General features: G+C 32.4%; 1 protein-coding gene and 1 long non-coding RNA gene across 7 annotated transcripts; one reads left to right on the top strand and one right to left on the bottom strand.

The window, feature by feature from the left end:
* The first annotated feature begins 8,525 nt into the window (after positions 1-8,525).
* LOC143058813 (uncharacterized) lies at positions 8,526-28,127 on the top strand. Its single transcript, XR_012973241.1, has 6 exons — positions 8,526-8,623; positions 9,629-10,032; positions 18,002-18,231; positions 18,535-18,724; positions 20,703-20,777; positions 21,128-28,127. It is a non-coding gene; the product is annotated as an uncharacterized LOC143058813 (long non-coding RNA).
* Positions 28,128-39,557: 11,430 nt separating this feature from the next.
* LOC143058893 (heterogeneous nuclear ribonucleoprotein L-like) lies at positions 39,558-63,504 on the bottom strand. 6 transcript variants are annotated; one of them, XM_076232371.1, is made up of 18 exons: positions 63,372-63,504; positions 62,004-62,113; positions 61,509-61,557; positions 60,893-60,931; positions 59,885-59,985; positions 56,993-57,071; positions 55,971-56,153; positions 55,562-55,625; positions 54,581-54,619; positions 51,239-51,292; positions 50,238-50,617; positions 49,096-49,251; positions 48,127-48,248; positions 47,224-47,354; positions 45,056-45,129; positions 43,943-44,000; positions 42,067-42,162; positions 39,558-40,798 (listed from the first exon to the last, which is right to left on the bottom strand). In XM_076232371.1, the coding sequence occupies exons 1-18, from the start codon at positions 63,432-63,434 to the stop codon at positions 40,668-40,670; spliced, it is 1,929 nt and encodes a 642-aa protein (XP_076088486.1). In that variant the 5' UTR covers positions 63,435-63,504; the 3' UTR covers positions 39,558-40,667. The 6 variants fall into 6 exon arrangements, with proteins under 6 accessions (XP_076088486.1, XP_076088481.1, XP_076088482.1 ...); XM_076232366.1 differs by lacking the exon at positions 45,056-45,129 and adding an exon at positions 45,976-46,049 and having other exon boundaries at positions 63,372-63,495; XM_076232367.1 differs by having other exon boundaries at positions 50,238-50,614; positions 63,372-63,495.
* Positions 63,505-72,089: the final 8,585 nt, after the last annotated feature.

Raw genomic sequence — 72,089 nt, 5'->3', positions numbered from 1 at the left:
TTGCAAGTAAATGATCACCTAAATAACCCTTATTCAAATCAATAATTTAACTTTTAATAAAATTTATTAATATCTTTTTCTATCAAGTTCGTATCAAATTAATCTTAATCATAGGAATTATTACTTGCATTTATATAAATGTATTTTAAAACTTTGACTATATACCATAATAATACCATTATATGAAAAAAGCAAAGGATAGGTGACAAGACTCCAACAAAGGCGTTGCCTCATTTATTGTACAATGAAATTTGAAAATTCATGTTTAATATACTAGAAATTTAAAAGGACGAAGTCTACAACTCGTCTAAATGGATACATCTGTTGTAGAGTTGTCACTGACTCAGACGTACTTTTTTATACAGTAGAAATTACAGATGGGACACAAAACTATTGACTTTTGCCAAGATATCTAGTGATTGATGTTAAAAAATATTATATAAAATGTTGTTTGTTTATTTGTGTCGTTAGTCCGGCCGATCGGTGAAAAAATTGCTCAAATAATGAGGAAAGCACCAATTTTTGCATGATGGTACATTTTTGTGTACTGAGCAATATTAGCTATGGACCCATCCTCAAAATTCAATATGGCGGCCTATTTCAAGATGGCTGCCGTACGTTCTAAAATATTTCCAGTATTGCACAAACCACAGTGGATTTGGTGCTGGGTGCACAAAAATCAACATATTTGAATGACTTGGTGTACTTAGCAAGATTTTGTTTTGTTCTATTTTTGAAATACAAAATGGCGGCTATTTTCAAAATGGCCGCCTTGAAAAATAAGCAAATATTCATTATTGAGAATTGACCTGAATATAAGCATTTTATTGATGTATAGTGTCATTTGGTATCTGTCCTTTCTGATTTTGCCTTGCTTGTCATTTCATACACAAAGTAGTAGCTTTCATAAAAAGCTGCAGTAGTAGCTTTCATTAAAAGCTGCACTATTTGTTGTCTTGGGTCACACATAAAAGCTGTAATTTGGGATTTATCTGCCTTAAGATATTATTCAGTGCCTATCTTATCTCTTGGTCGCAATATTTTGCAATTTGAGACATTAAACTGAATTGAGAATCAGTTAAACACATATCAGTGAAATGGCAGGAATTGAGGACAACAAGGACAAGAACATTAAAATAGCAGAAACTAAATCACTTGGTGATATTGAGAAACCCACAGCTGAAGACGCTTTAACAGAGGACAGCACAGAAATGACTATTAAATAATTGTACCAAGAATATTTAACAGATAGAAAATCAAATGCTAAAAGAACAGTTGATATTTACCGCAATATAAAACAGAGCGAAGCGCGAATATATAAAATATGTGTTGGTCTCATTACGTTTCAAGCTGAACAGAAAGTGGCAATGAATATCAATAACAAACAGGTGAAAGCAATATCTCAGCAACTTCAGCAGTCTGAAGACAGGATAGACCACAAGGCTAGTAATAATTGCTTGGCGGAATTGATGGTCAGACCAATAAGATATTCAATGTTGTGGTGAGACGAATGGACAAGCTGACAACAACTGAGGAAGGAGACACAGTTCTATTTCAAAGTGCATTTGAACCGCAGGGTACCTTCCAACAACTGGCATCTGTTGTGAATGAATCAGTGGACAATCGAAATAAAGAAGTTAATATTTACTGCAATGGACACATCATCTAAGCCAAAATTTGACCTTAGCCAGTACAACGCAAGTTTACTAAAAGTACACATCAAAATCCATGCCGTGGGTCTTTCCACAATTGTAGTTCGCATGAACCATAAACCGTGCCAACTCTGTTGAAGGTGTCTTCGTCTTAAGTCAAAAGTCCTATGTCAGGGCCCTTGGCCCTGCATGAGACAGTTCAAATTATTCAACAACAATCTCCATTTAAGAACATACTATAAACCTCTAGTACTAATCAAGGATACCAGCAAAAGGCTTATGTGTCTTCTTACGCACACTAACCATCTACTATGAGTCAATAATATTTGGTTTAGATCAGCACAACATTACAGAAACAATTAGCTGCAAATGAATTCTATCAAGTTTCTCCAATGTTGAATGCAGTGCCTACTTACGGTATCATCCCCGTCGAGTCAATGGCAAATCCCACATTTATCACTCCAATTATGACAACCTCGTCCGCTTCTGCAGCTCTAATATGCTTCCCATAACATCAAGTTGGCTCTATTGACCGATCCAGGAAAGGGCAGAGGAAAGAAAAAGAGTGTGACAACACCTCTTCTTCAGACTCTTCACTGGAGAGAGAATATACCATGTGGCAAGAAAATCTTTGAGCAAGGGACCGGAGCCGAAGCCCACATCTGCCACAAATTTAAAAACTCAATTGAAGAGGATCCATCTCTTGGGAAGCGCTCATTTACCAATTTGAACGAACTGCCGGTAGATGACAATGGGAAATCAGGACAAATGTGTGTAGGCCCCAGATTGCCAAGCCGATGTTGGCTTTGAGTACGCTCGCATGGTAAACACAGATGATGATTCCAAGGCCTTAAAAAGCATTCATTTGGAGCAACGCTTCAGCAAGGAAGACGATCAAACCAGATTGCAACCAAAACATTCCGTCGAGGATGTAAAGACAAAGAATCTTCAAGGCATGTGATAGAGAGGAACCTAGAAACATTCAACAAGGCGTTAAAACACGTGAAAACCTCAAAAGCAAACCAGATGGCGATATATGGATAAAAAAGTGCCAATTATGACCATCGACCACCGTTAAAGAAAATATGAGCAGTCCTTTGGATTATGAGTTGCATAACCTCACACTGGATTGGCCGATCAATATAATCTCGGTTCTTCTGATAAAAAAATCATGGAAGATCACCAGTTCAATTGAAGATCACCAGTTCAATGGAAGATCACCTGATCAATATAAACGTGGAAGATCTATTGAGCAATACAATCGCGGTAAATCGGCAGATAGAAGTACATCCAAGCTTAATGCCTATCGATCAGTAACACCCCCAATAAGCTAGAGATCATATAGTCCCTAAAGACAACGGTTAGCATCTCCACGGACAAACTCCAGAAATCCCGAATATTTCAGACAACGGTCACCTTCACCAGCTGAGGATACGGAGCAAATCAAAGTGTAACCTCAACAATGGAGCAAAGGGTCGGGCCAGTAGGACAACTCAGATTCCAAAGTCTATTGGCAATGAAACATCATCTTATCACACAATCGAACAGAGGCCCACATCCTCGTCCAATATTGTCATCAGACGAACCATTTGAAAGAGCTTAGTAGTACGAGGTACTACACATGACCAGAATGTGAGCATGATTGTGGACACTGCTGCAATGATAGCATTAGTAAATGAGAAATTAATTCCGGTAGAAAATTGAGATTTGGAGAACGTAACGCTATGTGGTGAGGTTAACAGCTTGTTATTGAGAAGATTATAAGGAACGACTCTCGACATTAATAGAGTAAACATACAATGGGATGTGTGCAAAGAGCCATTAACAGACGATTTTATACTTATGCTAGTTATTTTGGACACACTGATCGCAGTGATAAACCTGAGTAGTCCCACAATTACCATTAACAATAACGAGATAAATGCGTCATTTGTTAATAGTGGAAACGAGATTTTAACTCACCTAGTTTGCATAAAACGAACCATCACAGTTCCACCAAATTCAAACATGACTGTTACCATTAAGACTTATAAAAGTGCTGACCAGGAGTGCATTTTAGGACCATGCTCGCTGAAATGTTGCAAATTGGTTACGTACGTAGTTGGAAAAGGAAATAGTTGCCCCATAACCATTTTAAATGATGGCAATCGTCTAATCCGCCTGAAGAAAGGTACACCTATTGATTACATAGAATAATTTGACGATGTAGTGGGTACGGCAGATGCAAACGCGATAAGTGACGTAAGACGTGGCATTGAAGAGACACGAGACAAGGTGCCCTCGGCACTGCCTCAAAGTTCAGATGAGTTACCTACTATTCCATCACATTTATCCGACCTATATTAACGTCAATCGACTCGTTTCAACCTATTTCATTCCAACCATTAAAACTGAAAGCGTTTAAAGAACAATTACAATAACATGTAACATTATGATATTGATTAATATTTTGAATTACACTATTTGTTTTTGTATATGCAGCTATATTTGCAACTTATGTGTTATAGATATACCCAAATTATTTGTTTTATACTTTTGAATTAATTGATAACAAATTCAAGAACATGAAGTCCATTTTTAAAGAATCATTACTTTAATTTCCGAAATTATATAGAATACTTTTAGGACAATCTTGAATTTTATACCGTTTTTCCGCCATCTTGAAAATGGCAGCCATATTGGATTTTTCAGAGTGGGTCCATAGCTGAAATCAAAGGATATATAACCAAGAACTACTATGCAAAGTTTCATGCTTTCCTCATCAAGTGAGCAATTCTGCTCTATATCTGCACCAATCGGCCGGACTACAATTAGAATGAAGAGATAAATAATGAAACCAAATTTCAGAAATCTTTGTATTGTAGTTCCTGAGAAAAATGTGACGAAAAATATTCATGGGACGGACGGACTGACGGAAGGATTGATGGATGGACGGACAGAGGTTAAACAATATACCCCCCTTTTTCAAAGCAGGGGTATAATAACACTGCAAGATCATAGGACTGGCCCATACACCTATTCACTATTTATTCCAGTCCAAGAATGTTCTAAACTAATACAACGTCAGCAAACTAGTTGAACCGACCCAAGGCCTTGTTCAACAAATGTATTGTGCATAAAACTTTTCACAAAGACATGTTTAAAATATTGTAAACACATCAAACAAAGCATTTTTAAAGACTTTAATTTGTTTATAAAAATTGCTTTAAAAATTATCCAAGTTGTACAATGTTTAATTTCCAAATATTTTCCCTCCCTCAGCTCATTGCTGAAGACCTCTGTTTTTTCGCAACAACTGACCTATACAGGAAGTTGTCTCTGTTTTACCCAGATTGGACTCAATAGCAATAAGGTGTGTTGTGACTGAAATATAACAGAAAGTGTCCATAGTACACGGATGCCCAATCATCACTATTATTTTCTATGTTCAGTGGACCATGAAATTGGGATAAAAATTGTAATTTGGCATTGAATTGACCACATCATAGGGAGCATGTGTACTAAGTTTTCAAGTTAATTGGATTTCAACTTCATCAAAATCTACCAAACACACTAACCTGAAGCGGGACAGACGAACAGACGCAGAGACCAGAAAACATAATGTCCATCTACAATTGTAAGTGGGGCATAAACAAGAATAGAAAGTATGCAAGTGGTCTTTTTATTTCAATAAAAAATAATTATTCTACAAATCCATTAGTTAAAATATACATTACACCTGGACCTAATATACCATTGCTAGGATCGTTCACTATCTTAACCGTATCAGCATATGTAATTTAAAAGTGGATATACTCCTCATTTCAAAAGTAAAGTTAAATGAGATTCTGCTGTCTATAATTATTTGCAATATGATCTTTCAAGCTCCATCATTTCTGTAATCTTTAATTTTAAGGTCATTCATTATCTTCTTTAAAACCCCATCCACAAATTTGTACATCTGTATATTTAAATCACTAACAATATGAATGAATCAAACCTTATAGTGATAACAAGACCTTAAGATTAAAACTTATCTTCCAATTGTATTTTTAAACATGGTATATCAGTTCTGATGAATTGTTTGAATTAAAAACTGTAAAACAAACAAATAGGAGATGGGCAATCATGAATCATGATTGCTGAGACTCCTGCAATCCAACATATGGTTGTACTACTAATTGGACTATTTAATGGGACGAATACAGTTCAATAAAAGTTTACAGCACAAGACATCATAACAGTTAACATTTCAACAAGTCCATCAATATATCAATTAACATTTGGAAAATCCAATTAATTATTGGTAAATTTCTGATAGAATTTTAATATACAACATGGTTGACTAAATAATCTTTAATGTCTTGTATATTTTTCAACTCATACACAAATCGTTATTACATTGAAAAAAAACCTGTTTTCCAGATTTAGCTGCAAATTTGAGATAATTCTTCAAGCTGTATCTTTTTTCCATTTTTTATATGATTTATACGAATGTGATGTAAAATGCAAGATTTAGAATACAATTTAAAACTTATCCTATGACAGACCTCTTAAATAATACTTTCTAAGCATAGCCTATATTGTAACATATATGAAAATAGCAGTGGAAATTAGTTCAACCTATTACATTATTTAACACATGATTTTTATGATGAATAACAGAGATCCGAAACTAATTTCTTTAAGGTGTAATACCACCAAATCATGGTACATCACATCCGGTTGTATACGAAAATAGGTCGAAAAAAATATTCCCTTGAATTTGACAGTTGTAGGTAACTAATCCTACATTTCATTGCAGTAAAAGATTTCTGTGTCATAAACATATGTCTTTGGTATTTTTTAGCCCATTATTTTTTTTATTTGGGATTTCTATAGAATATTTTGTAATCTTGAGGTTACATGGTGACTAAACCTTGTACACATAATAAGGGGAGAAATTTGATAGGTTGACTTCCAGTGATGGTTATTTTCTTATTTGCAATGACATATTATGTGAACCTTTTTCTATAGTACTGGACAGGATAAAACATTACTCATACACACACGTTTACAGTAACACGATATATAAATGTAGACAACAATAAATCAGACAAATTTTCTGACATCGCATGGTCATATCACATGACCTATTCATTCCATATCTTCTCTATCCCCTCGGTCTCCTCAACCGAAAAAATGCAGAACAGTTGTGTCTAATCTTGTCCATATATAAAAAAAGAATTAAAATAAAATTACTTAAGCTTCTAAAATGTGTAGAATTAAAATTTAAATAAATTCCGCGAAATGTCTACAATGATTTGGTGAATTTACGTCACGGCAAAACACGACGTCATACGAATGGACAATTTCATTCGAAAGATAATTCGTGACTTGATCGCTCGAAATTCGGATAATATCTCATTAAAATGAAGTTTTGGAGGTAGATTCTATTTTACTTTAAATTCTGTTGCATTTTTTCAAACATTTATGGATTTTAGAAAGTCAATATGGCGATCAACTCCTTAATTACGACATGTCTATTGTGTAGCATATTAATCTATTGTAATAAAAATTCATAATATCCAATAAAATTTGTAGATTTAGCTAATAAGGTCCTTATATTTGTATAAAATAACATTTGTTTATAGTGGAAGTTGTTTTAACGTTAAATATGCTACAATTAAAAATTGCTTTCTAGTCCCTCTCTGTGATTACCTGTAGAGAAGTTTGGTTCATTTCCCAATCAATCTATCATGAAGGGAAGATAATTAATACGAATTTTAATCATAGTCTTTTTCAAAAATGATGAACGGTTCTTTATATTGGTATGTAATCATTTTAAACGTTTTAAATTTATGAAATTATATTCGTACATCAATGTTTTTGATACACCAATAACAAAAACTGAAATATATTGAATTGATACATTTTGTAACTATTCAAATTTATATCAGAAACCTAAACTTAATTATAACATAATGAACCTGTTAAAGGGAGACAATACTCGCATAAATTTTCCGAATTGGCACATAATACAACGGAATGTCACTCTTGCATACAAATGGCACATTAATATAATTAATTAACTGTGCAATCGCTTCACCTTCAATAATGATGATTCTAAATTATAAATATAACCAAAAGTTGTTAATCTATAGATATTAAAGACTAATAAATCTAACCCACTGTTAAAATATTACTTTGCATTTTTTTAAAACTGCCTCTGTCAGTAAAATGCTTGAGCCACTTGACTTTCATAGCTCTTAATTAACATTTTTACACAATATTTAAATAAAGTAGCTAAAGATTATTCGCTTCTCAAAGTGTAAGACGCAATAAAAATCGTATGCTTGCACCATCTCACCCAAAAACAGATTTAATTAAGTTCTGAACATTTCGACATTTCTTCGTTAAAACCGGTTTTAAACAAATCACAAGTACGTGTTAAGATCCGACTAAATACCCATATCCCGATATCGTCAGGTTAATTTGCTATATTGAGTATTTGATGTTTATTATAGTAGCGTTTACACATAAAAATGTGAATTAAAAATAGCGATTATTTAGCTTAAGAATTATAAGGATTAAACACATTTTTTCTAAAGGTTATTGATGTTTTAACCGGGGCTCTTACTCACAAACTTTACATCAAAGTCCGAAAAAGTCCTTCGGACTTTTATTCAGTTATGAGTCAATTCTTATATGAAATATATATATATACCAATAAATGAATAAAGATATTATATTACATCAGGTTGTTTAAGCGTGTACTATTGAAATTATCTAGGTTAATATTTAAAAATATCTTCATACTAACTATTTAGTAAGTGACGTAATTTATACTTCCATTTCTTATTGATCTTTACAAATGACTTTAATTACTATTTTAGTCTTCTAAATTCAAAATGGCGAAAAGGTACAATATTGTAGTGGTATATTGTGCTGAATATAGTATTCACTGATTCCATCAAAGTGAATTTCTTCAAAAAGGAAGATTATCTTAAACAGTAAGTTTACTTTTAACTAAAATTTCAAAGTTTTTGTCAAAGTCACTATTATGCCGACTGTTCCCATTTTTTTTTACTTAAAGGAATATCATTAACCTTGAATTTGTTTTTAAATTTATAGTTGATAAACTCTGTAAAACATTAAAAGAGAGGCAAATGATGCCAAATGGACATTAATAATGTTTTACGAATTTTACGTCGCCGCTCTCTGTGATTCATGCAACAACTAAAATAATACCAACAAAATAAAGGTTTATTAATTTTTAATGAGTTTTTATATAAACCATCTGATACTAATCTTTGTGCATACGACGAGTGAGTATGGTATTCCATTCTCGCTCGTCGCATGCATAAAGATTGGAACTAGACAATGTTTTTGAAGCAATTTACATGACAGGATTTCATTCGGGTTGCAGAAAAAAGTTTCAATGGTTTAAATGGTTAGTTCTGTTTTTATGTTAATAAGACTATATATCAGGATTAAAAAATTTAGACGTTAATAAAGGAAGTCTGATGTTCAAATCTCGTTAATCGATTGCGAAGACATATCAAGGTAACATACAAAAACTGAGAGACTCTACAGAAATAAAATAACAAAAATACCGCACTCCGAGAAAAAGGACCAGCATTTTACAACCATACTCAGTAGCCACACATGATATATATTGTATGGTCATTCGACATTTATCTGAAGTTATGTATTTTCCATGGAAAAAAGTAAACGCCGTCACGGATGTTTGTTAGTAATATAAAGGGGTGTTGATGAAAGTGTTTTCGATGTCGACACTAATTGTACATGTTCATTCATAGGGCAATCAATGTGCTTCATAGTTTTAAAGTAATTTTTTCAAAGAAGCTATCGAAAAATGAAAAACTGTAGTAGCACACTTCTATTTTGTGAACCTAGGACAACTGCTACGATGTTTTATTGCAAAGAGATTTCACTTGACCAATTTATTTGGTATTCTTGAAATGTGAATTTTAATTGTTATTTTTTACCTTTAGATAATAGAATAATGGAATCTAAAGCGACAGAACATATCGTATAAAGGGCAAACCAATGAACTCAAAACAATTTTTCTCATACAAAAGTAATATATGTGTGTGAAGTTGTCTAAATTTGATAAATATGTGACCATGCCGTGATTTAAATAGTATTGGGATTAATAGCAAAACATACACCAGAAAGATGGCATCTCTCACCAAAGAAGAAGACAACTATGTGAGAATTGGCTTGTTGATAACAGGGATATCTCCACGTGCTGCACGAGTTTTATTTGATAGGGAATTCCATCCTTCTTTTTTATATGCAACGCTGAAGAAAGAATATAAGAAACTGAATGACTTGAAAGACAAGAAAAAAGTTATAAACTTGCAGCAGTGGAACTTGTTGTTTCCAAGGCAACCTGGTAAGTATTAATAAACTGATACATGTTATAAACCACCTGCAATGCAATTTGAAATTTCCTATGTAATCTGGATACCGTTTCATACTGTGAACAAGAAGCAATACTATTTGTTGTTTCTTAACATCTTGGCTACTATTGAAATACATGCATACAAGCCAACCATTTAAAATATTAAGTGGAATTTTAAGTTCAAGGACATATGCATATGATTAGTATACTTATTCAGAACCTCTATGGCTTTTAATAAGAATAATGTGTTTAAATGTTTTCTATACCTCTGAATGCTTTTTAAAGTATTGAGTCTAAGTAATTGAATTTTGTAAGGGTCAGGTGTACACCGACTATGAGATTTCCCCAATAGGGTAGAATAGTTTGAAGGACTGACATGAAACGTAGACAAATTTGCAGGCATGAAAGTTCGTGTTCCATAGTCAATATGATTAGTATTAACAAATTAAGATGTGTTATAAATTGCCATCAATTGCATCTGTTGTTACTAACTTACTTTTTAATAGGGAAATAAACTGGAAGTTCCTAAATACTAGTACTGAGACAATTATGAAACTGCCTATGCATATCATTAGGACTTTGATTTGTATCAAATGTCTAAGAAATGTAAAATATAACACCATTCTTATATGTTGTTCCTTAGGAGACATTGAATAACTGTAAACAGTAATCATAATAAGCTATAATAAATGACATATTACAATGAAATCACAGATAATTAGTAATCAATTTATTGTAGTTGACTCTGTTTCAATTTATAAATTTGAAAATGGACATGAAATTGACACAATTTAAATATAATTACAATTTAAAATATAATATTTCCTAAATATCAAACTATGAAGTTTTTCATACAATCATATTCATATTGAGAATAATAAACTATCTATAACTTTAGTATGGATTATCGCTATTATTACAATTCATTGTTATACTTAAACCATTCTAACAATTGAATTAGTGATCAAAACCTGTAAAATCATAATGTTAATGTCATTGTGTCTCCGCAGACAATTTAACTACTTGATCATTATTTTGTCACGCTTTGTACCGTTCTTTTCGTTTATTGAAAATGTGCACTGAGCTGAAATATTTAATTAAAAAAACAATGTTGTTTATTCTACAGAGAAGAGACACTTGTATACATTATTAAACAATACACATGTTACAGTGGTTATGTTCAAAGTTCTTTATAACATGTATACATTAACGATATTAAAACACAATTTTCACTCAACTTAAATTTTTCATTTGCGAATAAAATGTTGAAAATATTTTTAATCACCGTATCCAATATTCTCGTATGCAATGCAAAGAATCATAATTATTTTAATTAAATTCTAATTCGTAAACTCAAACGAACATAAAATATTTATCAAATAACCACAAACTCTTACATGGGAGACGCCACTTGCAGAGACAAGCGCACATTTTATTATAAATATGAGTATCATATTGTTGAAAGTTCATATAAATATATAGCTATTAAGCAGCTTGTACTGGTTTCCCCACACTTGTGGTCCACAAATCTGAAAATAAATAATATGATTAATAATATTATTTATTTTGCAAAATGCTACTGTACACTTTGACTGCAATGGCTCGAATGACTTTAAACCACCCGAGTTCACTCGTGCATGAACTCAATATCCCAATCGAACCGACCTTACTATAATTAACCAAACACGTGTTAACTATAAACAAACAACATTTTACACGTTCGATTTTGTACAAATTTGAAAAATACATTTAAATTATAATTCGTAAACTCAAACGAACATAAAATATTTATCAAATAACCACAAACTCTTACATGGGAGACGCCACTTGCAGAGACAAGTGCTCTCGAAACACAAAGAACGGGAGAATAGCATTGAATATTTATTTTAATTTCTTCATTTCGACGAACAGATAATTGTCCTGGAAAGTCTTCTCTAACGTAACCATTCTTTTCTCAGTCTGATTTTTACCTGTTAAGCTTCAGAAAAATCTTATCAGAAGTACAGGTGTTAGCACTGGCTCTTGTATACGAGAGACGAATCATTTCGAAACTTATAAATAAAGGCAACAGTAGTATACCGCTGTTCAAATATAATTGAGAATGATATTGAGAATGAACATTTGACTACTTGGCGAATGTTATTCTCACTAGTCTAAGTAATTAATCAAGGTGTATGTCAGCATCTTTAATATAACTATTTAAAGACATTTATTTTGTTAAATAATATACCAATATACATGTCTGAAATTCATCCATATAGCTTCAATAACAATCCGTTTTGTCTATACATTCGCCCTACATGCCCTAGTGACTTAAATAATAATATGCTAAGTTACTAAAATAATAAACAGCCTAGTTGCTTCATCAACAGTTACCTGTCCAGTGTCTTCAACAACAATCAGCCCAGTGTCTGCAATAACAACCTGTCCAGTGTCTTCAATGACAACATACCCAGTGTCTTCAACAACAACCAGCCAAGTGCCTTTAATTAAAACTTGCCCATTGTTTTCAACGACAACCACCTCAGTGTCTTTAATAACATCTCCAGTGGTGTATACAAAAACTGATCCAGTGTCTTCAACAACAACCAGCCCAGTATCTTTAACAACCAGCCGAGAATTTCAACAACCAGCTCAGTGTCTCCAATAACAACAAGCCCATTGTCTTCAATAACTAAACAACCTGTACAATGTCTTCAACAACAATCAGCAGTGTCTTCAACAACAATCAGCAGTGTCTTCAATAACAACATACACAGAGGCTTCATCAACAAACCTGCCAAGTGTCTTCAATAACAACCTACAAAGTGTCTTCAATAACAACCTACCAAGTCTTTTCAACATCAACATGCCCAGTGTCTTGAATAACTACCAGCCAAGTGTTTGTAATAACAACCTACCCACTGTTTCCAAGATCAACATGCCCAGTGTCTTGAACAACTACCAGCCAAGTGATGTGATAACAACCTGCTCAGTGGCTTCAACAACAAGCAGCCAAGTCACAGAAAGTGTCTTCAACATCTAACAACCCAAAGTCCTCAACACCAAGCCCAGTGTCTTCAACATCGATCAACCCAATGTCCTCAACACCAAGCTCAGTGTCTTTAACATCTACCAACCCAATGTCCTCAACACCAAGCCCAGTGTCTTCAACATCTACCAACCCAATGTTCTCAACACCAAGCCCAGTGTCTTCAACAACTACTACCCAAGAGTCTTTAATAACTACAAGTCCAGTAACTATCAGCCTAGTAGCTTCAATTACTAAATGTCGAGTGGTTTCAACAACAACCAGTCAAATGTCTTCAACAACATGCTGCCCACTGATGTCAATAAGAACCTGCCCAGTGTCTTCAAAAAAACAACCGGCTCATTTGCTTTACAAACAACGTTAACCTTCCCAGTGGCTTCAATACCAACCTGCCCAGTGGCCTTAATAACATGCCCAATTGCCTAATTTAACTATCAGCCTATATCTTTTATAACAACATCATGCCTATATGTATTAATAATAATATGTCCAGTTGCTTGTATAATAACATGTCCAGTGGGTTAATTTACTATCAGCCCATTGGCTTTAATTACAAATTGCCAAGTTTCTTCAATAACAACACGTCCGATGGCTTCAACAACCTGCCTAGTGACGTGAACAACGACCTGCCCATGGGCATCAATGAGAACAAGCCAAGTGTCTTCACTAACAGACTGTCCACTGGCTTTACAAACAACCTGTCCAACGGCTTCAATACCAATCCGCTCAGTGGTGTCTATAACAACATACCCAGTGGCGTCAATAGTAATTGCCCAGCGTTTTAAATAACTATTAGCCCATGGCTTTAATTACGACATACCCAGTGACTTCAACAGCATCCTTTCCCTCGACATTAATAATAAGTTTGCTCAGTTGTGTCAATAACAACATGTCCAGTGGAGTCAATAACAACCTGTCCATCGGCATCAATAACAACCAGTCCAGTGGCTTCAACAATAACCAGCCAAGTGTCTTCAATGACAACTTGCCAAGTGGTTTTACAAACAACCTGCCCAATGTCTTCAATACCAACCTCCCAAGTGGCGTTTATTACAACCTTCCCAGTGGCTTTAACAATAACCTGCCCAGTGGCTTCAATAACAAATTGCCCAGTTGCGTCTATAACAACATACTCAGTGCATTAAAAACAACATGCCTAATGGCTTAGATAACTTCTAGCCCATGGCTTGAATTACAACAATCTCAGTGGCTTCAACAGCATCTTGCCAAGCGGATTCTATGTCAACCTGCCCATTGGCTTTAATAACAACCTGCCCTGTTGCGTCAATAACATCTCGACCAGTGGCGTCAATAACACGCCAAGAGGCGTCAATAACAACCTGCCCAGTGGCCTCAACATCATCTTGCAAAGTGGCCTCAATTTCAACTTGCCCAGTGACTTTGATAACAACATGTCCAGTGGCGTCAAAAATTACTCACCCAGTGGCATCAATATCATTACGCCCAGTGGCGTCCATAACAACAGGCCCAGTGGCGTCAATAACACGCCTATAGGCGTCAATAATAACACGCCCAGTGGCGTCAATAACAATTTGTCCAGTGGTATCAATAACAACACGCCCAGTGGCGTCAAAAATAACTCGCCGAGTGGCGTCAATAACAACACGCCCAGTGGCGTCAATAACAACACGTCCAGCGGCATCAATAACAACACGCCCAGTGGCGTCAATAACACCCCAAGAGGCGTCAATAATAACACGCCCAGTGGCGTCAATAACAACTCACCCAGTGGTGTTAATAACAACACGCCAAGTAGTGTCAATAATAACTCGCCCAGTGGCGTCAATAACAAAACGCCCAGTGGTGTCAATAGCACGCAAAGAGGCGTCAATAATAAACACGCCCAGTGGCGTCAATAATAACAGACCCAGTGGCGTCAATAATAACACGCCCAGTTGCGTCAATAACAACATGCCCAGACGCTTAATTATTTATCAGCCCAGTGGTTTTAATTACAATTTGTACAATGTCTTCAATAACCACACGAATAGTGGCATCACTAACAACTAGACCAGTGGCTTCAATAACAACCTGTCCAGTGGATTAATTGATTAATAGCCCAGTGCCTTTATATAACTATCAGTAGATTTAATAATCAATCAGCCCAGCGATTAAGACAAATGATTAATTTACTCAAAAAGTACTAAACCTAAAAGAATTCGACTAGTATCATTCCAAATGCGTAAATTAGACAACAATATTCAAAATGAAACTCTTGGTTACTGTATTAAAATTTAGATATAGCTCATGATAACTATATATTTTTTATCTACTGCACATGTCAGATATCTTTTTCTCCTTTTCTAACTTTTTTAATAGTTAGTACTCATTAAACATGCTAAAAATCTGATGTATACTGAATTGGATACCAAGAAAAGAAGAACTGATTAATTATTCGTAAACGTGTTGTTTAACTACATGTAGGACAAAAATGATTCCCTTTACAATTCCTTTCTCTGGATTAGCTTCTGAAACAAATTCAGCATTTTTATATAGTTCTTGTTAAATATAACAGTATAACTGGTTGAATCGTGATAAACTGGATAGAATAACCATTATCAATCATGTATAAAACGAACAAATTTGTATCATTATTTTTCAAATATTTATGTTCTTCTCATTTCCCTAAATAGATCATGAAGAGGGATTCTTTTTCAAATTAAAATGTCATGTTCTGAATTGTATCTAAATGTTCATTTTATATAATAAATTTTTATATTCATATCAATATGATGAAAAACCATACATTATGTAAACAATACTTATCACCTTGATCTTTAAAACTCTCTTGTTATTTTTGCTACTTGGTGCGTCAAGGTCCGTGTTAAAGTGGAGTCCGACCTAGTTTTCTTCTCATCATCAGAAACCTAAGCAAGCTCGTCTGACAGATATTCTTTGACTGTATCACATCCTGCTGGTGACTTATCAGCAATCGTAATAACTTGTTCCGCTTAAGAATTGTTCAATGGTTATGTCTGCAATTTTTGTTAACATGTCTCTAACTGTTATGTCAGTATCATAATGTCATAGAGTTGACTTTCTTCACGTTCAGAACTTGTCATATTACGAAAGTACAAGTCGAAGAGAAACTAATAAAATGCTACTGTACACTTTGACTGCAATGGCTCGAATGACTTTAAACCACCCGAGTTCACTCGTGCATGAACTCAATATCCCAATCGAACCGACCTTACTATAATTAACCAAACACGTGTTAACTATAAACAAACAACATTTTACATGTTCAATTTTGTACAACTTTGAAAAATACATAGAAAGGTAATCTAAATGCTATCAATTGAATTTGAATTTAATTGTAATTATACTGGATTTAATTAATATATCAAATTAGCAAATCAATCGACCAATCACTGTTCCCTATGAAACTTATGAACAACATCAACAATCTTCCAGCTCAACATTTCAATATAGTACAATAAAATTAACGGTACCAATTTTCTTGCACCAGATGCGCATTTCGACAATATATGTCTCTTCAGTGATGCTCGTGGCCAAAATATTTGAAATCCAAAGCTTATATAAAAGATGAAGAGCTATAATCCAAAAGGTCCAAAAAGTATAGCCAAATCCGTGAAAGGAATCAGAGCTTTGCATGAGAGAGATACATTCCTTAATTTATAATAATTTCTATCATTTTGTAACAGCTAATTTTAATAACACAAAAAATCCGTATTTTCATGCTAGTACCGAAGTACTGGCTACTGGGGTGGTGATACCCTCGGGTTTAGATTTACCACAAACGATGCAAACGGGTAAGCTTTGATCATTTGTTTCTAACATAAGTTTAAGTAAACTTTGACAAACTATACACTTGCTAGAAATACGTCTACAGTTTTTCGTTCATCATTTGTTAGTACAAACGCTACATTTGTTTGTAACTTCAACCTGATTAACCGATGTATTTGTTTCTACGTTGTGAAAAAGTCTGTTCACCAACATGTGCATGCATTTTTGAAAGTTCAAACAGGGTCAATAAACACTAATTAAACGATATATTTGTTTCTACTTTTGTAGCGTTTTGAAAACAACAACAAACGCCACACAACGTTTACATTTTTTGTGAGAAAGAAATGCACTTTAATACTCATTTAATATTTATATGTTCTCGTCCTGATATGCATTTGATAGTTGACACTTCACCATGTTCATAAACTTCTTACACTTTAATAAAAAATTTCAATCCTGGTATCTTTGATGGGTTAATATTAATCCATCATACATTTCGTTATATGAACCAACGCCAGTGAAATCGTATGTTGCTTTATACCTAAATTTGCGACAACAGTAGCTGACTGATATTCAAAACTTAAGTGTATTTTGAAAAGATACAAATAATTAAGGATTAGTAACATAATATGTTACATTCATGGTTTAGTGATTAGCTGTTAAGTTTTCGTTACTAAGAATGACTTTAAAAGTTCTTCGTGTTGGTCTGACTAGGTTGATCTGACCTTGATCTCATCATTTTTCATAGACCTTCTTGAATGATGTGTGAGTAAAGGTTACACAATTACGCTAAGTTAATGTCCACTACAATTGCAATATATAATGATGAGATGTATGTACATCTCGTTTTAACATAATTCATCTCAATTTGACTTCATAGTTCATGGATCATTGGTCACTATTAAGTTCTTGCGTTTCTTGTAATACGATTATAATAATATTATAATGAACGATGTCCTTGAATCAAATATGTACACTTCTATCTGATAAAGCTTATATGACCTATACATTTAGGATTTATTTATACATAAAAAATGAAAGAAGAAGCTTTCAACAAAAGAAAAAGATATTTTTGTCTGCTCATCCGATAACATGTTACTAGGAAATGATGTCACTTTTATATGCATTTGTTCTTTCAAAGTAATAGATTCTTATTGACAGATATTCCCAAGTCAGACACCTTTGACGTTACTTTGATTATAACATTACTGAGAAACTTAGCAGAGTTAACGTATCCTGTAAAGGGATATGACCACCTGCCTGGGTCTACTGAGACATCTCCTGCTTCAGATTTGGCAAGAATAAAGTATTACAGAAACTACATAGCGCACATGGAAATCTGCAAGATAGACAATACTTTTTTCTCAACTTCCTGGGAGGACATAAGTGAGGTTTGTATGCAATCAAAAATTTGAAAAACATTATTGATGTATGAACGTATGTTTTCTCTTTGGTGCAATCATATATGTAAATTGCTTTCACAATATATTCCAGATATTGAAATTTGTCCTATTCGAGACATGTAACATTGTCATATTTTATACTTGAAACATTATCATATTCCAGACTTGAAACATTGTCTCGGACTGTTGACTCGGAACAGGCATTTTCGGGGAAAAAAACTTGAAGGTTAAACCTGGTTTTATAGCTAGCTAAACCTCCTACTTTTATAAACGCATCTTATATTATTTTAGGCTATTGGAAGATTAGGTGGACCATCAATGAGGTTAGAATGCGATCAGTTAAAGACAAAGGTACTTGATCAAACAAATAAAGAAATAATTCTGGAAATTAAACACTCAAAGAATGAGATTGAGGAGTTAAAACAGTCATTTACGATCTTGAAAATATGTCACGAAGAGGAACAAGCAGCTAATGCTAAAAGTAAGTGTGAGATAAATATGAAAATGAGTTCCCTTAAGTTAACACATTTTGCCAGTAAAACAACATTCCTTTTTTAACAACTGAAAATAGTAAAATAACAAAAATACCGAAAACGGAAAGTCTGTAATCGAATGGCAAAATCAAAAGCTGAAACAAAACATACGAATGGATAACAACTGTCATATTCCTGGCTTGGTGCATTTTCTTCTTTATTACATAGAATTTTTAACATGCTTTATACCTAGCTTAAGTTCTCAAAAATGGATAACGAATTGCAAACAATAGTAATTAAAACCATATATTGAGGCAAAAAAACGCAAAACCATAACAAGACAAACAACAGTACACAGTATGAAAAAAACCAAAGAGACTGATCAACACAAAACCACACAAATATGAGCATTGTGATAAGCATATTCAAGTGACCGGAAGCTAATCTGACAAGAACATGCATAATTTGAAGTTGTGATATACTAATTTTCAAAAATATCCGAAATATTATAATAAAAAATATTGTTTGAAAGAGTTTAATATTCTTTTTTCTTAGTCAAGGTTTTCTCCCTCATGCTATGGATTATTCCAACCAATTATACATTCAACAATGCTTAACTTTAATTGCAGTGGTCACATTTTTCATTGTGGTTCAAACTACAATTAAAAATCCGATCCCAGGGACTGTTTTTTCCATAGATTACTATGACCTCGGGATAATTTCTCTTGCAAGTCAAAATATCATAAATGAAAGACAATTAATATGTGTACTGACATCGAAAAAATAACGGCATGTCGGTTGTGAAAATAAAATATTGCTTTTCAGCAGTTTACTTACAAACAATGTGAGTTGGTTTCGTATGGTATTCCATCTATACGTTTCGTGATTATTTCATTTTTTAGTTTATTTGAAACTTACCAAACTGATTGATGTGCAAATGTGCAAATTCTGCATGCTTTCATGGTGTATGTTTTCCTATTCATTGCAGTGTATTTAATCTACAAAACAAATTACACCACTGCTAGATAGCAAATATGCCGAATGAATTCAAATACGTAAAAAAAATGTTATTGGTGGTTTTAATCATGGGTTTATGTAATTTTATACTGTTGAATATTCAGTAAACTCCTAATTTCACGAAGATGACCAATGTTTCGTAACATATATATATGCCGGGATAAATCTTTTTGCCACTATTATTGCATACTTCCATACAAATAAAAACGTTCAAATAACTGATCATGATAAAAACAGCGCATTGAAAACAGATAAAGTAACTTTATGTGTTTAGTTAATTTACAACCACTGGGTCGATGCCACTGCTGGTGGAGATTTATTTCCTCGATGGTATCACAAGCCCAGTAGTCAGCACCTTTTAGTGCTGACATGAATTATCATTGATATGGTTATATTTATAAATTAACTGTTTACAAAATTTTTAATTTTATGAAATACTAAGGCTTTTCTACCTCAGGCATGGATTACCTTAACTGTATTTGGCAAAACTTTTAGGAAGTTTGGTCCTAAATGCTCTTCAACTTCTTACTTTATTTGGCCTTTATAACTTTTTTGGATTCGAGCGTTACTGATGAGTCTTGTGTAGACGAAACGCGCGTCTGGCGTATATACAAAATTTAGTCCTGGTATTTATAATGAGTTAATTTACTTAATATAAAAATGATTATATTACCCATATTATTATTTATAATTATTGGCAGTAATGCTTATGTTTCATTTCATATGGTTGCATGCAGTTTGTTTTTAGCCCTGAGTTTTTTTATATCAGTTTATTGAGGTTCTTGGATTTAAGTTTGATAAAAATGTACAGAAAGTAGAGTAGTATAAATTTTATTGCCTTTAAAAGACCACATTACAAAAAAAAAAGGGCAATGTTTTAAATTGTGAAATGTTTTAAATCTAATACTAGTACTGTTTAAATTATTGGTTATCATTATTATGATGTTAATAGAAAATACATTTTTTCAGCAAAAGAAGAACTATTGACGGAAATTGAGGTGTTGAAAACGGTGCAAGAAGAAGTGATTCCAAAGAACATCAGAGGTAAATAAAAGCAACAGTAGTATACCACGGTTCAATAGTCATAAATCGATTAAGCAAAAACAAATCTAGATATAAAAGCAAAACCGAGGGAAACGCACTAATTAAACAGAAACACTAAACTGCAACAAAAGCAAACACCAGCATACACATGATACATAAAACGGACTTGGTACTGGACATTTTAAGAAAAAAATGATGGGCTGAACCTGTTTATCGTTCACACTTGTCTATACATGCTTAAGTTGTAGCATGTATATAGATTAGATTTAGATTGTATACGTAAGCAAACTAATTATTTTGCAAGATGAGTTAACTTTATTTTTCAAATGACTTTTACTTGCATAATTTAGATCAGATAAATAAACAAATTGAAGACTGGAAAAAGAAAGATAAGATGTTTGTGTCTACAAGAGCTAGTGATCACGTCATCAAATGTTTACAAGATAACAGCAGTGTGACCTTAACTGGCCCAGCAGGAGTAGGGAAATCGTTTATCGCTAGACACACTACACTGGTTTTGCAGAATGAGGGATACACAATCATACCTATTTATTCACCAACTGATATACGAGTGTATTACCAACCTGGTAAACAGACAGTCTTCATTGTAGATGATATTTGTGGAAATTTCACTGCCAACCAACAACAGATTGAGAACTGGGAACAGCTACTACCTGTTATAAACACAATAATCGCTGACAAATGCTGTAAGGTGATTGTATGTTGTAGATTACAAGTTTTTAAAGATGATAAGTTTATAATGTTATCCCCTTTGATACCTTGCGAATGTAACTTAATATCTGATGAGTTATGTCTTACAGAAAACGAAAAAACAAAAATAGCAGATAAGTATAATATTGGTTTGAATAGTATGAATCTTAATGAAAGTGCAAAGCATTGTGAATTCTTTCCTCTTTTATGTTATCTTTTTCATGAAAAAAAAGGTACAGATGTTAAAGAATTTTTCAGAATTCCTTTTGATATCTATAAAAAAGAGTTAGACAATTTGAGTAGACATGGAGATGAAGGGAAACATAAGGTATGCGGTCTTGCTTTATGTGTTTTATTTAATAATCGACTATTAGAGGAATGGTTGCAAGGTAAGGTTACTGATGAACAACGACAGATAATAGAAGACACATGTGAGGGTTGTAAATTGAATAGAAGTACATCCAAGGCAGAACTTAAAATGGCACTGGACTCTCTAGATGGCACATTCATGTGTAAAGAGAATGGAGTTTATAGTATCTTACATGATAAACTATTTGACTTCATTGCTTATTTCTTTGGTCAGAAAATGATTGAATGTTTAATAGAACATGGGGATAGTTGTTTTGTAAGTGAACGTTTTCTTTGGATGAAATCACAAGATGAGAAAATGAAAAACATAGACTTTATTATTGAAATACAAGATAAATATTTAGATTCATATTTGAAAAGATTGATAAAGATTTGGTCGGCAGGAATAGTAGCATTGGTATTTAGTAGCTCTAATATGAAAGAATTATTATTCAGACAACAGTTGTTACAACATTTAATACGATTGGATAAGGAACAACAAATAGTACTGGCCAATATTAAGGATACAGTGATACCAAAGGAGGAATGTGGATCAGGCACTACTCCACTGATATTGAGCTGTCGTGATGGATATACAGAAATGATACAGTGGTTGTTAGATAATGAAGTGGATGTAAATCATTATAAAGATGACAGGGTTACTGCACTAAACATGGCATGTTGTAAACGTTATTCCTCTATTGTGGATATGTTATTAAAGAAGAATCCAAATGTTGATCTATGTGAAAAAAACGGATGTAGTCCTTTGTTAATGGCAAGTCAGAAAGGATATACTCATATTGTTAAGTTGCTGTTAAAGAAAAATCCTAACGTTGATTTATGTAACAATAATGGCAGTAGTCCTATATTACTGGCAAGTCAGAAAGGACATACTGCTATAGTAAAGTTGCTGTTAGAAAAAAATTCTAATATTGTTCTATGTAACAATAATGGCAGAAATGCTCTACTTATGGCAATTCAGAAAGGGCATACTAGTATTGTAAGATTGATGTTAGAGAGGAATCCGCAAATTGATCTATGTAACAATTTGGGGGCCTCTGCACTAACCAAAGTTTGCTATAAAGGGTATCCTCTAATTGTTCAAATGTTATTAGACAAGAATATTGATGTTGATTTATTTGACAATAAAGGCTATAGTCCACTCTATTTGGCATGTCAGGAAGGACATGTTGATATAGTAAGGCTGCTTTTAGAGAGGAAACCTACAGTTGATTTATGTAACAAAAAATTCTGTAGCCCACTGTTGACAGCAAGTCAAAATGGACATACTGATATTGTTAGGTTGCTTTTAGACAGGAAACCTAACATTGATTTATGTAACCATTATTACTATAGTCCGCTGTGCATGGCAAGTCAGAACGGACATTCTGAAATAGTAAAGTTGCTTTTAGAGAGAAATCCAAGAGTTGATCTTTTCAACATAGATGGGGTAACTGCACTTCACATGGCAAGCTATAAAGGTTATACGTCTATTGTTAGTATGTTATTACAGAAAAATCTTAATGTTGATTTATGTGATAAAAAAGGATGTAGTCCTCTGTACATGGCAAGTCGAGAAGGACACACTGATGTAGTAAGGTTGCTTTTAGGAAGGAACCCTAACGTGGATTTATGTGACAAATATGGGCGTAGTCCTCTGATAGTTACAATTAAGAAAGGACATACTGATATAGTGAGTTTGCTGTTAGAGAGAGAACCTAATGTTGACCTTTGTGACATCAATGGATGTAGTTCACTTTATTTTGCAAGTATGGAAGGACATACTCATATGCTTAGGTTGTTGATAGGAATGAAAGCTACTGTTGATCTATGTACCAATGAAAGCTGTACTCCTCTGTACATTGCAAGTCTGAATGGGCATACTGGTATAGTAAAGTTGCTTTTAGAGGGAAATGCTAATGTTGATGTATGTAACACTAGTTACTGTAGTCCTCTATTAGTTGCAAGTCAGAAGGGACATACTGACATAGTAAGGCTGCTCTTAGAGAGGAATCCTTATGTTGACCAATGTAGCAATCAAGGGGTCACTGCACTCAGTTTTGCATGTGAGGGAGGGTATCTTGATATTGTGAACATGTTATTAAAGAAAAATCCGAACATTGATCTATGCGACACAAATGGCAGTAGTCCATTGTTCAAAGCAAGTATAAATGGACATACTGATATATTAAGGATGTTGTTACAAAGGAACCCTTGTGTTGATCTATGTGACCTTAACGGCTTAAGTCCCCTATTAGCAGCTAGTATGAAAGGACATATCGATATAGTTCGGTTGTTATTAAAAGAGAACCATAAAGTTGATGTATGTTGCGTTCAAGGATTTAGTCCTCTGCTCGTAGCAACCATGGGAGGACATACTAACATAGTAAGGTTGCTTTTACAAAATAATCCTTGTATCGATCAATGTAACATTTATGGTATAAGTCCTTTGTTCGTAGCATGTGATAATGGGCATTTTGATATAGTACGTATGTTGTTAGCTAGAAATCCTAACATAAATATATGTGTCAATATTGACTGCAGTCTTTTTCGTAAAGTTAGGCAATATGTAAACAAAACTTTTGGAGAGTCTCTGTCAGAACTGGTCCTTGATCCATGTTACTTTGAAAATGGAACGTGTCCTCTTTATGTAGCTAGTCGTGCAGGGCATACTGAAATAGTTAGATTGCTATTAAAGAAGAGTCCAAACATTAATCTATGTGACAATGATGGCTTTAGTCCTCTGTACGTTGCAATTCGGAATGGACATACTGCTATAGTAAGGTTGCTGTTAAAGAAGAACGCTAATATTGATTTATGTGACACAGATGGGACTACCGCACTGACACTTGCATGTTTTCAAGGAAACACTTCTTTTGTGAGTATGTTATTAGAGAAGAATCCTAACGTTAATTTATGTGCCAAAGGCTGTAGTCCTTTGTACGTTGCAATTCGGATTGGGCATACTGATATAGTTAGGTTACTGTTAAAAAAGAACGTTAATGTTGATCTATGTGACACGGATGGGGCCACTGCACTGATTATTGCATGTTCTCAAGGGAATACGTCTTTTGTAAGTATGCTATTGGAGTATAACGCTAATATTGATTTATGCACAAAAGATGGAAGTAGTCCTCTGTACGTAGCAAGTCAAGAAGGACACGGTAATGTAGTAAGATTGCTCTTAGAGAGAAAACCTAATATTAATCTATTTAACACAGATAAGTTTACTGCACTTGCCATCGCAAGTTATCAAGGGAAAACAACTATTGTGAGCATGCTATTAGAGAAGCATCCTAATGTCAATTTTTGTGATAAAGATATGTGTAGTCCTCTGTTCATGGCAAGTACAAACGGACATACTGGTGTAGTGAGATTGCTTTTAGAGCGGAACACCAATGTTAATCTTTGTAATAGAGAACACTGTAGTCCTTTGTTGATTGCAAGTGCAAAAGGACATACTGATATAGTGAGGTTACTATTAGAAAGCAAATCTAATGTTGACCTATGTAACATTAATGGCTGCAGTCCATTGTATATGGTAAGTATGAAAGGACACACTGGTATACTAAGGTTACTGTTAGAGAAAAGTCCTAACATAGACCTGTGTGATAAAAATGGGTATAGTCCTCTGATAATGGCAAGTCAAAATGGTCATACTGATATAGTACGGTTACTCATAGAGGGGAATGCTAATATTAATTTATGTGACACTCATGGCAGTAGTCCTCTGATAATGGCAAGTTCGTTTGGGCATACTGATGTAGTAAGGTTACTGTTAGAGTGGAATGCTGACGTTGATCTATCTAACGCTGATGGTAGTTGTCCTCTTTTAATGGCAATTATGATTGGATACACTGCTACAGCAAGGTTGCTGTTAGAGAATGATCCTAACGTTGATCTATGTGACAATACTGGCTGTAGTCCTTTATTAATGGCAATTCAAAACGAACATACTAATATAGTAAAGTTGCTATTACAGAAGAACCCTAACATTAATCTATGTAGAAAAGATGGCTTTACACCACTGATCACAGCATGTGCAACAAACAACACCAGTATAGTACAACTGTTGATTCAACATAACCCGAAACCGAACATTAATGCCCAGACAAATGATGGTGGTAATGCTTTATATTTCAGTTCACTTAATGGAAATGTAGAAATAACTCGGTTACTTTTAGAGAACAATGCTAACAGCAAAAGTAGTATCCATCGGAAACAGTCTATAACCGATAAATTTAGTTACCATGCAACGACAACAATAGACAAAGTAAAACAAATTTGTTTTGATTGCCTTGCAAATAATAGGTCATCAAATGTAAAAGATTATGTCAGTAGGAAGTCAGCAGATTATGCATTTGATGTAGTAGCTGGTTCTTTTCCGTTACACATTGCATGTTTCATGGGTTGGAAAGATGTAGTCAGTTGTCTTCTGGATCACCATGCTAGCATCAGTTTGAAAAAAGAAGATGGCACCACGCCATTGTTTTATGCATGCGAACTAGGACATAGTGAAATTGTACATTTATTGTTAGAGAACGGAGCAGACACAGGCATATGTAAAATTGATGGGAAATTCCCTTTAAACATTGCAATTGATAATGGACATAGATCTGTGGTAGATATGATGAAGAGACACATTCTACATCATATGCTTTTGGTATTGATGGGTCATGTTTGATTTCAATATTTAAATGTTTCAGTCATAATGTATATTTTTCAATTTTGAACTGGTACTAGATTATGAACATAGCAGCTTGAAATTTGTGTAATGGCATTATTAGTTTACAAGTGAATAAAAACATTCGGAAAGATATGAGGAATTGGAGATGACAATTATACTAAAAACAAAACAATCGGTTGACTTCTATGAAAATTAAGTACTGTTCAGGTTTTAATTATTTCTGTATATAAGTCTTATTTGATTCCTAGATTTTGAATACATAATGTTCCTGGTGAAAAAAGATAATCATTAATTTTCAACGGAGTGATGGTATTGGATAGAACAATTAATGACCAAACACGAAATGATTTTTTTTAGATACTTGGCACATTCATATGGAAAAAAGTGTCAAAGTATGAACAGAAAATCTGATGGCATGATCAATTCAAAATCTATAAGAAAGTGGCAATCGAAGATCATCTAAAATAGAGAAAAACTAAAAAAGTATAATTAGACGATTTCAGATCATAATCGAATTGACAAATAGTCGAAAGTTGATAATTACTAGTATATACCTAATATTGATAAAAAGCAAATCAACAAAATGTTACAACAAAAAATCGTAATAGAAATAGCAATCGAATATCTGACAACATCAGAAGATCGGAAAATGATTTAAAAAAAAACGAAAAAAAAAGCAAAGGTCTGACATAAACCCAGAATGAGCAAGTGATATAGTAGATGCAACTCAGTACAAAGAAAATGCATAGTGAAGAGATGACAAGTCAAGATCGGACATCATCAGTGGATAGAGAAAATCAAAACGTTATGTAAGAACTCTGGAATCAACACCAGATGATAAAGGTGGAAAGATATCTACGAATATCTTTTAGATACAATGGAGAAAAACAAAATGTTATTTAAAAACCCTGGAATCAACACCAGATGATAAAGGTGGATAGAGATTAACGAATATCTTTTAGATACAATGGAGAAAAACAAAATGTTATTCGGCAAAACCAGGAGATATGACCCCCCCCCCCCCCCAATGGACATCTTAAAAGTAATAAGGTATCAACATGATATTTAGAATAAAAAAAGCAACATGAGACTAACGAGGTCACAACAGAGTATCTGGCATTAATGGAGGAAAAGAACCCACTTCAAGATAAAAAGTTTTACAACGAAAGATTTGACAACGAACGGAAAAAGTAGCAACGAACAAATAAAAAGTTTATATCACCAAACAGAGAAACAGCACTGAATTAGGTCATGCAATATATTTGGCCTCTAAACGAAATTTATTTTAGATTATCATAATTTCAGCTTAACCGTAAACTTCCCCTTCTCCAATAAAAATTAATAAAAAAACTAGGATGAACTCTTAAAGTAAACGACTCCATAGCATGGAGTGACTCTTAATGTAAGACATACTTCATTGAATGTGTAAATATGAGTAGAAATTTATTTTGAACAGCAGTTAGAGAAAGTTTTATCTGACTTTTAATGGACATATAGTGTTCAAAGATTAGTTTTAAGATATGAACGTTTGTAGTAAAAATTTTCGCGTTGTTTGTTACAGAAAGTGTAATGTGTATGTTGATGTTTACAAAGGTTGTGTATTTTCTTTGCAGAGGCGGATTTAGAGGGGGGCCCAGGGGGCCCGGCCCCCCCCCTTTTTGGGAAAAAAATTGGTTGCTTATATAGGGAATCACTGAAGCGTGACTGGAGCGGGCCCCCTCTTAGGTCAGTCAGTGGGCCCCCACTTATGAAAATTTCTGGATCCGCCACTGATTTGATCTAACATGACATAAGTTAAGCTATTATGACCAATTTTAGAACTTTTGCTAACTAGCTTGCAAACTATCATTGAAGGAAGTAATATGCAAATTTTCAGAAATTACTAGAATATAAGCATGCTAGAATTAAAATAATGCTAATATATCTAAGATTTGACTCATTAAAGCAGTTGGCAATTTTTGACACCTTTGATAATTGGTACAAACTAATCAGTGTAGCTCTGTGTATTCATTGATAAAAATTGTTATAGATCTTAATGTCAGATATAGTCTAATGTTTTAAAGCGATCAAGGTTTTTATACATAGAGACATATGATGCGACTATGTATATATTGGTAAGAATACATATTCTTTTGTGACTTAACAATTATCGTTGCGATATAGGGTTTTAGGTATGATGCTGCGTAAAGCAATCACCAACCAATCAATCAATCAATGTATACATAAAACGACTGTAAATTTTAATGTGTTTTGTTTTATTTTTATAGATATTACGAAGTACCCTTAACAGGCTAAAGTTTGATGGTTGTCACTATGTGTATATAGAAATATATTATGTTGAATTTATTAGCTGTTCTTTTGATTGTGTTTTTGTACAGACAGGTAAATTCAAAGTAACTTTATGTTTAATATTTCTTAATGAGTTTATTCATGTACAGACATATATTTTGATGTAAACATATTTTTTTTATGTAAAAAATACTTTTATAAAAAATGTAATGTTTTTAATGTGTATATATCAGAAAATATGTTGTAATCATCTGTGGTTACTTCCACTATTTTTATAAAATAGTTATATATAATCCATTTGAAACTTTAATATTCGATTACTTAAATGTAAATAGATGTCATTGTGTTAACACGATCAAAGATTTTGCATCAATCATTCATCTTTTGTTGGAGATCATGTGTTTTTTTCTAAATGGGAGATTAAATGTCGTTTTTCTTCCTTCTAATTTTCAGTTTAAGAACATGCCCCCTCCCAATAAAAAAAAAGACGGTCGACATAATCCATTGTGTATAATGAGTCTTACTGTTTCCTTAATTTATGTAGATTTTGCAATTTCTTCTTGTCATTGGTATTTTTGTTTTGAGGTATAAGAAACCATGCTTTAATACTTCATATATTTTCGTTGATGTTTCTATTTTATCTATAGTATTGTTTTCCTAAAGATGTAATGCTTTGAAATGTACAGGTTTTATATTTTTTCAATTTACGCGGCACATTTTTTTTATCCTCAAATAGAATATAAAGCAGTGAGACAATTTTGCGTATATTTGGAAAAAATGTTAATTCTTTATTTTACGGTTTCTTATCGATAAACAGTATTATTTCTCAACATGCAATACTTAAAAGTTTCTAGATTTTAGAAGTTTCCTATTAAGATATAGGAAGATGTGGGGTATGAGTGCCAATGAGACAACTCTCCATCCAAATTATTTTTATATATATATCTGACAAACAGGAAATTGGTAATTATATTTTAGAATTCAAAATATTTCATTCTTAATTTTTCATAAAGTATCTTTCCCCTAATTGGTGGAGATTTTGTGTGATATCTAGTATTTTGACTTTAGCTAGAGGGTTTATTTGTTAACCAAAAGTATAATATGCGATGGAAAATCTTGTTGTTTTAAAACCTTTGTTCATATAATATATGTGTACGATGAATCTAGTTTTTTGTATCGTAGTACATAATATATGTGTATGGTGAATCTTTTTTTGTTGTATCATTGTACAAATTATATTTGTAGAGTGATTCTCGTTTTTATTACATTTGTTCACATACTATAAGCATAGTGATTCTTGTTATGATTACCATTGTTCATATAATATGTGTATAGTGATTCTTGTTTTTATTACCAATGTTCATATAATATGTGTATAGTGATTCTTGTTTTTATTACCACTGTTCATATAATATGTGTATAGTGATTCTTGTTTTTATTACCATTGTTCATATAATATGGGTATATTGATTCTTGTTTTAATACCGTTGTACATATAATATGTGCATGTTGAAACTTGTGTTTGGTACTGTTGTACATAATTTATGAAAATGGTGAATCTTGTTTTTAATACTGTTATACATTAAATTTGTGTATGGTGAATCTTGTTTTAATACCGCTGTATATATATGTATAGTGGTTCTTGTATTTTAATACCATAATACATATAATATGTCTATAGCGATTCTTGTTTATATTACCATTTTACATATAAAATGTGTATAGTGAATCTTTTTTTTTGGGGATACCATTGTAGATATAATATGTGTATAATGAATCTTGTTTTTAATACCATTTTTACATACAATATGTGTATAGTGATTCTTGTTGTAGTTACCATTGTACATGTAATATGTGTATGATTATTCTTGTTTTACATGATTGTATATATTATATTGTATGGTGATTCTTCTTTTTAAAACCATTGTACATATCATATATGTGTATGGTGACTTGTATTTTAAAACCATTGTACATATAATATGTGTATGGTGAAACTTGTTTTTAATACAGTTGTACATACAATAGGTGTATGACGAGTTTTATTTTTTAAGATCATTGTACATATAATTTGTGTATGGGGAAACTTGTTTATGAAACCATTGTACATATGATATGTGTATGATGAATTGAGTTGTTTGTTACCACTGGACATTTAATATGTGTATGGTGATGTTTAATACCACGTACTGTCCATGTGAAATTTGTATGGTGAATTTTATTTTCTGATACCATTGTACATAAAATATGTGTATCGTGAATATTAATTTTTTTGATACCACTTTACATATAATATGTGTATGGTAAACTTTATTTTTTGATACTGCTGTACATATAAGATGTGTATGGTGAATATTATTTCAACACCATTGTACATTGGTACATTCAATGTTATTAATACCAGGATATAAGTATGCAGTCTGGTTGTGATTGTGATATGTTCATTAATATTATGGAGTGAAAGTATTTTTAGTGCAGGAATACTAAAGCCAATGTTTCTAGTGACACCTCAATGTTTTATTATGAGTTTTAGATGCTTCTTTGTGATCATTTTATAATATTGCAGACATTTTGCAAGTCTGATTTGATCTAGTTGGGTAATTATGCGCGAGACAATGGTTGTTTCATTGGGATTGGATGGTGGCTTTATTATAGAAAGGTTATCCAGAAAAGCACTTAAAATGCATCAAATCTATATGAGATTTTTTTTTGGGATAATTTTATCGGATAAATCAGAACAACAATGTAAATACAATTTGTTTTTAATGACACTTAACGTTTGTGATGTTGATATCTTAATATAGCCATCATTGTCTCGATAGTAAAAAATCTTTAAATACAAATTCATATTTCTTTTTTTTTCTCGAAGCTAACTATAGTCATTTTATATATCTGTATTTTATTAGTATATACACCGAAAAAAAATCATGGAATCATCCAATATTTTTCATAGAACTGAGATGAACTATACCGGATGCTGAATTACAGTTTCAAATTAATTTCTTGAAGATCGTGTAATGACAAGAAAAGTGTGTCAAATGTGTTTTTATCACTGTACTAACATAATCTGCTGTATTGCACTGTTCATAGTTCTAAATATTATTAAAAAAATCTCATATTTATTCAATGGCATTTAATATTTTGCCCTCAATGTTTTGTACCTTTTCTGAAAATCTGAAGAAAAAGAACATACTAGACAGTTTTCTGCATAGATATAATAGAATGAACATTCTGTAAAACTAATATTTGGATTTATATTAAATGTATTGAAAATTGTTTAAAAAAAATAAGAAAAAATAACAATATTTTTATTTACATAATAATTTGATATATTTTAATATACATGTATAACCTGAATGAGTATTTTTGTAGATAATCAGTCTTTTTCAATGTTCAAATAACTCTCGTTGTCTCGAACTCAGTTGACTCGAAATTTCGGATGAGTCGAATTTTTCACGTGGTCCCGAACTTTTCTCCATATAAATGTATGTATTTCGACTACTGATGAGTCGAATTTGAATGAGTCGAAATTTCGGTTGAGTTGAACTAAATCTACAGTCCCAAGGTTAACAAAAGCATTCAAAATTCATCATTTATCTCGAACTTATACAAATATGTCAAAACATGACCTCCGGGATTTACATGGAATAAAGAGTTAATCTGACAATACACGTGTAATTAAATTTCCGGTCACTGACCACTGTAATTGATTGATGACATGCTATTTCCACGAGTGTTTACCTGAGATTATCTTTTATAGAATTTTCATCAATAATTAGTGATACATTGTTAATGTTTATGACAACGTATTTAAAATGTTTACAAATCAATTAATCGTGATTTACACTAATGAGCTTGGGTGTGTATAAAGTGAGGATTAAGAATTCCGTTGATGATCACCTAAAAACGACTAAAATCGGCGTCTTTTATCTTGTTGTATTTTCTATTCAAAAGAAAGAGATGAAACTAAATAAAGATAAATCTCAATTTTCTAAAATCTCTCGTATCGAGAATAGACAATTTTGTCAAATTTTAACGACATAAATAACTCTAAGATCGATTGGAAATTACTCTCTTGGATAAGGGCCATAGGAAAAAGTTGTAACTGAAACAATTGAATAAGTTTAAATAATTTTATTATAATAATGAAAGACCATCGATCTGATACCAGAATATCGACCCCCTTCCCAAATTCATCCGGATTTATTTTAACTTCACCAAGCTTTGTAAGAGTTGTGTCCCTTGGTCTGTCAAACTTCCGGTTTTTGTTTGAGACGAACTACGTGTATCTCGAAAAATTCTCTGGTCCGACTGACTTCGAGAGTCGACTGTAAAAAATTTAGGAAAATGATATAATCATATGAATTTTAATTATTTTGTAAAAAAAACCCGTGTCACGTTAGCCAATTATTAAAAATTGCTCGGTATCAATTGTGTGAATGTATAGTGTTATCATGTTTTTGTATCATGTACAATAAATTTGTGACAAAAAATAAATCATATTCATCATTTATTTATTTATTTATTTATAGTCTTTACGTCCTTATTTGTCTAGAACCTTTCTGTAAGCCATGGATAAAAACTTGTCACAGAAATAACGTACTCCGACTCTGTTTTAAAAAGATGAAGTTAGATGTTAGAATTATTCAATTAACCGAACGAATGGAAACAACTCTCTTATTCCTGACTTTGTACAGGACAGGAATTTTCCGAGGAAAAACCTTGTTTTATAGCTAGCTAAACATCCCACTTGTATTTCAGTTAAGAAGTTGCATCATGATTCATATCAAGAAAATTTGATGAGCACCCAATATACCAGTAGTTTGAATGTAAGATGTGATGTCTTTGTGATGTAGAACGTTGCTGATGTTGAAAACATCGATATGTTGATATAGCCGGGTGAAATGGCGTTCCGACTAAATGTAAATCAAGAAGGAAGATTTCGCTCCTTAAACTTTTATTTTAGCAGTCCGGCAAGACCGAACAACAAACTCCAAAACTAAATGTAATGTAACATACAAACAATAACAATATATATAAGCACAATCAATTAAAGGATTAAGAAAATTAACAGATGACAAATAAGAAATGACAATAGATTAAAAGCGTAATTAGTGTCCGACACGTATTTGTAAATTGTAGTCCAAACTGTCACAGAGAATAAATAATGAAATAAATTGAGTAAATGCATTTAAGACCTTTGTCCAAGATTATGACACATAATCCGTGTAAAACACTTATGCCTAAATTTACGACAAAGTCTAGAATAATAAAATAAATGCAAAACCTAAATATACATTAAAACAATTAAATATTGTCTAAAAAACTAATTTCATTGCACTGTCCAAATTGTCCGGTCATATTTATTTGAAAACTGAATTGAAAAAAATTTCCTACTTTCAATTGATACGACATTCCCGGGCTTGTATTTTCTACCATGATTTCCTTGATAGATGGTTGCTGCTCACAAGGAAGCTATTAAACCAAGATTTCCAAATCATACCTCCGTAAATTTTACAGACGCCGTCACGAGTTGGTTGACCGTTATGGGGTATCCGTTTCACAGACGATATCGGAAATTTCCTTATGTCGTAGCTACATTCACATTCCACGATTGTTACCTACCGAATAAGACTATTTATTGGGTTTGTATTAAAATGAGCATTACGACGGCTGCCACATGTGGATACCCTTCCAGAGCACCTGACATCACCCCCAGTTTTTGGTGGGTTTCGTGTTGCTTAATCTTTAGTTTTCCATGTTGTGTCATTTGTACTATTATTTGTCTTTTCAATTTTTAGCAATGGCGTTGTCAGTTTATTTTCGACTTATGAGTTTGACTGTCCATCTGGTATCTTTCGACCCTCTTTCATCGTGCAATGGTTCTTATCTTGCTGATTTGAATAGACGAAAGTGAGATATTTCACATTTATTATTATTATTATTTTTGGGAAAGAATATTTTATAGATATAAGAAGATGTGTTACGAGTGCCAATGAGACAACTCTCCATCCAAGTCACACAAAGGGTACAGAAAACAACAACAAAACGATGAAAAGACAGAACGCACGAGAATGAAAACTAAAGTATGAGCAACACGAACCCTACAAAAAAACTGAGGTGTTCTCGGATGTTGCTCATTGTATCTTTAATTTCAGTGATATGTAACAATGGAGAAACATTAACGGGGTTTTAAAAGAATACTTTAAAATAATCAACGGAGTGCAAGTAAAATAACAAAATTACAGAACTCAAAAGGAAAATTCAAAATGATAAGTTCTTTATAAAATGGCAAAATCAAAAGCTCAAACGAATGAAACAACTGTGTACATGCATTTCGCAATGAACATTATCTAAGTAGTATTAAAAATGATTTTGCTAGATTTAGGTTCTTTGGTTTAAGAGGATGTTGCATAAATCGATTTAGTGCAAGAACAAGTTTGCTACGTGTATCAGCTGCAAACAGTTCGTACCAATCGAAATACGGAGTTTAAGGTTTAATTAATAAATGCTCTTCCAACTTTTTACTTGTTTGGCTCTATAACTATTTTGATCTGAGCGTCAATGATGAGTCTGAAGTAGACGAAACGCGCGTCTGACGTATTAAAGTATGATCCTGGTACCTTTGATAACTATTATCCGTATTATCACAAAAATATATATAACTTAGTCAGACCTGAATATGACGGTCACTCTAGGAACGTGAAAAAGCTTATCTCATTTGATGAATAGATATTACTACAGTAGGAAATGTAAATGGTCAAGTGCCTCCACAGGTTTATGCTTCATAATGTAATAGATGTGCATTGATGTGTCTAGGTTAATTCCCCTTAATTTGGACAGATTAATTATTTAGTATTTAAATGTTTATTTTAAGTTTAGTTTTATTTAAACACAGTAAGATAAAAGTAAGGATTGTTAATTTAACTGTTTTAGTATTTAACTTTCGATGTTTTATAATGTTTTATGAATATTTATTTATTCAACTTTTCTTCAGTACCGTTTCAGTTAAAGTTACCCTGTTTAATGACAAGTTTAGAATATCATTTGATATTCAGTCGGAGTCGGCCTTGCACAGGCCTCCAAATACTCGCCGGACTGTATCAGTTCACTTGAGTTTAGAGTTAGCCACCACTTCGGTGCAGTTCGCCACAGTTAGTCACCCCTTTATGGTGCAAATCTCACTACTTTAAAAACACAACGCTTAGTAAATTTACTTTACTTTTAATACTAACTCTGAGAACACTTCAATTTCATTTTACCTTTGAAATTACTCTATTTTTGAACTTCAGTTTAGAAAGTTTTCTGACTCCTGTTTATATCCGACTTTGTTTAATACCTGCAATTATTGTACATATGTGAATAAAATATAGCTTCGTTTGATCATTGTCTGTTGTTCAGCCATAATCTGATATCAGGTATCCCAATGGTCGAATAGGGGCGAAGTACTGGCCGCTACACGTCCCGGAAGGTGTCGTCACCGACCCCCTCCGTTACAATAGTTACTTAAAACCGCTTTTTCCATGTATCAGAAGCATGGAGATGTTCTCGATAATAACTGGAATAACCCTTTCTTAAAGTAAACAAAACAGGACTAAATTGATACAAGAGTGCAAACGCTGAAATGTCTCGCCTTCTTGACTAATCATTGATATTATGTTGATAGTCCTAAATATAAAGTTTTATTACAACTGTCACATAGCTTAACATTAACCAAGAAAACTAAACATTGACCAATGAACCATGCCAGGCAGGCATGTACAGCTAACAATTCGTCCATACAACAAATTAAGTTGACCTATTGCTTATAGTTTAAGAAAAACAGACTTAAACACAACCAGATGCTCCGCAGGGCGCAGCTTTATCTTAAAAACTTAAATCTTTTAAATTGGACATTTACCTTTTATGGTCCAATATCCAAAATCTAAATACATGGTTAGATTCAGCATATCAAGAACCCCAAGAATTCAATTTTTGATGAAATCAAATAAAGTTCAATTTTGGACCCTTTAGATAACCGGGCCCAAATATAAAAAAAATCTAAATACATGGTTGGATTCAGCATATATCAAAGAACCCTATAAATTCAATCTGACTTTATTGAAATCAAACAAAGATTTATTTTGGACCCCGATTTGGACCAACTTGAAAACTGGGCCCATAATCAAAAATCTAAGTACAGTTTTAGATTCAGCATATCAAAGAACCCCAAGAATTCAATTTTTGTTAAAATTAAACATAGTTTAATTTTGGTCCTTTGGACCTTAATGTAGACCAATTTGAAAACGGGACCAAAAATTAAGAATCTACATACACAGTTAGATTCAGCATATCAAAGAACACCAATTATTCAATTTTTGATGAAATCAAACAAAGTTTAATTTTGGACCCTTTGGGCCCCTAATTCCTAAACTGTTGGTACCAAAACTCCCAAAATCAATCCCAACCTTTGTTTTGTGTTTATAAACCTTGTATTTAAATTTAAAGTTATTGAGCGAAAAACCAAGAAAAATGCTTATTTGGACCCTTTTTTTACCCCTAATTCCTAAACTGTTGGGACCAAAACTCCAAAAATCAAGCCGAACCTCCCTTTTGTGGTCATAAACCTTGTATTTGAATTTGATAGATTTCTATTTACTTAAAAGTTATATTGCGAAAACCAATAAGTCTTTGGAGGACGACGATGATGACAATGACGACGACAACTACGACACCAACATCATACCAATATACATCCGCAAAAAATCTGCGCAATGAACTGTGAAAATTAGGTCAAGGTCATATAAAACCTGTGCGACTGACCTATGGATCATAAAATATTTCCATACACCAAATATGGTTGACCTATTGCATAAAGTATTAGAAAAAAAGACCAAAACTCAAAAACTTTACTTTAAGCACTGAACCATAAAAATGAGATCAAGGTCAGGAACCACCTTCCATCTAGACGTGTACACCTTACAATTATTCCATACACCAAATATAGTAGACCTATTGCTTAGAGTATCTGAGATATGGACTTGACCACCAAAACTAACCGTGTTCACCGATTCATGAAATAAGGTTGAGGTCAAGTGAAAACTGTCTGACGAGCATGAGGACCTTGCAAGGTAAGCACATACCAAGTATAGTTATCCTAATACTAGTAGTTATAAGAGAGAATTTAACAATACAAAAAAATTTTAACTTTTTTTTTCAAGTAGTCACTGAACCATGAACATGAGGTCAAGGACACTGGACATGTTACTGATGGAAACTTCGTAACATGAGGCATCCATATACAAAGTATGAACCATCCAGGTCTTCCAACTTTTAAAATATCAAGCTTTTAAGAAGTTAGCTAACACCGTTGCTGCTGGATGTTATTGAACAATGAATAACCTTGATTATTTGTGATATTAGGTGTTTCATTCGTTTTAATTCATACAACATGCTAGTATGTGAATAGAATTGTGTGATAATAAATAATGTACAACACTGCTAAACCACAGGACTGGCCCATAGGCGTTGCTGTTGTACCCCCTATTTGTGAAATATTTACTTATTGTGTCTGTTTGTTTTGTTCACACATCGTTGTCAATATAATGGAATTTGATGTAAGTGAGAGGTTTATCTAAATTTAAAACCAGGTTTAATCCACCTTTTCTACATGAGAAAATGCCTGTGCCAAGTCAGGAATATGAGTTGTTATCCATTAGTTTGATATGTTTGAGCTTTTGATTTTGCTACTTGATCAGGGACTTTTTCTTTTTGAATTTTCCTTGGAGCTCAATATTTTTGTGATTTTTCTTTGCGCTATCTATTCCAGTTCAAGTTTTAAGTAATACAACTTCTTCGAAACCAGTTGAAGCTATCCGGGTCCTTATTCAAACAATGTATTGTGCATAAAACTTTTCATAGAAACATGTTTAAAGCATTGTAAACACATCAATCAAAGCATTTTTAATTACTTTAATTTGTCTTTAAAAATTGCTTCAAAATTATCCAAATTTTACAATGTTCACTTTTCAAACACTTTCTTCCCTACTATCGGAGGTGGGGCATAGTTGCGCATGAAAACTTAGATTAAACAAGTACACACACGTGATTTCGCGGGTCCGTGACTGAATTAAAGTATATAACTATGCCTAAGCCTTATTTTAGTAATTGGTATTGTCATCTGATAAAGTCATGTCGATTATAAGATACACAGTTTTCTCTGCTTTCAAATCTTTCTGTTTGAACCCGTCGACCTGGAACTTATCAATTATTGGAAATATTAATTATTTGGAAAACAAAAGGTCCAGGCTATCCAGGAATGGGGTATTTTTTAATCAACAGCATTGTCCTTTTATTAGTTATCTTAGAAAGTCTTGCTGATTGCTGAATAAAGCTACAATAGGGAACAATTTGACAATGATTGAATTTAGTAGTGTCAAGCCTTTGATTATGACCCGTGTATATAGTAAAATCCTAAATACACCGTTTGGTGGTGCGCCTGTCAAATGCGGAATGTACAGATAAGGTAATAGCTAACACGTGAATATACTATTGGTATCGGTATCGGATTAGACCTGGAACTTGTTAATTATTGGCAATATTAATTATGTGGAAAACAAAAGGGTCTGGAGTGGTGTAATTTTTAATCTACACCATTGTCCTATATTATTTATATATAGAGTTGAATTCTTTGATTTGTCGTTTTTACCCGATGACGGCTGACAAATTGGACCTCGTAATTTTAGTATTATAGATAACAATATCTGGTATGCAAAATTGTCTTTTTATTTCAATAAGAAATATTAATTCTACAGAAAAATTCATTAGTTAAAATATACATTACACATGGACTAAAAATACCATTGATAGGATACTTCACTTTCTGAATATGTATTAGCACATGCAATTAAAAAGTGGTTGTACTCTCCTCCAAAACTGAAAGGTTTAATGAGATTCTGCCATCTATAATTATTTGCAATGAACTATTTCTTTTATCTTTATGTAATTTTTCTCCATCATGTAAACCCCCATCCACACCTTCGTACATGATTATCTAAATCACTGACAATATAAATGTATTAAATCTTATAGTGATAACAAGACCTTAAGAGTAAAAATTTATCTTTCAATGGTATTTCTAAGCATTGTGTATGAGTTCTGATGAATTGATTGAATTAAAAATTGTACAACAAACATACAGGAGATGGGCAATACAAATAATGGATCATGATTGCTGAGACTCCTGCAATCCAACACATGGTTGTACTACTAATTTGACTACAATAATGAGATGAATGAAGTATAATACATGTTTACAGCACAAAACATCATAACAGGTGACATTTCTCCTTATTTGTGGCCTCAAAATTTCCATCAAAATATCAGTCAGTTCAAAATGGGATCTTATTATTAGTAAAATGTCATCAACCACATTAACATTTTTGTGTAATATGAAAATATTCTCTGCCATGTTTAGTTGCCCACTTGAGATTATCTGATTTCATATATGAATGTGATGTGAAAATGAAGATAATGAATAAAATATAAAACTTATCCTATTAAAGACCTCTGAAAACAACTTTCTAGAGACAGCCTATCTTGTTACAAATATGAAAACAACAGTGGAAATTAGTTTAACCTATTACATTTTTTAACACATGATTTTTATGATGAATAACAAAGATCTTGAAAACAGATTTCTTTTGTCATAATTATGGAATGAAAATCTATTCAATATCAAATGAAATGTTTCAGTGAAATTGGATGTCATACACACACGTATACTGTAACAGGGTATACCAATGAAAACAACAATATATCAGACAAAATGTCTGACATCACATGGTCATATCACATGACCAAATCACATGACCTATTCATTCCCTATCTTCTCTATCCCCTCTGTCTCCTCCTCCTCTGACTCTCTCCATCCTCTCTCGTCTTTCTCCAACCTCTGAGATGGTGTTTGGTGAGAAGCACAATTTGAATATAAATGGTGCCTTACCAGCTGAAGAAAGAAATGTACATATTATGACACAGTCTAATTACATCAGCAATGATATGAATTTGAAAATCATAAAATAAATCACGGCTCAGATGAATTAACCCATTTCTACAGGCTATTGGTTTGTAAAATTGTTTTTTGATGAATAAATTTGTAATTTGTACTTAAAATGTTTATGCCTACTTGTTGTTGACCCTCAATTCATAATTCTGGTATTATTAGAGGCAGAATTATCTAGAATTATTTATTGCATGATTGAAAATATCATAGACTAATTGAGTTTGGTTTGTGAGTTACCCAGGTAGACATGAGGTCAATCAGCATAGATGGAGACAACAAACTCTTACTGTGCAATTATAACAAAAGCATTGCATAATTGTTAAAGTTAATGACCGAGTCATCTATTGTTTTTTTTTTTGGTTTTTTTTTTAGCAAATGTTCTTCTTTCAATAGATGGTAAACAAACTTTGTATCAATCTGATGAGTTAAGCCTTTTTCAATTGATTTTTTTTTTAGTTTGTTCTTATGTTGTACAGTTACACCAATGTCCCAGGTAAGGGGAAGGTTGAGCACATACAAAAAGTTTAACCCCACCAAATTATTTTAGGTGGTACCCAACACTTACACTAAAATTTATTTGGCTCGTTTAATTTTCATAAAATTTTGACAAAGTAGTTACTTTGACCCTTTGACAAAAATATAAAAATTTCAAAAAATTTGAACCAACCATTTTATCAGAAAAATTACACTAGTTATATAGCAGTTTGACAGACACTAATTTTGATCATTGAGAAGCTTAATATTTCCTTAACACTCCAACGTAATTAAAACGTTTAGCTGATTTTAAAGAGTTATCTCCCTGTAGTGTTAGGTACCACCTTAAGTGCTTGTCTCAAGTCAGGATCCTGTAGTTCAACCGTTGTGGTTGGTTCATGTCTGTTATACTTGTTTTATTATAAATTAGGCGGTCATTTTTATCAATTGAATCGTTTCATATTTTTTAAGTCTGGCTTTTTACAGCTGACTTTACAGTATTGGTTTTTCTCATTGTTAAAGGTTGCCAACAATTGCTTACATCCACTTAATTTAAACTTTGGTCAATAGTTGTCTCATTGGCAATTATACCTCATCTCCTTATTTTATTAAAGGTTATATTTTTGTCATGGTCCACCTTATATTAAGCTTATGAGTAAATTTCAATTTTTCTAACACCCTCAAGTAGATAACCTTAAATCATTATATTCAAGTGATATATTTATTTTCTGACTTACTTGGATTATCTATAGAAACATGGTTTGTCAAGATCAGAGCCTCGATGGCCCAGGCTTTACTCTCAAATTCACATAGACCAGTACAACTTCTTTCACCTTAAATATAAAAATAAATAATCATAAGTAATGCATTTAAAATAGTGTTGTCAATGGTTAACCGGTTAATCATCGGAAAGAACGAATATCGAACACCAAAAATGCTAACCGGTTAACCAAACTTTTTGTCAATTCTAGTAGATTTTATATAAATGTGTATTGAAATCATTAATAATTTTGTTCTATTTAAAAATTATCATCCTGGTAATAAATTTGACAGATCAATTATCAAGTATATTGATTGCTATTGTTAATTCAATAAACATGAAATTAATTAGAACTTAGACAACATGTCTATCAGCTTAAAGCAAGATCTTAAGTCAACATAATTAGTAATTATGTTTTTTAAAAACAGAAACTTTAAATTAGCAATCAGATTAAATTTGACGATATCCAATATCCTTCATTATCGCTATTTTGTGCATTTTTCCTTTATATTTTTTTGTGATAATTTTTCATATCATGCTACTCGCTTGAGATGGATAATTATCGCTAGAAACTAAGGAGGCATGTGGCGTTGCTAATGAAATTGACACGTCATCATAGGTAAAATAGCGATAAACAGATTATCATTGGTCATCTCAACTCGATTGCTTATCTCGCTTTCGCTGTACCGGCTCAAGCGAGAAAAATCAATCTCTTTGAGATTATCAACGATAATCTATAATTATTTAATTTTTTATCTAATATTGTGAAGTTCAAGACCTACATCTGAATGTGCAACCTCCATCTTGGAAGGCCTTGTCATACTTTCAAAGAAATGCCAACAGAAATTTGTGGAACAGAGCAAACAACATGTAATATATGCATAGCACATGTAAACCTTTTTTTTCTTCTATTAAATAATCTATATATATTTCTATATGAAGAGATTTTGAAAAAAAGAGAAAGAGAGAGTGAGAAAGAAGAAGAGAGAGAGTGAAAGAGAGAGAGAGAAAAAAAGTTATATTTGTGTTTGTGTAAATCTTGATAAAACAATAGTCTTTTGTTGTTATATATTTGAAACCCTGTAACACCTTAGTCAGGTGGTGCTGTAAGGGTGGTGTTAAATCCTGACTATTGAAATAATAAAGAAAGAAAAAAAAGGCCAACAATTAAATCGTGAAAATGCAAATTAATGTGAATGAAATTAACGTATACATTGTACTTGATGGTAAGAGTCACAGGCTTAATAATTTCAAGTTCAAACACTTCACATTATTTTGTGAGCCATCAAGATAATATGAAAGTATCATCGGTTTCATACATTTTCAATTTGACAAGATATTAAAGAAGGCTTTTTTTCAAAATGAAGTTATTACAAACGCCATAGTATAGATACGCTGTATTGTTGAACTTTGCCATGAATCTTCATAGACAAGCCTTATAATGCAAAAGAACTAACTTTCCTTAATCGTATTATAAAAACGAACATTTGAAGGCCTTCAAACATCAACTTTAATTACCGGTTGACCAGTTAATCGGTCAAACGATTATCCGGGTAACCGGTTAGTCAAAACTATACTAATTTAAAATGTTTATTAATCCACAAAATAAAGAATTCACTAAAATAAATAAATAAATAAACTGAGAACTGAATACAATTACATAAGTGTTTTATCGTTTATCCCTGTGTTTTCTGCTTTTCCAGGAGTGTCAAAATTGACGTCTTCAGAATTTGTTGTCTCTATTTTTTAAAATTGATTAAATAATATGTCCCAACTTTTTTTCAAACAAGCAATAAAGTCATATAAGTCATCTTTGAAAAACTCGATCACACTGTAGGGTAAATTGTACTTACTTTTACTGGGAAAGATTTTAACTTTGGATGGTTTCTTTGCTCCACTTCTGTCAAATAACTAAAACAAAACATAAAATATTATCAGAAAATACAATTAATATCACAAGTGGCAGATGGCCACAGTCCTGAATCATTTAATTTCATTCAAGTCTACCTGTTTATGGTGTGCAATATTTTAAATTCTCGGTCTTAAATTTTCTCTCTGGTTATTTAGTTTCAAAAGGTTATTGTCTTGGTAAAATCTAATAGTGACCTGTTGCTGCATTCATGCATAAAAGCATGCAACTATTAAAACAAATTAAAGACAGCTCTGTGTTTGTTTGGCTTCAACTGAATTTCACTTAAATGACATCACCTCATAGGCAATGTAAAATATTTTTGTTCTATCATAAATGAAAGAGTGTGAATAGTAATCAAAGTATCTGAAGTAATATATTTTACTGAAATTTTATAGCCAATCTATAATATCTCAAGTTTGTAAATGGAAAATGTAAACACGACAGGTATGGCAATTGTCACAATGCAATTTTACTTACAGCTGTTTTCCTAATGCATGTAGATTAAAGGTTTGGTTGGCTTGCTTGCTTTGTTTGACAAACATTTGTTCAAGCATCCAATAACATTATACAAGCTGAGTCCCAAACTTTCTATTGATGGCAGATGTCAATCTTAATTACAATGCTTGATCAAACAATTACACATACAAAGCAAGGAAGTCACCCAAACTTTAAAACTACATGCAATAGGATTATATCTCTCATACAGAATTAAGACAATCCATTGAACGAAAATTGAAGAAGTACTCTTTCATATCTATTGACAACAATGTCACACATAAAAGAAGGTAGGACATGGTACATAACCTATTTTGATGCAACTGTCATACAAGTGAGAGGTTTAGCTATCTATAGAACCAGGTTCAATTCACCATTTTCTACATTAGTAAATGCCTGTACCAAGTCCAGAATATGACAGTTGTTATCCATTCTTTTGATGTATTTGAGCTTTTGATTTTTCCATTTGATTAGGGACTTTTCTTTTTGAATTTTCCTCGCATGTTCAGTATTTTGGTGATTTTAGTTTTTTTTTATATGGACAGAGTTTTCACATTACCTCTAGGACTTCATCTTCAGAAAAGTTAGGTGGGATGTTATACATGTAAAGCATTTCAGTCGGTGCTACAATACTTGAACAGTGTTAAGGAAATGCTATAGAACATCAGTTATGGAACTGCATTTTTAATCTGGCCATATAACACAAACTAGTTTAAAGTTTGATTCTGCTAAAACATAATGGATCTTTATTTGTTAGGGCTATTCCATTAAATTGAATGTGCTTCAGTAGGGAAGGACTTCCAAATCCCCTTTTTTTACACACCTACTTAATATTAGTAATTTTGCATATATCAAATGCATATAGCCCTTCATGACCCACAGGTCATCTCAAAAATAAAACTATCCTTCCAACAATCCTCCATTCTTTTAATGACATAAACCTTAACCCATGACCAAAAAAAGAACATCTCTTCCTAACCTCTCACATAATGGAATAGCCCTTATATATCTTTATTCAACACATGTACCAACATAACATCAAAAAGAGAATTCAGTTCTGATGTAAAGAAAAAAAAACAAAAAAAAACAGAACTATATTTGTGTTAGTAAAAAATATTGTATTCAATTAGTTTGAACGCCAAGATTGGTACAAATTCTTATATTTTCTAACCTGTGTAAAAATTTTGGAACATGATTTTTAAATTTTTTTTTAATGTAGATAGCAATTTAATGTAGTTTATAAAACAAATATAAATAATCTTGATATGCGCTGAATGAACATTTTTAAAAGAATTTGTACCAGTTAATTAATAAAACCATATTTTGCTGTACCCCAAACTACCAATGAGTTAAAATTACAATAAAAATTTATCATTGACCGATATTTTAAGCCAAATTTACATATAAAACTTGCAATGCAGTACAGCAAAATAGCAGTTTGTAGAGAAACGTGTCACTCAATATGTTTTAAAACAATACCTCAGAAATTTCTTCCTCTGTAATGGTTGGTGGAGTATTAAAGAAATGAAGTATTTTGGACGACGCTACTATACTTAGACACTGGTTAAGGAGAAAAATTTAAAGGTTAGATTTCTGTCTAGCAGGAAAATGTTTTAATACTTTGTGAAACAGAAACTCATTTGCAAACCAAGCTCATTTTTTTTTTAAATATTTGACAAAAACCTTCACCAAATCATTTTTGAAAGAGAAAAGATTTTCATAAATATTGACTTTTGTTCTCTTATTACCTAGTCTAGATTTCAAATCAGGTCCAAATATATCAAACCCCTAAAAGCAGAGGGAATTTTAGTCTTTTTAATCTAAGTTTTGAAAATCAGTTCTCATCAACCAAACTTATGCTTGTTTTAAAGTTGTATTTTTAGTTTTGTTTATATTTTCAATGTTGTCTTGAAATGTATATTCATGACATAGTAGTTGGACCATTCAAAATACTTCATCATCAAGTGAGTGACATTTTTTCGCCAAACATTTTTTTCTGTCCTTTTTTCCAAATTGTCTTTTTAATTGTACCCTTTCAGTAACTAATAGTAATAATAACATGAATAACTATTTATTCACTGCATCTTTTAACAGCAAAAAAATCAATGGAAGACAAATGTAAATTCCTTACCACAACATCAACTAACAGAGATGAAGCAAGCATTCTTATAATTTCATAATCATTACACAAGGGACTTTCATTTCAGAGGAGCAGTAGGAGTGACACATTTAAGGAGGTAGACCTAGGTTAAGGGAAATAACTCTTAAAATCATCAGTACGTTTGTGTCAACCATTTTCAAAAATATATTCTAAGCTTCTAGGTTACATAGACTATTTTCAATCTGTTTCATGTAAATGCTTAAAATACATTGATGAACTTGACTTTTACAAACGCTTAACTGATTTAAAGAGTTATCTCCCTGAACCAAAGTATGACCCCTTAAGTATTATCTGCATTCTCTGCAACATAGATTGAAAGAAAGGACAGCCGCCACAATTGCACAAAAATGAAAATAAGGTCACATCATTGGTTGAATTTAAATTGCATCACACTTTTAACCAAATCACAACACTTTGGTGTACATTTTTGAAAATATTACCCAATATGCATTAGATTTGAAACAGAAAATTAGAGATGCATTTTGAGAGACAAATGTTTGTATTTCCTGTATTCTGTGTAACAGAAATTAAAGCAATAGACAGTAACAATTTCACGAAAAGGATATGATTTTTGCTTGCTGCTTCAGGATTAGAGAATCTGTTGTTCCTACTTCCCATGAAATCTTTAAATGAAGTGGTGTTGTCAGGTAAATCATGTGGTTGAGCTACATCCTTAAGGAAAGCTTGTTTAGAATGTCTGAAAAGAAACATATAATTGTACAATCTTGGCTTATTATTCCTAGATCTTTTAGGAACACTTCGAACAAATCTACAACAGGGTTTAATCTCAAATTAAACAGAAATTACCAAATTTTCAACATTATTCGACATTATAAAGTTTAACAATAATCAAATTGGACATTTTGATCATTTGGATGGGAATTATAAGAATGTTCATAATTCTATTGCACCAATTAAAATCAATAGAGTCAACAACAAAGAGAAATTAATAAGATCAATGACCATCTTCTTGAATATTCATTCTCGTTTCTTATATACATTAGGGCTATTCCAGAAAAAAATGTATGGGGGTGTTGGAAGGCAGTTTTTGTCAGCACCCGCCACCCCAGACAATTGTATTTGAGAATTATAGTGCATTATAGTCTGAAAAGTTGCTCTGATACCCATCACCCATGCATTACTAATATAATGTGCCTTCCAACCCCCCCCCCCCCCCCCCCCCCATACATTTTTTTTTTGGAATAGCCCTTAGAATGTTGGTTTTCCCGTTTGAATGGTTTAACACTAGTAATTTTTGGGGCCTTTTATAGCTTAGTGTTTGGTGTGGGCCAAGGCTCCGTTTTTAAGGCCCTACTCTGATCTATAATGGTTTACTTTTGTAAATTGTAAATTGTGACTTGGATGAAGATTTGTCTCATTTGCATTCATACTACATCTTCTTATATTTATGAAATATTTGCAACTGGACATCAAACAAACAACATTCAGTCTTTCAATTGAATACTTACCCTAACTGTAGTTTGTTTCCAAAGAAGTATGTATTATTAAGCATGTTCATACACCTATCAACTGCCAGAGCATCACCCATCTGTACCATAGCAGCATTATCCTTGCTCTTCAAAAACTTAATCTGAAAGAAATAATAAACATCATTTCATACTACAACTTATCAACTGTCAATTTCATATTTTATTTATTAGCCCTCTACATTTTTTAATCAGATGAGTCTTTTGTATATCTGGATTTGGTCTATAAAATTGCAAGTCTAGTATCTCTGATGAGTTTGATTAAAACTATAAACGCTTTGGTGAAATATTTTTGTTTTAAGACACATTTTAAAAGAGGAACTAATCCTTTCACCATTTATTTGTTTTTTGTTTTATTCATCAGCGTCAACACTGCTTATTCAAAGGATGTACACAGTTGAAAGTTTTTAGCCCCAATCTTGGATTTCCAGCATTATTCCTGATTTTCCAGGACACGAGTTTGATTGCTTTAAAAATAATTATCAATAACAATGATTTTGAGTGACTTTCATTAATTCTGAAATATATACATTTAGTAAATAGTGTTAGTATATTTTGGAAATTGTCTCATGCATGTCTACCTTTGTATGGTATATCAAACACTTATCCTACCATGGAGATAAAAGAGTTACAGTTATTTTCCTAATGCATGTAGTTTAAAGGTTTGGTTGGCTTGCTTGTTTTGTTTGAATAAATATTTGCTCAAGCATCCAATAATATTATGCAAGTTAAATCCACACCTCTGTATTGATTACAATTACTATGCTTGAGCAAACATTTATACAAATGACCTATAGATAGTTGTTTATAATTTCTGTGTCATTTGGTCTATTGTGGAGAGTTGTCTCATTGGCAATCATACCACATCTTCTTTTTTATATAAAGCAAGCCAGCTAACCAAACCTTTAAACTACATGCATTAGGAAAATAGCTCTAAATATAGATACATACCCTGACAACATTGCCATAGAGACAGAAGAGATTAAACAGGCGTTCACAATTCATTTCATTGTCTAATCCATACACCATAATTACTGCTCCCTGGGAGAGTCCACTAGCTCCAGGGGGTCCATCACTGTAACCTGATCTGTAACCACCTCTACCTCCCTGTAACAAATAGAATATCTTGTTTATTAGAAATAATTTCCCTACAGCCTTAAATGTCACCTAAAGGTACCAGTCTTGTATTACAATCCAGTTTTCGGTGCATGTCAAAACATGGAGGGAAACAAAATAGTGCATTTTTTTCTGAATTTTTTTCTGAACTCAATTTTTTCTGTTTGATTATAGGTTTATGCTGAATTGAAACATATATATAGACTTTAAAAAAATCTTGCATCTTTTGGAGGATATCAATCCAGGAAAGTGAAAGGATATCATGTTTACTGGAAGTGGTGCGGCCTAGTAAAAATAGCAAACAGAAAGTAGAAAAAAAATGTTTTGACTTCAGGATTACGTAACTTTTTATTCTTCGTGGCATGACCCTCTTTTTTTTCTCGATCAAATCACAATTTCACATTAGTACATACATGATATGAACATGCAACAAATTTTCTATGTAGCATTTTTAATTTTTTAATTTTCAAAGATCAGCTGTTTTGCATGTAAGCCTATGGAGCAGTCAATTACAAGACTGCAACCCTAAGGGGGTGGTGTTTTGTGAGCATCTGTTGCTATCTTGTTCTTCAGACTATAAAAACATTTCACAAAGGTTTCTATAAACAGAGGCTTATTCAAGGGGGAGGGGCCACCCCATTTTCTTGGAAAATTTTGGTTAATTATATAGGGAATTACTGAAGCTTGACCGGAGGGGGTCCTGCCTTAGCCAGTGTGAACTGCAGCCCTTTGGATTATATTTTTATGTGTATACTTTATATAGCATTAAGCCCTTTCTAGCTGATTAATCATTAATCAGTAAGTGGAAATTTATTTTTGACGATTTTCTTGCTGTATTTCTAAGGATATGAGTTCAGCATATTCATGAAGATTTATCTTTGTGATATTGTACTACTAAGGAAAGTTTGAAAAAATAAATGGAACACAATAACTTGTTTGTTTATATGTTTATAGTATACTGCAGTTTCTATTCTTACCCTTCTATCTCCAGAATCATAGCTCCCTCTATCCCTGTATCCTCCATCTCTTGGTGGATACCTGTCATCATATCCACCTCCACCTCTGGGAGGTGGTCCTGAATTATAACCTCCTCCGTATCCATCTCCTTCACCATAACCTCCTCCTCCACCACCATAACTGTTCTGTGGTGGTGGTGCACCATAGCCTCCTGATGGAGGTGCTCCGTAACCTCCCTGTGGGGCTCCATAGCCTTGGTTCTGACCATATCCTCCCTGGGCTCCTCCATATCCACCTCCCTGTGGTGGTGGAGGTGGTCCATATCCTGAACTTGGAGGTTGTTGGTACCCTCCTTGGCCTTGGGAGTATCCTCCTTGTGGTGGTGGTGGTCCTGACCCTGCTGATTCAAAGTTGTAAATATAACCTACAGTAACTTTTCATATACATTCAATCGTATATTTATCCCCTTTGAATGGTTTTACACGTATTTTTGGGTCCCTTCAAAGCTTGCTGTTTCGGTGTGAGCTAAGGCTCTGTGTGAAAGGCTGTACCTTAACCTATAAAGGTTTAATTTAATAAATTGTTACTTGGGTGGAGAATTGTCTCATTGGCACTCTTACCACATCTTCCTATATCTATAAAGCATTTTATAGGATTAATAAATTCTTAGTTAGAATTAGAAATGTTTAAATCAGTATTGTGATAAAAAAAATCATTTGTTAACATTGACTCAATTCTGTTATTTATGAAAATAGAAATGTTTTGTGATATTTTTGTTAAATTTCAATAAACTTTAAAAGTTTTTATTCAGGACCAATGTTTGTTCCTATAAATCAAGTCAAAACAATTTTTCATGTTCAGTACTTTAAACCAAATATTTAACCTATCAGATTATGCCATTCACCCTAGGGATGCATACTTTTGGATTTAATTCAGTTTAATTAAACTTCGAAATGCTGTATATTTTTTTCAAACTTTCAGTCACATTGAGTATGCAATAAACCATAAAAGACTTGCCAACCTTGATATCTAGGATCTGGTAGAAGAGGTCGTCCTGCTCCTGCTGGTTCATTTCCTGTACAAATACAATTCCAAATTTCAAAATAAAACAAAACTATCAGTATATCTCACTTCTCAATTTTATGATCGATATTTATTCCAAGAATGTTAAGCTAAAATCATCCTTTTGTTTCATTGCAAGAACTCATGATTACAATTATTTCAATGTATTCTCCCCGACTTTTATATATTCATAAATATAACATTATGTGTGGAATTCTTCACTATTCAACATCAAATGCCAGAGTTCATTAAATCTTTTTTCCCTGATGGTGCTTGAACAAAATTTGCTAGTCCTCACTATTATTTCTATTGTAAAATATCAAAATTAAGTGTATCCTTTGCAAAATTTTTATGGTGAAAACCTTTGACCACTACTTTTCTAGAACTCATTGATTCGAAATAATAATTCTAGGTGTTATTTTTAAATGTGTCAAGTTTTGGAATTTCTTGGTTTTATATGAAAGTCAATTATGATTATCAAAGTACAGTATTTGTATGTCATGAAAGTAAATACTTCTTGGGTCTCTTTAAATAAAATGTAAAATAACTAAGTAATCTTAACAGTGTATATTTGGACAAGCCAATTTTTTTCTTTCTATAATAACAGATTTGAAATTCCCATTTTTTTGCTTAAAAAAATAAACATATATCTGAAAATATAACAACTTTCTACAGCATTTTCTAGGAGTAAAACAAATTGATCACTAAATAAGTTTCATGGTAATCCCGATGTAGAATGTAAGAAAGTATATAAACACATCTCATAGCAATCATGGACAATGTATGTCAATAAAGAAACTGCAAATGTTTGTGTGGTTGTTTACATGTTTGTAACATTCTAATCTATAATATAATGCCTCAGTTGGATCTTGTACACCACTGATGACTCATCCACTATACAGGACTTGAAGAAGTCTGCATCCAAGTTGTTCCCATGGTGCTGTTAATAAATAACCAATCAAAACAATCAGTACATTATAAAGAGAGGTTTTTGTTTTTGTAACCCCTGTTTTGATTGGTCTGTTTGAGTTTAATTTCCCATTGGGTGATTGTTATGTTGTCTATGGTCTGTCTTTGTGGGATTTGGATGAAACTTCCGTAGAGATTTATTGTTTACTTTCCAGCCTTGATTTTTTTTCGTTTTCAGATTGATAAACAAGTATTGTAGGTAAATCCATTTATAGGTATCAAGCAAATGATTTGTTTCTTCTTGTGGTATAGTATAAACTCCATATATGTCACAGTTCATTTTGTATGAAATTTCAAGGTAGTAATCCTGGTCTTGATTGGTCTGTTTGAGTCTTCATTGATTCTGCAAGTTTTGAGAAGCTGGAAGGTCTATTTTAAGATTTTGATTTGTAAAACAATTGTGAAATCCATCATATCTATATTTCTATGAGAGTAGGCTAATGACTGGAATTATTTTGTATGTTGAAATACATGTATTTTTATTCTGGTTTCTGCAAAAGCATTTCGAGGTATTGCATAAGCTATCATCTTTCAGGCTTCATCCATTTGGCATCCACAAGTAAGCTTTTATTTCAATGTTTGTTTAATCACGTATTTTTCATATTTTCCATACTGCTAGCTAGGTAATAATCCACAGAACTATGTTTCCAAGTAAAACGCTGAATCTTGATGTAGTGAAATGAATTTTAAAAGGTACATGTGAAATAATTGGTCACTGTTTACCAAGAAAATTGATTGTACAAATTCCATTGTCTCTCTTACGAGCACTTTTTTATTGTATACTTTGAAGTCTAACCAATATCAAAATTTTATTTCAAAACAATTTCTGGTAAACAGTGAATAGTTCTTTTTACAAATATGAATGAAAAAGTACATTTTACAGGTAAATATCTTTTCCTGAGCGTCAAATTTCAGCATATTTGTAGTTTTGTTCTCTTTATTTCTATATTTAGAACATACATGGTTCTGTTTTTGAATTATATACTGTAGAAATGGACATCAAAGTTTGAGAATAATTTTTTTTTCATCTGAATTTAACATGAGAATAATGTGTTTCTTTTCCAAACTGATATATTTTAGTGTTTTCTTTTGAAGGTTGTTAATTTTGGAGATTAAATATCAGTTTTCATATTACTCAATTGTACAAGTCAAATGTTCATTATATGCAAAAGTTGTTTAAAATGTAAACTGTATATATCTTTTAGTTGTTATTATTTAGATCTAGTAAAAATAATATTAAATCTACCCATTTAATTTCATATATGCTTTGTCGAAGTACATGTAAAAAGGTAATGTATCAACATTTTATTACAGGTAAAAAATCTAATAGCAATATTCAAAAACATGTTAAAAGTATTTGTATCAATATTGTACAATCATGTTTTGTGTAATTACAAAAAATTACAATGTCATTTTTCAAAATGTAAACGCTGTCTTGTAAAATAGTTTACAATGTAATTGTTATTGTTACAGAATGTACAAGTGTAATGAAAAAAATATAGAACTACAGTTATGTGCTGGGAGTTTAAGTACAATTTAAAATTTTACTTTTCTATGTTCGTAAAAAATTTGCTGAAAAAATATAGGAAATTTTCTAGATTTTCAAAGCTTGACCTGTTACATTTCAGACTGGACTGGCTTTTTCTTATTACTTAAACTGTCTTGATATTTCTCATATATACTCAACCTTCCCCAAAAAATTAGCAAATATCAATTTAGTCTTTGGTTTGACAAAATGGAAGATCCATAACCTCTCACACTCGGGGGGGTAAAATAAATGAAAGTGGAAAAGTGATGTTTGGGTGAAATATTCAGTATATAATTTCAAATTGTACTTAAACGTGAAAGTTGTAAATGAAGAGTTTCAATGTTCTTGTAACAATGTATGCAAAATTAATGTTTCAATGTTATTTTACAAGTAATTTTACCCATAAACATAAAAACAACATAATTCAAACAATTATTCATGAAAATTTTAATAACCTGTTTGTCACAAATAATGCTTTATATGTATAAAACTAAGTTGTCAACAACAATACAAAACTGAACTCTCAATGAATAACAACAAAAAAATAGTCAAAGGCTCAGATCCAGGTATTAAATGAAGAAACCTTTACAAAAAGTCGTCTAGAATAAATTAAAAATATTTCAAATCTATCCTCCGTTACAGGATATTAGCATTTTTTACATGAAATTTCATTATCATGCTTAGAAAATATTTTATGTATTTTTTTTTAAATACTTTTCCATATAAGATCATGTCCCCTTAGGAAATATTATTTTATACAGTTTTAACACTGGATCTATCCTTTACACATTATGACAGACATACCATTAACAGATGTAGTTTCCTCAATACCATGTTTTTTATCTTAAAGAAAGTGACGATGAAAATCAATTCATTCTTTCTATTGGTTGGTTTTGTTTGAACCTTTTCTATAGGTTGATTACTTTTGTTTGAACCTTTTCTATTGGTTGGTTAAATTTGTTTGAACCTTTTCTATTGGTTGGTTAATTTTGTTTGAACCTTTTCTATTGGTTCGTAAGTTTTGTTTGAACTTTTCAGGTGGAATTAGGAAAATCAAAAAATCATCATATGAAGGGCCTTCTTTTACTTTAGGGGTCCCAACCCATAAAGAGCTATACTTAACTATCCTTAACCCCAAACCTTACCCTCACCCATACCTAATCCTAACACTAGCCCTAACCGTAACCTAAAACATCCCCTTACCTAACCATAACCATGAATGATCCTTAACTCTAAAGTATAGGGACCCTTAAAGTAAAAGAAGGCCATATGAAGTATAAATAAATTGTTGACACAAAGATATGTCACGCCTGTATGTAATCTCGAAAGCAAAATGTAAATGTTAAAATTGAAATAGCAATTCTTGAACATGTAAATTATGAAAAAGAACCAGGACTAAAGTTACAAGGCCTAGAAATTCTGTGAAAATAAGATATGCTAATGCTTATACAACTGCATACCAAATATCTTTGACTAATCAGAAGTGATTTCCCTTAAACTAACTTTATCCCAAACTTTAGCATGTAAATAAGACAAAGATTTCAAAGTAAAAAGACTATGACTGAAGGGTAAAAAAATCTACATTGAAAAGAGATATACTGATATTTGTACATCTGCATACCAAATATCTTTTAACTAAACATAAGTGGGTCCACTTAAACAGACCTAATCACAAACTTTTACAAATTGTTGTAGCCACTGATCAGAAAACACCATACCTAAGTCTCACTTTTTGAATGTGTGGATTTTGGTGAAAAAATGGTTACACCATATTACAAATCTTACCTAGATTGGGGTTTGTGTAGTCCCAACTTTCCGAGTCATTTCTGATAACATTTAGTCTTGTTTGCTGGAATAGAAGAAACAACAAATTTTGCATACAAAATAATATACAACTACATGTACTTGCATTGCCGCACTATTGTCAGTCAGAAAATTAAATCACAAGAGAATTTTAAGTACCTACCCCTTAAATAAATTCTGTCAAAAGACGATAACAATAGATAAGTTCGAAGATATTATCTGATGTGATAATCATGATAATCTGAAATGCACCAAGCAAATTAACATTTGGTGGAATTAATCTAGATTTTTTAGTATTATTACTGGATCTTCAAGAATCATATGGATAAGTAGACAAGTAAATTTGTTCCAGGAAAAGAATACGTTTTTAATGGTTAATCCTAATTCTTACATTAGCAAACTCAATCTTGAGAGTACAACAACCAGAGTAGATATCTGCTCCATTCAATGCCTGCTTGGCCCTTGTAGCACAGTCAACATTCTCAAACTCAATCATAGCCTGGACACCATTCTTCTTGAAGATGACTATTCTCAGAACTTGACCATGAGCTGAACAAATTGTCTGCATGACATCCTAAAAAAAAGAGAAAACAATTACTGTAAATTCAGAAATTATTGTGAAAAATGCAACAGGTTTATAATTGCAATAATTTAAACTCGCATCTTGAATGTTTTTTTTATGAATTAAAGAGGACTTTTCTCAATATTGCATTCAAGTCTAAAATGACAAAATGGCAATAAAAATTGAATTCAATAATTTCTGAATTTCCAGTACAATAAACTTTCCAAACTCAGATGTATAAAATAGTTTTTCATTGGTTGATGATTGAATACAAAGATTAGCCCAGTGGTAAATTTTTTTATTATATATGGGTTTATTTGGAGTTTTAGAATCTAAAAGGACTATATCATGTATATGCAGTCTAATTCCTACCCCAACATGAAAATGACATTCTGAATTTCCAATGTTTAAGACGTTTTATCCATTCATGTTGTTATGAAAATATTAAAAGAATTTGATTCTGAAACAGCAAATTGCCAGCTCATTTATTGGGGAAATGATATCGGTAGCCTCCCTAGCAACAATAGCATCTCTCTGTTTGATCATGAATTTATAAAATAAAAACATGTCTCCTGGATTTATTTTCAAATTTTAACAATTTGTTCCACTAATTCTGGTTAAAATTTCAAAATGAAATTTAATGGCCATTATTATAATTTATTATATTGATTTTAAGACTTTTATTCACTATTGCATGTACAGAAAACAAAGCAACTTATCAAAGCTTAGTCTGTGCTGTACAGGATGGTAAAAGATGATACATACATTATATCTCATTATTTGGTAGACCAATCAAAACTGTTGTTCAATAAAGACTTTATAAATAGACCAATCAAAACTGTTGTACTTACCACAGTGATTGGATACTGTGGATTCAGGACTGTGAACAATAGTATATGGTTTGGTGGTCTATTTGGATCATCTCCCATCCTGTAAAAAATAATATAATAATTTGTAAATATAAACATATGGATTTTCCTTCTGAATCAGGAGTGGCATATTTTGTCACTATTAAAAGAGTACAATTTTTCATATTTGAATGTTGAGAGAGGAGTATTTCATCCTACAAAAAATACATTAGTGGAATCTGTTTATTTTCTGATTTTGAAATAATATGTTGGCTAAAATTAAATTGCTAAATCAATACTTTGATAACTTATAGTGTTCCTTCTTTGAGGCTTGCTCATTAAATAATAAGATCATAGGATCACAGGTAGACCACAAAAGTTATATATGTATATTTTAACCAATGAGTAACAAAGAAAACTAAATTAACTTATGTGTGGTTAAAAAAAAGTTGCAACGTTGTTAAAACATGAAGTGAGCTCAAACAGAACTTAACCCTTACCATGCTGTGACCATCATATGACGGGCGTACCCAAACCACCGTTATTTGGCTCCAATGGCCTTACATACTTAAAGAAGTCAACTTTATGATACTTATTTCGAAAGTTATAATTGTTCCGTCAACCTGGAGCTATCTATAGTCACGTTTCTCATGCATAAATTGCCTTCTGAGCTCAAATATAGACTTGGAAAATTGAAATCAGATAAAATTCGGTTTTCTTGAGGGGAGGGCTTCCCTTTGGTGTCTTACATAGGAAGTTCAGAGGCCTAAAAAAAAATCATGAAGTTCCGTTTTTTTGGTTTAAATAAACTTCTTTAGACTGCTGAACGAAGAACAGTTTCACTACAACCTTACAACTGTTGGGGTCAATTTGTTAACTGGGGTCAACTCTACAGGCAGACTACAGCTGGAAACCTTTACCAGCATTCCTGGGTATTCATGGTCAAGAAATCATCAAAATTGACACTTATTTCACCTGATGACCAACTTTAGGAAATTCCCACCCACCCTTTCCTTGCCTCCTCATCCTGACCACCTTACTGGTGATACCCACCTTATAGTTAAAGGAATCAGTATGCTCAGGGTTTAAGCTAGGATTTTGAGGGCTTTAGTCACTTTTGCGCGCTATTAAAATCAACCTTATTTTGTGTAAAAGCAATGAACCAATGATGTATTTTACTAGCTTCATCTTTTGACTTAGTCAGATTTTAAGGGATTGAGGCACCAGCATGATTGGCAGTTATTGTATGATTTGACTGTATTAGCCATTATTATGAAAGATTCTGACATGGAATCCAGAAATTTAGTTCACAATTTCTCTTCAGTTTGTTCCAGGGGTCATCCTGATCAACAAAAGTTGCATGGATTCTATTTTTTTTAAACAAGGAATCACAGCAGTAATTAATTTGCAATGATTGCTTCACTGCATAATCATTATCCTTATAAAACGTCTAAGTCGATATTTGGAAATGATTTCTATCAAGTTGGAGATGTATAAAATCCTTTTTGGAACGATTATAATGATTGAAAGGAGGTTGTAAACAAATCAACAATAGATCACGTTTACTACTTTCGGTTTTAAAATGAAACGAAAACGGGAAGTGACACGTGGATAATAAATTCAAAACGAGTCCGGATTCATCAGGAAATTATAATTTTTCGATTTAAATTCCTTTAGTAAGAGATATATATTTGTCTCTCTCGTTTAATTGATTCTAAATGATTTCGTATTTTACGTTTTTAATGTCTATAAATAGTCATACGAATACTTTCACGCATGCGTAGAACACAATACAGGAAGCACCTGTTTAACATTTCTCGTGAACTTTTTTAATAAACACATTAAAGTTCTTTATTTTAAATGGAAATTGTCGAAAGTTTTTGATGAAAATTTAAATAAAATATGACGAAAATGCCTTTGAATGACGAATCTACGACAAACTAACTTCAGATTGTGATCGTTTGGGAAATATTGAAATTCAAATGCGAATTTGCTGTCCGGGTTGTTACATTTTTGATTAAATGAAGAAATTATTCTCCTGGTTGTTGAAATGCCGACTGACTAATTTTCCTGGGGAAATAATTATGATGGTCATTCAATTATGGGGTTAATTAATAAATTACGGATAAGTGACCCATCTGATGGCGATAAGCGGATTAGTTGTAATCACAACTTGTAACACCTGTTGAAAATGTTAATTACCTGGAGGTCATAAACTTGTCAAAAACATGAAGACAGGTAGATTTCTAGTTTTTATTGCGAAATTTTTTTTACACTTTCAAAATTAAAGTGACGAAATTGATTTGAAATACTTTCGTCAATGAGAAAACTCTTTCGTAAAATACGAAAGTGACGAGCGCTAGCAAAATCACTGAGTATGCTTCGGATAGCAGCAAGGTAAAGCTCATGTATATTGTAAAAAGTTACAAAAAATGTTTTATAAAATGCTATGATAGCAATTTCCATCTTGCTTCTGTGTTAAATTTTTACAATATCTTTTTCACATCATCAGTATTTTTGAATTACACAATGAGCATTTATAAAAAATAATCGTGTTGTTATCGGTTCAAAGGGTGCAAGAGTTGATTTAGGAAATGCAGAAAACTGCTGAGCTCACTTTCTAGGCAAAGCCTAAATTATAAAATAACAATTGAAAATTCAGAAATGTTTGTGATGTTTAAATTTTCGCAGTTTTTTTAACAATTCATTATTTTTGTTATTTTACTTTTTGAAGGAGTTATTTGTATACGGCATTTACCGAAATTCATTGATAATCAACACAAATGTTTCTGAATTTTCCTTAACAGTATATAGAATTCTACATTCTAGACAATGCCTAGATTATACAATATCTATAGATAATTTTCCTGACTAACAAACGGTTCTACAATTTACATGTAATTGGGATCATTATACCCAGGTGCTGGCCTTTGAATTCTTTGACTGGTGGAGTAGTTGAAAAATGCTGCTTGTTGTCCAACATAAATTGGATTGTTCTGAAAATCAACATAAAAACATTAAATTTCATTTAATAAAATGGTTAAAATATTTTATCATCAATCCAATTTTCTTAATTTCTATTATTATTTTCATATACTGTAAACCAACTTATTTTTGGGATATTTTATTTCGCGTTTAGCCCTGTAGATCTAGCCAATTTCGCAATTATCAAATTTACCTGAGGAAGTTAATTAAGAAATAAGTTTTACATATTCGTGACTATTTATATTCGCGATTTTTTTTTTACTCTCGAAAATCGCGAAAAGAAATCGACTTTGTTTCAAAGGGGGTCATAACTAAAAGGTACAAGTTAATAGTTTTCCAACTGGCCCTATTTCAAGCACAGCCCCTGACATTTGTATGAGAATATTTCTCTAAAAGTTTTAACCAAACCTTTTTAATTTTTAATTCTAGTTTCTTGTGTATAATTCAAAGTTTAGTATGAGGTCCTTTATCACTGTACTATAATGTAGTATACATATTTTTTAAGGGGCCAGGTGAAGGACACCTACAGGTGCGGGAGTTTCTCGCTACATTGAAGACCCATTGGTGGCCTTTGGCTGTTGTTTGCTCTATAGTCGGGTTGCTGTCGCTTTGACACATTCCCCATTTCCTTTCTCAATTTTATTATTTATATCAGTTGTTATCATTACTAACTTATTTCATAACAATATGTGAAAAAAATATTAAACCGGACAGCAATGGTTCATTGAAAAACTTATATTTGAAGTTCAGGTTTATAAGCATGTGAAATAGCATACCAAGACTCTGAAAACTCTTTTTTTTTCAAGATTGTGACAGAAGAAAACCCACCCTAATTATATAAGGTCCCTTAATTTTTTTGGATGGAAAATCTAAACATACTTATTGCATAAATATGACCAAACTTATTTTCATACTTACTAAGGAATAGTTGACACAGTTCTTTGCTCCAGATATATCCTGTAGAGAAAAATAAAACCATTTTAGGATATTTACTGCTTAACTAGTTATTTTGCAACTCCTCTACTTTACGCCAAGACATCCTCATACTTCCTAATACTCTCTTGCATATTTTCAGAATTCTTTCTGATAAAAAATATTTGGAGATCTTGTTATTTCTAGCATGTGGTAAACAAAATCTATATTTTCAAACCTTGTTAAAAAAATAATAGAAACTTGTCATTTTGAGTTTTGGCAGTGGAGCTTAAGATAGCTAACACAGAACTTCAGCTTCCAAGATTTTTAGGTAATTTACATGTATATTATGGAGCATGATTCACCCTCAGTTTTTTTTTTAGTTATTCATGTTATGGACACTCCATTGAAATTTTCTGTATAGTGTTTTTATGACTGATGTTTATCATTTCTATTTCTTTTTTCATTGGGTCATATATTATTTTTATCTTTACAAATAGTGTGTTCTTGGCTTACTGGTGCTGCTGGGTTACAAACTCATATGACGACACATTTAAATTACAACGCTTATACCACCAACTATTAATCCTATTCATGTGTACCTTTTTTATTCCATACTTACCGCAAATTCAACTAGAGCCTGGTGTCTCTTCCCCATCATCATAATGTAGCTGTGAAAAGAAAACCACAATTACTTAATAACCACGATACATATAACATGTGCTTCATGAACAAATACAAGCAGCAATTTTTTTATCTCAGTTTTTATGGAACAAGTAGTTACAAAATTATTTAAAGAAAACATTGAGTTTGTAACAAACCTCCACTGACACAACTTGTTGGTACTGTGACTCATGCCAGGTGCCAAAACCTCTAAAATAATTTATAACTTCACTCAATGGAGAACTCCTTTCAAAATGTTCAAAGGATATATGTTGTACAGCAATTTTGAAATTGAGGAAATGAGGAATGTTTCAAAGAGACAACAACCTAACCAAAGAGCAGAATTTTTTTTCTTTATGCCCAGGTATAAATTCTTCCTTTAAAATACATAATAAGTATAGTCTGATGTACATTTTATACATGCATCATTAAATCGTTAATACTTAACACATACTTAACAGTTCCAAAATGCTGCACAGCCTGCATCAAATCTGCCTCAGTAATATATTCCGATAATCCCCTAACATGGACCACAGGTGATGGTTCAGGGTTGTGTCGGTCTTCCTGAAAGTAAAAGAGTGAGAATTTCAACATCAAAAGAGAAAATAATTTTTGACAAAAAAGACAAGTCAAGCATGCAATTTTGAAGATTTTAATTAGGAATTATAAATTTTACGCTATAAAATACATATTAACTTTTTGTCTGTACATTTAATGAAAGAGATCGGAAAAGGAAATGACAAAAAGTTAATATGTATTTTCCGATCTCTTTCATTAAATGTACAATCTATTTTCTTTCCTCATACAAGTGCCCAAAAAATGCCTTCAGCATTATGACATAGGATGGCATCACAGCAAATAAAAAATCTTTCAAGACTTGATTCTTTGGACTTAGGTGGAATAGATGTTAGCTTTGCTTGAATATATCAGCAATTCTTCTAACCTACATGTAGGTATGAAGGGACTGTCATGAAGCGAGTGTCACTTGTTCTGCTTCTTCTCCTTGTACCAGACAATGGTCACAATCAACAAACTGAATATTTCTCCATGACTTTGGCGAGCATATGAACACCTCCCCCCTTCCCCCCATATTTTTTGAATTGCATTCAGCTTTGTCACCAAGGCTTTAAAAGCCTCCACTGACGGCGCTGATATTACCCCAGGAGGGAGAGCGTTCCATTCTTTGATGGTGCATGGAAAGACAGAATATTATGGTAATCATTTGATGCTGCTGAAATTTGGAAGCTTCTGTCACGCATATTTCTTGACAATTGTTAAGATGGAATCGGACGATCTTTCCCTTTACATAATTTTGAATGGCAATTTTGCCTCCTTTTTTTCTATGGAACATGTTTGTAAATATCTAGGACATATATTTTTACATTATATAAACATTATAAATAGAAATATAAAACCTTAAACATATACAAGTTATAACACACTAATCATTGCTAATGAACTTTGTAAACACAGATAGTAAACACACAGATATTTCTTTCGAAATTTAGCAAATTTATTCGAATTTTGAATTTTCGTCATGTTCGTTTTGGCATTTTAAAACATTTAAAATTAGAAAATCTTTGAATTAATCCAGAAACCATCAAAGTTAACTATTAAAAGTAAATGTCAAAGAACGAAAGACACATTCCAAGAGAAATAAGAGACAATAAAAGTTAATAATCAATAACTATGGTGAATTGTCTCCCCTACCCACGCGGTCAAACTTACGATCCTTGTTCCAACATATTCGTACTGCAACTTAGAGAATTTGTGATTTTATCAACAGATGGATTGATTTATCAACATATAAACATAAACTTACTCTGTCATAATGTGCATCGTCAACTCTTTGTCTTTTATTAACATGACCCTCGTATCCGGCCATTTTTATTTGCAAATGTGCGAAGGAGAGAATAAATGTCGTGACAATGACGGAATGATAAATAATTCCGGAAAGTTCGATCATGCCGATTTTATACGTACAGGGATTGGATAATTTAAGCGGCCGAAACAAGTTTGTGTAACATACAGCTAATATTAAAAAGGAACATTATTTGAGATATAGCTGTCAGTAACTGCGAGTACTCTCAATTCTGTACTGAGTTTCTTTTTGATGTTGGGATGTATATTACCCGGCCCTGTCATGTAATCCAAGTTCCAATAAAGCGGCCAACCCTTCAAAGTTAAGTTGTCTATGTAAGATTTATTTTTCTTGATGTAGCTTATTGCCTAGTACATGAAAGACATTTAAATATGAAGAGCTCTATATCTTCAACTGATACATATAGAATAATAGGTAGTTTCGTTTTTGATACTAACTATATCATGTGGGATATCTAGACGAGCCCGTTATATAGGGCGAGTTAAGATATTCCACATGATATAGTCAGTACAAAAAACGAAACTACCTATTATTCTGTTTATCGGTAATTATGACGTCACAAAATGTATTGCCTAATATTTTCAGTGATACAGCCAGTACGTTGATACTCGAAAATATTAGGCAGTAAGATCAAAGGGAAAGTATACGAATTGTCGATAAAGCCTTAATATTAAGCAACACGATTTTATAACATCCTCATTGTATATTACCATCTTATATAAGCTACCGTTGCGCAAATCAGCATGAAGACTTTTATCTTTTTTCCTCATCTGCATGCTCAGTATCGCCTATTCTATATGATCCGGTACATATTAAAATATGCTGGTAAGTCTATTTGATAAACTTAATTCTAAATGCTTATATGCTTGGAGTGTCGAAATCAATTTAACGCAAAGCTAGATATATAAACCAGCTGTCATAATCGATTGCTTTATCAAGATGGAGATGATAACATTATTTGATCATATTTTTTTTATTTGAGTTTTTAAATAATTATTAACCAGAAGTTTTCCTCAATTTGCTTAGAACTCCTGGTTCCATGAATGAGCATCCCGCACGAATAGAGCACATCAAAGGTTATGATAGTAGTTTCGGCAACGTGGTTTATGGAAGTTTAAAACGTAAGCAAAATATTCGAACGAACCAATCTGATTCAAGCATTTGTAGATATATATGTCAATTAAACAAGAATAATTAATCAATTTATAATTAAGACCGTTAAAAAATTAAAAAGCGAAGAGCTTTTGGATCTGATGCTTTTTGCAGGGAAGGTACATTTTTTTTACTACTGGACTTTCCACTGTTGATTAAATCTTTTTTCTTTTAAATCAATGACCAATTAAAACACATCGTGTGTAAAATCATAATTTTCGGCTATTCGTTATAATTATTTTTGGAATACATATTTCGTCATTCACCAAAATTAATTTTATGATATTTTTTCATATTGTGTTTTATTTTAGTGTGTTTTATTCTTTTTCGTATTGAAGCTATGACACCTGGATGTTCTTTCCATGTCTGTACCAAGACTATTAATTGTCTATCATCAAATGATAGTATGGATTCCAAACTTTGAACTGATCGATTTGATGTGGGACTTGTCAATAAAAAATAGACATGGAAAATTTTCGCCGTTTTGTTGTTGTAAGTTAAGTTATCATATCCTCACAGATTTCTTGTTTACGTTGTAAACAAGATATACGCCGGGGTGTTCAATGAAATTTACAATACGGCCGACACCAGTTAAAAAAGACAAATTAACAAGCAATTTTTATCCAAATGTTTCACCCAACAAAATTAAGGGAAGTGAGGAGTTCCAAATCAATTAAAGGCTACGAATGAGTCTGAAATGACAAACAATTTATGAATGATGGTCGACAAGTGGAGACATTAAGGCCACACCCAGCAGGCAGGTTGCAGTCTTGTCTGAAAAGAGTATTTAATGTATCAGTTTGGCGAAACAGACATTCCGGTCAGACATGCAAACCCCTGCCACAAAAAATATGCCCGTTTTTATTCATCATGTTCCTCTAATGCTAAATAATTCTGTTGGAAATTTTTGCTTCTCATAGCAAAAACAGTGAACAAGATTATTTTTTTCAATCCAGATACAGCCAGAATTTTTGATTATAGCAAAAATCAGAGTTAATTTTAAATTTTTTCTCTCAAATATTTCAGACTGCACGGTCTCCTCAAAACAAATGGTTCGAACCTTAGACTTTAAATATATGTAGAGCTTATACTGACTGGGGATCATTATTCAGCTATGCTATTTTAAAATAGGATGGGGCGTTTGGGGTTTAACATGTTTTCGTAGGTAAATAAATTTGCCGTGGAACTTTTTTTCATGAGAGTGAAATAGTCTATAATTTGTTTGGTGGAATAGTGAAATAGAAATTAATACGTTCTTGCTCAATCCTGTGTCGCTTTGAAAGTGTCATGATTGTCATCCTCAGCTTAAGCAATATACGTGGTACTGTAATTTGAATTTCAAAATGATTAAGCGACGTTTTTGTCGACGCACTGGTCAACTCCATCATAGCGAATCACAAAAGTCATGACTTTGACAATCAGTAAATTCCAGCGAAAAAATATCTTTATAAGTAAAGAATTGTCGCATAAAAATTAAAAACTACAGTACACGGGAAATGGCAAAGTTCACGAAGTCAAGGCTGATTAATCATTTCACAAAAAAAAACACCCAGCCTGAACAAAAAAAGGGGGGGGGGCGGGCGTACGCCCCCTCTGGATCCGCCACTGACTAGTGGAACAAGAACAGAGTGCCCTAGTTTAATCCTGAACGGTGGATTTTGTGGTACAGAATATTTACTTTTCTGTGTGGGTTTTTGATGGAAAATTGCCTTTCTCTTCGGTGTTTTTTGGCCATGGTGGTCCTTTTCTTTGCATCACAGGGTTTCACTCCCGTTTTCATACTTGTAACTGAAGTCGCATATTTATACATATAAATTACATTTTTAAATCATTTTGTTGAATACGAACTTCAATAATTCAAAGTATTGACCCGTCACCCAAACTATTTCGTTTGCATGATTCTAATCGCTCATCGCAGATTATCCTTTGAAAAGATTTAACTTATAAGTACACGGATGTTTAAATCCAATTTTAGATTCATCAAAGACAAACCATTTTTAAAACGATGAAACATTTAATATTTCATTCGAAATTAAGTCGTTATCTGATATCCAATTACATTTTACGACAATTCATGATGATTACCGTTCTATTTATTAGCATGCATGAGGGTCTGGATTGGGTCCTCCATTTCTATATTCTATAATTTTTGGCCCAATTTTCTGTATTATTGAATAGTTTGCCCAATGTTTTTTATTCCATATATTCCAGCAACTCGATCATCAATCTTAAATCTTTACATTTTAGCACCCCATTACTCTTTTATGTTTTATATTTCAGCAACTAACCATTCTCGATACTTTATATATTTCAGTACCCATGCATTAAAGGTGTCATACCACCAATTAAAAGTCCCTATCTGTTCAACCAAATTTTACAATTTTCACAGCTTTCTAAATAGTTTACCTTAAGTTTAACTTCATAGAAACCAGGTATATCCTGAATTGTACATGTATCAGCTTTCTACATGCCAATTTTCAACAGATGTTTAAAATCATATAAAAAAGAAAAGGTCTTCCGAATAGAGGTACCACTAAAAATAACCCCTGGTTTTCTGGAAATCTTAAATTAGTATACTATGGAGTGCATTAATCCTCAATTTTGAATGCAAACTCATAAACAAGTACATTTTAGCTCAAAATGGTCTTTACATATTTCTCTTTCACCAAAAGTTTCATTTCTGCCAATTTGTTGGTTAGTTTAAGTAAACAATGACATCAAATGCACTATTTTTTGTCCGAGTACGTAGGCCTACTTTCACGTTCTAAATTTGAGGGAGTAATTGGTGGTATGACACCAATAACTCTCCATGTTTATATTTCAGCACTCCATTATTTCATATTCTTTAGTTTTTGGTCTGTTTTCTCTATTTAAGGAATGACTAATATTTTTTCTGTCTATGAAGAAATAAATGATAAAAAATTTGGTGCACACTGAATAACGCGCGTAGCGGGTTATTTAACAGTGTGCACCACATTTTTTATGTTATTTCGAATAGACAGAAAAAATATTACAGTCATTTCTTATAATTTAATTCTAAATTCCATTTTGAACCGTAGAAAACCATAAAAAACGTTGATAACGTCACGGTCACATGACTAAATTATGTCTATGGTCTCATAACAAAATAACGTCAGCCAATCAGAAGACGCGTTACATCCAAAATTAAATTATTCTGTAATATTTGTTGCTTGTTCTTTTGCAAAGGAGTAGGTTCAGTAAGACTTCTGTTTGGCCCCAAAATATATCAGTTTTACAAAATTGTTATAAATAATGTAAACGTTCAGCTATTATTTGAAAAGTTGAATACTTCTCCTACATAAATATGGGCTGTTTTTGACAATACAATTCACATATATCGGGTACTAGCATCATTAAGACATGCCAAATTACTGAAATCTTCACAATTTTAGCATTTGCGTTAAATTTTAGACGGTTTTCGTCTTAAATGGAAGTGGCCGCATTCGTGTTCATTCTTAATATCTTAATTTAATTTGTATTTGATAATAATACATAACATATATAAAGGTTGAGGGTAACACTGATGCGGCAACTTTCAAATTTTGACAAAAACTATATAAAAAGTGGCATATTATGGCATATTTGATAGATTTTTCATATTTAAGCCTAAATATGAGCGTCTGAAATGACTAAATCAGTTCAAATCTTTCACACAAACTATTTGAATCGACTGAAGTAGACACTTTAGTGTTAAAAAAGTGTACAAAATCTTTCATCAGATGAATCTGAAATTTGAGGCCAAAATAGGCCCTTACAGGACTTACTCCTCTGTCAATGCTCGGTGTGAGCCAAGGCTCCGTGTTGAAGACCGTATTTTCATCTTTAATGGTTTTTCTTTTACAAATTGCGACTTGGATGAAGTGTTGTCTCATTGGCACTCATACCACATCTTCTTATATCTATATACTGTAAACCAAATCCAGACCATCATGTATATATGATATATACGTTTTTAAGCATTTATAGTACACACAATATTCAATTGAGCTGAATTGGCATTAAACACACGACTGACCATTCATAACGATACATTAAAAGAAAACAAAATCAATAATGTATACTATTAGTAATTTAAAAAAGAAATTTGGAAGTAACGCAATATACATGATATAGTTCAAATTGAAAACAATAACCTGTGTTGATCCCTATAATGAGATAATTAAAAGGCAATACTTTGTGATATTTTCTCCGTAACTTTGTCTAGACGGTGAACTTGAACCAAATTGAAACATAAATGAAAAGATTGGTGTTTCTTCTGAAACTAATGTTTTTGCTTTTGGGTCACACCTTTTAATTCCTCCAATCAATTTGAAATTACGCAGATGTATTATATGATTCTTAATGAACTTTTTATCCAATAAGACACATCGGATCGAACATGCATAATCCATTTACCATACCGGGTAATGAAAGTGATATAAGGTTTTACAAGTGAGACATCTAGATGAAAGGCGGAAAATATTTAGCCAAATCACAGTAATTGCAATCGGGTGAAAATATTAACCGTGCACCAGGCCTCGTACGCATGGCCAAGCGAAAAAATAATGCAAGTTTAGAGTAGCTATATCACTACACTAAACTTTAAAATGTGTTGGCTCGTTTCGACATGCTTGGTGTTCATTAAAAACAACATACATTAAAGATACGTGGCAGTGTAAGTCGATTTGCTCCTGTTAGATACTACTTTAAAATATCCATCCCATATTACATATTTGATTTGCTCGAACGACCTTCCACCAAGCATATATTACTTACTAATAAAAGGAAAGTACTGCTGCAAAATTAATGTCATGTTTGTTTTGTTTACACATTGTTCTCAGGCCTAAATTAAAATATTGTTTGTTTGCCCTTTTCCGACCCTATGTTTTGAAACAGGGTAGGTAGGTAGGTAAAATATTTTATTTTTTTCCCCAAAAAAATAACTTGGGTCGGTATATTTTTTGTCATTGGTAGGCAGGTTACGTATAATATTTTATTTTATAGATACAAAATCTTCATAATGTCATTTTTGTCTGTTTTGTTTTTGCTAAAAAGTTTCTGGGACTATTTGTATGATCTTGTATAATAGTCCCTGGAAGTTTTGAATTAAAATTATCATGTAGAATGTGAAGTTAATTCATATGCACTTCTATTTTGTTTTCAAATATCAAAATATATTTTCAACGTTTATATGCCTGGAACTTTGAAGAGTTTTAATTTAACTTTCACTTATATTCTGTACTACGTACCTTGTTCGCTTAGGGAGCTACCATTTGATTTTTATGGGGGGGGGGGGGGGGGGGGGGGGGGGCTAGGATGAAATTTGAAAAAAATAGGCAGGACAGGAGTTTTGAGTAAAAAAAAAGGCAGGATGAGACACTTGCAAAAAAAAAAAAGTCAGGATACCAATTTATGTAAAAAAAATTAGGATAAACTAAAAAAAAAAAGCAGGACCAAATAGAGTGAAAAATAAAAAGGCAGGACAGAGATTACAACTAAAAAAAAATGCAGGACAAAATTTTTCATCCTAGCCCCCCCATAAAAATCAAATGGTAGCTCCCTTACCTCTACCTAAAGGTTTTCTGTAAGAGTTAATATTGTCCTGGTAAAATATGCCTAGGCAGACATACATTACTAATAGAAAAAGTCCCTAGAGTGTTTAAATTTTCGTTTGTACCTATGTTGCCAATAAAATTGCAACAAGACTTGAAACTCAATTGTCACGTATTTTACATCGCATTTATGAATGATATGTATGGAAAACTTGGGCGATTTTACTGCCAAATATTCTCCACTTTAAAGGCGTTTGTCACCTTTGGTTCATGTCAGATATAATGAATATAGCAATACTGGTCGAAAGCATCGTTAACATTATCATCCTGATCAACGGATTAGTCCTATAACATATGACCTCGGGGGCATTATTCACTATTTCTCTGTGTATATATGTCTCTGCTATTTCTATTTGCTGTTCTGATATTTTCTTTTTACTATCAATGTGCCATTCAAAAAAAATAAAAAATGAAAATATCAGTATAAAAACTTTAAAAATTGAATAAGAATGCGAAGTCATATGTTATAGGACTAATCAACGGATCACAAAAAGGCCAAGGACGTATGTTCGTTATACGTCCTTGCAAAAGACCATCCCTACATAGAATACAACGTCCGTTTACAAAATAGTTTGTACACACGTTGATAGTTTTGTAAATGAACCCTGCTCTTCAAGTTTAAAGATACAGAGTAACGTACATCATATGGAACGGGGACCCAATTATTTGCCCCATTGGAACGCATTGAAAATCATAGTAAATACATAGGGTCCTGTTCAATAAATAATTTTGATAGCCACCTTGGGACTTCTGGTTCATGTTAGGCATTCATTTAGAAGTGTCTAAGTGCAATCTCAGTGCCTCATGACCGGCATTCCGTTGCAAAATTTTGTTTTTATTGACAACAGGGTCAGTCTGTCTACTTCCGGGAAAGAATAAAGGCTAGAATTTAGGCAATTTACTCTATGTACTGACGCCAGATTACATTTAAATCAATCAAAATTTTTACAGAAATTCAAACTAGAAAGCCTACCCTTTCAAATAAAACTACATTCAGTTACAGAACTAGTGAAATAATAACACTACACAATTTATAACAAAAGTTATATATTTTTTTTAAGAACTACATTCGTGGGTACCGGACTGGTTGCCCTAACTGGGATCCTATTCCATATCCCGATTTCAAAGCGTTCAACATCGATTTCAAACAAATGCTTTGAAACTATAAATGCAAGTGTTCATGTCAAACGCTCACGTGATACCAAACGGACTAGACGTTATACGATAAAGGTAAAACCCGAGGATTCCGGTGAAAAAAAGTCTTGAGCGGGAAATACAAATATAAGATTTTTGGTAGGAACGAAAAAATAAAATAAAATAAAATCTTGCTGGTAAATACAAATAAAAGATTTTCAGGCGGAACGAATTTATAGGGTCGGTCGGTAAAGGGCAAACAAACAATATTTTAATTTAAGCCTCAGTATAATGAATTTTATGCGACTGTTATACAAGTAAAAGGTTTAGCCAGCTACAAAACCAGGAAATGCCTGTACCAAGTCAGTTGTTTTTCCATTCGGCAATCCTCGGTAGAATCCGCTACTCTCGGAATCGGCCGAGTTGAGACGAATGTTGTTTTTCATTCGTTTGATTTGTTTAAGCTTTTGATTTCGTCATTTGATATGGGATTTTCCGATTAGAATTTTCATTGGAGTTCGTTTTTTTTTATTTTACTTTTTGTTAAGTTAAAGCGGAATGTTTACTTAGTGAGAGACAAACAAAACAGTTCACTGCAAAACCTGTAACTAACGATACATCACTGAAATCGAGAAAATGATTTTTTTCTCAGAGTATAGAAAATGTGACTTAGTTATATTAACTTGAAACATTCGAAGGTTGTTGTGGTTTGTTGGTGTGGTTCATAAGTGTTTCTTGTTTCTCGTTTTTGTTGGTGTGG

Source organism: Mytilus galloprovincialis, chromosome 14, assembly GCF_965363235.1.
Source record: "Mytilus galloprovincialis chromosome 14, xbMytGall1.hap1.1, whole genome shotgun sequence".
Taxonomy (NCBI): domain Eukaryota; kingdom Metazoa; phylum Mollusca; class Bivalvia; order Mytilida; family Mytilidae; genus Mytilus; species Mytilus galloprovincialis.
Note: the sequence above shows the minus strand (reverse complement) of the source record. Positions and strands in the feature narration are given on the sequence as shown.

What these genes read in the sequence shown, in the direction of transcription:
- LOC143058893 (XM_076232371.1), bottom strand. Translation starts at nt 63,434, where the DNA reads ATGGCCGGATACGAGGGTCATGTTAATAAAAGACAAAGAGTTGACGAT. An exon ending in CAGCATTTTGGAACTGTTAA is followed by an intron (nt 61,558 to 62,003) that starts GTATGTGTTAAG and finishes TTCTTTTCACAG; the next exon opens with CTACATTATGATGATGGGGA. An exon ending in TCAAGATTGAGTTTGCTAAT is followed by an intron (nt 55,626 to 55,970) that starts GTAAGAATTAGG and finishes CTTCTATTCCAG; the next exon opens with CAAACAAGACTAAATGTTAT.